At 48.6% G+C, this 71084-nt stretch overlaps 2 protein-coding genes across 4 annotated transcripts; one reads left to right on the top strand and one right to left on the bottom strand.

The window, feature by feature from the left end:
* Window positions 1-73: 73 nt before the first annotated feature.
* LOXL4 (lysyl oxidase like 4) lies at window positions 74-9392 on the top strand. 2 transcript variants are annotated; one of them, XM_084846632.1, is made up of 13 exons: window positions 74-221; window positions 428-659; window positions 1718-1756; window positions 2133-2352; window positions 2868-3051; window positions 3511-3665; window positions 4115-4282; window positions 5551-5713; window positions 6347-6590; window positions 7217-7332; window positions 7688-7824; window positions 8058-8169; window positions 8321-9392. In XM_084846632.1, exons 1-13 carry the CDS (start codon window positions 89-91, stop codon window positions 8389-8391), a joined length of 1974 nt encoding a protein of 657 aa, XP_084702758.1. In that variant the 5' UTR covers window positions 74-88; the 3' UTR covers window positions 8392-9392. The 2 variants fall into 2 exon arrangements, with proteins under 2 accessions (XP_084702758.1, XP_084702757.1); XM_084846631.1 differs by having other exon boundaries at window positions 74-235; window positions 454-659; window positions 2133-2355.
* Window positions 9393-16792: 7400 nt separating this feature from the next.
* Window positions 16793-59984, bottom strand: R3HCC1L (R3H domain and coiled-coil containing 1 like). Of its 2 annotated transcripts, none has more exons than XM_084846629.1 (7): window positions 59925-59984; window positions 37557-39478; window positions 28207-28382; window positions 27670-27740; window positions 27262-27357; window positions 25712-25852; window positions 16793-21969 (listed from the first exon to the last, which is right to left on the bottom strand). In XM_084846629.1, exons 2-7 carry the CDS (start codon window positions 39462-39464, stop codon window positions 21914-21916), a joined length of 2448 nt encoding a protein of 815 aa, XP_084702755.1. In that variant the 5' UTR covers window positions 39465-39478; window positions 59925-59984; the 3' UTR covers window positions 16793-21913. The 2 variants fall into 2 exon arrangements, with proteins under 2 accessions (XP_084702755.1, XP_084702756.1); XM_084846630.1 differs by having other exon boundaries at window positions 38715-39478.
* Window positions 59985-71084: the final 11100 nt, after the last annotated feature.

Below are 71084 nucleotides of genomic sequence, written 5' to 3'. Positions count from 1 at the left end.
TTGATTGTTCGTTCCCCACCATCCAGAAGCATTCCAGGGCTCCTACTTCTGACTGTGTGTATCTACAGGCCCCATCTGGCTCGACAACATGCGCTGCTCTGGCACTGAAAGCTCCCTGGCTGAATGTGAATCCAACGGCTGGGGTGTGACTGACTGCAACCACAATGAGGACAGTGGCGTGGTATGCACAGGACAGCGCCGAACCAACTCGGCTGCTTCACGCATCCAGCTCCAGGTGAGGGTCCCTCGTTAGGCAGTGGAGCTGCTTTCTAAGCAGGGCTTAGAACGCAATCTTGTGCATGGTTCCTTGAATGGAAGCCCCAGTGAGTTAAATGGGACTTATTCCAAAACCAGTGGCCCTAGAATTGCAGTGTTAAATTGAGACAATGCTCACCAGGGCTTGACCCTTGAACATGGATGGGCGTAGCAACACTCACATCTTCTCTCGGGCAGGGCTCAAAAGTGGAAGAGGTGCGGATCAAGCCAATATTGGCCCGGGCCAAACTGAATTCCCCCATCACAGAAGGCGCTGTGGAGCTGAAGCTCCAGGGACGCTGGCGCCAGGTGTGTGATGCTGGCTGGACTCGCAACAACACTCGAGTGGTGTGTGGGATGCTGGGCTTCCCCCGCGAAGGCCGAGTTGCCACAGAATTCTACAGGTAAGAACAGAAAGGGCAAGCGAGGGCTGACCATGCAGAAGGGCATCTGAGAAAGTGAGTATGTGCATGTGTGAACTAGGAGGGTGTATATGCATCAATACAATGGGAGAGCATTGCATGCACATGCAGTATTTGATTTTCACATGCTCTGCACCATATTCACGGATGCACTGGTGACTGGTGTGCATGGACAGATGCTGGGGCACAACAACCTCTCTCTGTCTCGCCTCAAGGCTCCTTTTTTGTTTCTCATAAGGGGCCTGTCTGACTCCTGTGGCTTTGCAGGATCTCTTTCTCCCTCACATTCTGGGAGTCCCGTGTGCCCGTTTTCTTCTGTTCCTCTTCTACTCCCCACCCACCATTCTCTCTATAAATACAGCCTGGCAATGAGCAGGTGTGGGTGCCAGGGCCATCTCACCATGGGGATCAGCCAAACCGCAGTGGGGTAATTACAGAGAAGTCTGGGCTGGCCCAGGCAGCTTTTCTCAAAGAAGCAGAACCTGCTGTTTTTGGCTCTGGGCCTGGGCCTCAGTCCTGTGAGACTTGCACTCCGGCTTCAACCCTTAGCTCAGAACATTCCTTGAAGCTGACATGAGCTATGGGCAAACTCGAGCCCATTTTCTCCCCTGACCATGTGGGCAAGGATTCAGCTGAAGATGCCCAGAGCCTTGGCATGTGTTCACAATCTGCATGGGGGTATGCCCCCTTTCCTGTGGCAGCTGGCATCCTTGTAGTGCTTGCCACAGCTGGCTTATAGGCACATCCATACAGGTGCTAAGGAGTCCTGCAGTGACAGAGGCTTTGGGACAGAAGCACAAACCAATGGCTGTGTGTATTGTGCTGCCAACTCTCCCAGAGGCAAAAGTGGGAGCAAGGGAAACATTGCATATGCTAATTTATTGAAATATGTGTTCAGAATCTAGGATGGAGTTGTTTTTAAATCATATATATATATATATATATAATAAATAAAGGACCATTGACCAATCTAGCTATGTGCCAGATGCTCTCAGTACCATTGTCCATATGCCCTGATACTTGATCTTCTGACTCTTCAGGAAACTCTGGAACCAGAAGCTGAAGGATCCGAGGTCCAGGTGAGGAGTTGGCTGGTCTTGCCTTTCTGTTCTCAACACTCAAAATCTGGGGAAAGGAGACTTGGGGATGCTAGGAAAGGGGAGCGTCATCCTTAGAGGGCAGGGTGGGAGGGGCTGGAGCTGAATGCAAGACCGCTGTACCTTAAGGCTGAAGGTGCCTCTGCCAAGTGGCTAGGGAGGGTCAGGTTGGAAGGAGTCTGACAGAGCCAAAGAGGAGATTTGGGTTACAGGGATTCATTCACCATCCCTTTCCATTTCTGCTAAGATTGCTCCCAATGGCTCTCAGCAGTGAAATCCCAAGCCCTACGAAAGGTTGCCAGAGAGAAGATTGTCTGGTAAAGGGGTCCACCCATCAACTCCACCCCTTGTTTTGCAGCTTAAAGAGCCTGAGCGAGAAGAACATCTTCTGGGTCCACCAGATCAAATGCCTGGGCACTGAGGCCCACCTGGGTGAATGCAAGCTGCATGTGGCCCCAAAGGCTCAGAATCAGTCTGCCTGCCCCCATGGCATGCATGCCCTGATCAGCTGTATAGCTGGCCCAGAGTTCCAGCCCAAGAAAGCCAGGCTGCCTGACAAGGCCAAGGCCAAGGCCAAAGCGGTAAATGGGAGATGACACATTTTTCCACTGGGTGCCATATAACCTGGGAAGCAGGCCCAAAGTATTCCTCGCAAGGGAAGGAACACTGATTGCGGGGTGGAACTGCAGGAACTGCTGGCAACCGCACTGTTGGGGCAAAGGCCAGGCCATCTTGCTCTTGGAGTGCTTCCAGACACAGGGCTCCTAGCACTAGCACCCAGAAGGCATTGTGCAGTGCAGCTATTCCGCCTTTTCCTCCACAACAGATTTTTGTGGAAAGAAAAAGGACAGAAGAAGTGGTGAGGAAAAGACGGGAGGGTTACAAGTGGAAGGCAGTGTTGTCTGGACCCCCTGGAAAATTCTATGAATACAGCAGGGCAATTGCACGATAAAAGGCTAGTCTGGAAGCACCCAAGGACTGCCTGCAGCTATTGGCTCCGGCAGGGGGCAATCCTGCCATCACCCAAACACACGCCTGCACATGCAACATGCATCCTGTTTGTTGCCCCTAATCGGTGTCTCCCCTCCTGCAGAAAGCCCAGGTGCGTCTCCGTGCAGGTGCCAACGTAGGCGAGGGGCGTGTGGAAGTGCTGATGGGTGGCCAGTGGGGCACTGTGTGCGACGAAGGCTGGGACCTGCATGCTGCCAGTGTGGTGTGTCGACAGCTGGGATATGGCACAGCACGAGAAGCTCTTCCAGGCGCCCAGCTGGGCCAAGGTGAGTGCAGCAGGGGCTAGGCAAGGAAGCCATGGGAGGACAGATGCAGGCACCCGGAACCACGGCCACTTGCCATACGGTTAAGGGGGACAGAAAAGGACCCCATTCTAGGCAGGCTGCTCATCCTCACTTAAGAGCACCCCATGGAGCCTCACAGGCTGACAGGGGCAAGTAAGATCTAGAAGGGTGATACACGTCCTATAATTCTCTGGGGAATCTTTAGTGATGGGGCAGGGAGTATGGATTCGGGAAGGGAAAGATCAAATCAAGGCAATCCTGGGACAGGTGTAGAAGGGTGGAGAGAATGAGCCAGGCAAAACAGATGTTGGGGAAGGGATGACACTAGTATCAGTGGATGCAGGGAAGAGATTGGGCCATAGTGCACGGGCGGCAGAAGCAGGGAAGGTGACACATGATCCAGTGACACTCCATCCCTGCTAAGAGCGACTCCTATTACAGGTCTGGGTCCCATCCACTGGACCAGAGTGCGGTGCAGGGGCTACGAGCGCTCATTGGCAGAGTGCAGCTTCCAAGAGGCAACGCAGACTGGGTGCCGGCATGATGCTGATGCTGCCGTTCGCTGTAATGTGCCCCAAACAGATGCCTCCCGCCAGGTGAGACCCAGTTCCTTGGCCACACAGCACTGTAACCACCAAGCAGGGTGTGAATGAATAATGCAAAGAGGGGATTAGATGCTTCTCCTGGACTCAAGTAGCTGAAGAGTATCTGGAAAGTATCACTAAGTGAACCTGAGTACAGGGCTGGATGAAGAGCGGCTGGGGCCCATGTGTAGCACTCAGAAGGCCACAGGGCACCATGACGGGCATTTGACAGGCAGAGAAGAAAAACAGTTGCCACTTGGACTGCCCAGTGTCTTCTTTGCCTGCCACCTGGTCAGGCAAGTGGCTATGTGCCCTTTACACATCCCAGGCCGCATTTCTGATAACTTGGGCCATGCATCTTAGAACTCCTAGTGGTGCCAATACAACCTTGGACAAACCTGCAACACACACCTCATCACATTTTAATTGCTCTTCCCCATTATGCCATTTCCCTCATTCAGGTACGTCTGGCTGGTGGGCGCAGTCCAGACGAAGGTGTGGTCGAAGTCCTGATGCCCAGGGGAAGTACCACACGCTGGGGTGCTGTGTGTGGGGAACACTGGGGACTCAAGGAGGCCATGGTTGTGTGTCGGCAATTGGGGCTGGGCTTTGCCAGCCATGCTCTCCAGGTGAGTGCATACCCATAAAGACAGTTCCTGGTATTAAATGGTATCAACTGCTATGACGGAGGCTTGGCTTGCAGACCCAATTGCAGAGGTGGATGTTGTCCCAGCATCCAGAGCTGTGCATTGGGGAGGGTCTCAGTACAAAGCTTTGGAGCGCCTTTCAGTGCCTGGGCATGGTAATGGACTGGATGAGGGCCAATAAACTGAAACTCAATCCAGACAAGACAGAAGTATTGTTAGTGGGTTGTTCATCTGCCTGGGTAGGTGATGTTCAACCTGTTCTGGAGGGGGTTGTACTCCCCCTAAAGGATCAGGTTCATAGTTTGGGGGTGCTCTTGGATCCAGAATTGTCATTGGAAGTAAAGGTGAACTCTGGCACAGAGCACTTTTTATCAGCTTAGGCTGATACGACACCCTTATCTGGACAGAGATAGCCTAGCTACAATTATTCATACCCTGATAACCAGTCATCTGGCTTACTGCAATGTGTTATCCATGGGGCTGCCTTTGAAAATGGTCTGGAAACTTCAGCTAGTCCAAAATAAAGCAGCAAGATTATTGGCCAATGAGATCACATTATGCCAGTACTTTTCCAGCTGCACTGGCTGCCTGTCCATTTCTGGGCCCAATTCAAAGTGCTGGTATTAACATTCAGAGTCCTAAATGGCTTGGGGCCAGGTTATCAGAAGGATCGCCTCCTCCCATATGTGCCTGCCCAGACCCTAAGATCACCCTCTAGGGTTCTTCTCTGGGAGTCCCTGCCAAAGGAAGAGAGATGGGTGGCTACCAGGAAGAGGGCCATTTCTGCTGCAGCAGCCCGGCTGTGGACTGAGCTCTCTAGAGAGGTTTGCCTGGCGCCTACGTTGTACTCCTTCTGGCGCCAGGTGAAGACCTTTTTATTCTCCCAGTATTTTAGCATCTTAGCTTCTTAATCTTTTAGCTCTGGTGTTTCAAATCTTTATTTTAAATCACTGCATTGCTGCTAGGTTTTATTCTGGTTGTATTGTTATATTGTGGTTTTAAGCTTTCATGTTTTGTATTGTTTTATGCTGCACTCTGTGGTTTTAATTTCTGCAAAATGCCCAGAAATTTGGCTATTTCTTTGGCTATTTGGGTAATTTTTAAATAGCCAAATTGTAATATTTGGCTATTTGGAACTTTGGCTATTGGGCGGTATAGAAACAAACAAACAAACAAACAAACAATGGGGGAGGGCCTTCAAACTCAGAGCTCTCAGGTGCTAAACACAATTGCCTCTGTCCTCTTTCCAGGAGACATGGTACTGGCAGGGCAACTCAGATGCTGCTGAGGTGGTGCTCAGTGGGGTGCGTTGTAAAGGCACAGAACTCTCCATCCTGCAGTGCCAGCACCATGGGCCTGTCCACTGCCCAGCTGGAGGGGGCCGTTTCGCTGCAGGAGTCACCTGCACCAGCAGTGAGTGGAAATGGGAACAGACCAGCATTGGTGTGCCTGGAACTGCACACTGGGATATCATGACATGGCGGCTCTTTTGGAGGTGGGGTGGGGTGCGTGGAGAATGGCAGCCATGAAAAGTGAAGGGGATAGGAAGGCAGATTTCCCTCAGGTTATGTCAAGGCTCAGCAAAGGAATGCAGGTTGAGTTCAACACGGAAGTTCTCTGAATGGAGCAGTGTGGTTGGATCAGTGGATCCATCATCAGAATTCAAAGTTCCTCCTGCCCCACATAGAACTGGGCAGTCCTGCACCACACGGGCATAACACAGGGGTGGGCAACCTCTGGAGGCCCGTGAGCCATTTTTACCCACCCAGAGCCCTGCTGCAAGCCACATTCTATGAGGTGCCATGCAGTCCACAACTGCTCCAGAGCACTACAGTGGCTAAATCTAGCTTGTTTGCAAACTACATCGAACCCTTTCAGTGCTCTGTGGTCGCTATAGATACCATTGTGTGTAGGGGGGAGAGAATTAAAAACCTTTGGGAGGGCAGTAGGGGCTGCAGTGGGAGGCACTGTGAACACTGCAGCTCACGGGCCATGCATTGCCCTTCCCTGCCATAGCAGCTCCTTATGCTCCACTTCTCCCGGCAGGTGCCCCAGATCTGGTGATGAATGCCCAAATGGTACAGGAGACGGCTTATCTAGAGGACCGCCCACTGAATATCCTGTACTGCGCCCATGAGGAAGGCTGCCTTTCTGCCTCTGCTGATCACATGCAGTGGCCCGAGGGGCATCGGCGCCTGCTGCGCTTTTCCTCACAGATCCACAACCTGGGTCGGGCTGACTTCCTCCCCAAAACTGGCCGCCATGCGTGGATCTGGCACCAGTGCCATAGGTAGGGGGCACCTCTTCACACAGCACAACCCGTAATGTTGGCTTCATCACTGTTTGAGGGGCGTGGATGCCCTCTGGTGTATGGCTACACTTTGGAGCAGAAATCTGGATGTCAGAAATCAGTTGTCAAGTTTCTTCTTCCGGCCTGCATATATTTTTTGCAAGCTGTGGTCCAGACTCCCCCGCCTTCAAACCCTGCTGCTTCCTCTCCCTGTGAGATGAGGCTCACATGTCCCAAAGAGAAGCATTCCACCCTAGTAAGCTGTTTTGTGGTGGGAGCTCAGTTTGTTGCATCTGGGAAAATAGCAACGTTCACACCAGGGCTGTCATTATGGGCGAATTTGGATGCAGAGCTATAATAGTACTTGAACTGGCAGCCCCGCCTCATTCTCCTGACCCAGCCTGTTTCACCCATCAGCGGACCTCTGCCCCGCCCTGCCAGCCCCATCAAGAAGGATTCTATCCTTCTGAGTCCCAGTATTGGGAAAAAGGCAGGATATAAATATAATAATAATATAACAATTCTATGTGACTGCTGCATGCCAAGCTAACTTCTCTCTGAATCTTGAATTTCCCTGGCCTACAGCAGCCTCCGCCTCATTCCCTTTGTTGTTGTTCTTCCCACAGACACTATCATAGCATTGAGGTTTTCACCCACTACGACTTATTGACACTCAATGGCTCCAAGGTGGCTGAGGGACACAAGGCCAGCTTCTGTCTGGAGGACACCAATTGCCCAGAGGGTAAGAGACGACTGACAGCCATGACAAAGTCAGAAGCAGTTAGGCATTGCCTTTGCACCAGTTCCTACACTTCTCACCTTCCCCAATCTGGTGCCCTTCCAGATGTGTTGGACTATAACTCCCATCATTGCTGGGCACTGCTGTCTGGGGATGATGGGAGGTGCGCTCCAACACATCTGGAGAGCACTGAGTTGAGGAAGGCTGTCCTACAACATCCCATACTAGAACTGCTTCCCCACTGCTGCCAATGCTCCAGCAGGATACATACACAGCAGCCCCTGCAGGCAGAAGTTCCTGGGGAGAGATGTAGGGGAGGGCCTGTTCTGTGTCACCCACCCTGTTATCCTCCCTACAGGAATGCAGCGGCGTTTTGCCTGTGCTAATTTTGGAGAGCAGGGTGTCAGTGTAGGATGCTGGGACACATACAGACATGACATTGACTGCCAGTGGGTGGACATCACGGACGTGCCAGCTGGGAGTTACACATTCCAGGTAAATGTGGGAAGGGTGCTTGGCTGGGCAGGTCCGGACACAGGGATTTCCCCTCCCAGGATGACACCCCCAGCTGTGAAGTCCTCATGACAGGGAGTCAGCACCTGCTGGCATTTGCTCTGCTGTTGGTTTTTACTGAAACTGGGGGCTGGAGGTGGAAATAGACCAATTCTTGCCCCCTCAACTGCAGGCCACCCTTCCCAGTCTCTACCCACTTCTCTCTCCCCTACCAGGTGGTTGTGAACCCTAAGCACGAAGTAGCAGAGTCAGATTTCTCCAACAATGTCCTTCGCTGCCAGTGTCAGTATGATGGACATCGCATCTGGATGCACGGCTGCCACACAGGTAAGAACACGGCAGGGAGCCCTGGCTAGAAGAGCAACGGTGTGGCACGGTCTGGGGACGCGCACAGCGCCTGCACTGCAGAGGAGCCATTGGCAGTGCCCGCTAGGCTACTAATCCAGACCTTCCCCCTCTTCTCTGCTCTTGCTTGTAGGTGATGAATACGGCGCCAGCATCGAATGGGATGAGGAGGCACAGCAACGACTGAACAGCAACCTAGTCTGAGGCAAACGCCCCACTAGGAATTGGGGTTCTCAGGGCTTGCTGGGCCCAAATTTGCTCAAGGCTCAGAGCAACTTGTCAAGGGCAACTGAAGAGCCGCAGCAGACTCTAGCGGGCACAAGAATGACAGTCTGCTGGCAGGTTCCCCTCCACACCCTCCTCCACCACCCTCTGCCTTGGGACTGTGCGCGGCAGCAGCTTCCAGGCCCACACTGCCCTGCACTGGCTGTCGCCCCTTCGGCCCGCTTATCCTGGCCCCACTTGCCTGGTATGCTGTCTGTGTTAGAGATTGGCAGCTTTGGACAGACGTAAGCTGGGGGCGGCAGTCTTCCCCCATTCCGCCCCCGCCCCTCTCCCCAGCCAAGAAAGTAGCACTGCTCAGAAGAGGCGCCATCCTCTTGCCTCTCCAGCAGAACGGGATGTGTGAGCAATACAACCGAGAACAACTACCTCAACCAGCTCCACCTGCTGAAGAATTGTGTCTCAGGAGCCCGGTTCGTCTGGGGACAGACCAGAGCTGTCTATCTACCCCCTCTACATCACGTGGGCATACTCCATGCCTGTGGGCCCAAGGATCTACCCACCCTCCACAGGCGCAGAATGACCTTCCCACCACGGCCACAGAGACCTGCGAATCCAAGGAGTCACACCTATGCTTTGACCACAGCCCGAGGCAAAGGGCACAAAAGAAGCCACTGGTGCCACAGGCTGATGTGCTCCTCGGCCTCTAGGAAGGCACTTGCCTGCTCCAAGCCCCAGCTGGGCCATGCCTCAGGCTGGAGTATTATGGGGTTGTGGAAGAGGGCCTGGTGCAATCTGTGGAGTTGTTTAACCTGCAACTAACTGTGATGGCCAATAACACAGAGGGGGAAGCCGCATATGGGGGTCACTCACTCACCACAGGGAAGAGTCATAGCCCCCCTCCATCAAGAGAAACTAGAAGGGCTCTTAGGCGCCAGATTTCATGGAGCTTGATCCTGCCAATAAAAAGGCTTTTTGAACCCAGCAATGGTGTTAATGACTGAGTTATAGAGTGGAGTGACAACCAGTGGTGCAGTTAGGCAGCTTTAGACCCTGGACTTAATTCAGTTGTGAAGCACACAATGGACTTCTCCCCTCTCTCCCTCCCACCATCCCATGCTTTGTAAATGCTGCTACATTCCTGACACATCGGAGCAAAACAACAACAACAAAAAAGTGTTTGGCAATACTGATTTAAAAACAACAGTCTGAGCATGAGCAGTTTTGCATTTTAAACTCACTTAAATCATATCACCATCATGACTACAGGAATAAAATGGAGTTTGTTTCTTTTGCCCTGATGCTAAACACATTTACTTGGGAATAAGCAGATTTTATTGTAGAAAATGTTAATATTTTAAAATGAGCCTCTGCAACCATGCCCAGTTGGTGGCTGCCTGCCTGCCTGCCTATCAATTTTTTTTTTAATTAGATGGGTGCTGAGGCAACCAGTATCAGCCTTGGTGGGCCTGGCATGCCCATACCAGCCCCGGAGCTGATGCTGGGCCTCTTTGCCACTGCCTCCATCACCTGCCACTCTCTAGGCAGTCATTTGGGGGTTCCATGGCCAAGCCCTAGCTGCACCATTGGTGAGAACACACACCAGCGTGCCAAGCCTCCTTCAGGGTTTGCTCCCTCACCACTCTTAGAGGCCAATCTTCTTCACTGCACTGTCAAGCTGAGAAAGAGCCGTGGAAATAGGGCAGTCCTGAGAGAGGAGAGGCCAAGTGCCTGGAGGAGGAAGAGGAGCAGCAGCAGCAGCAGCAGCTTATGCTGTACAACCCCTGACAGGGCTGACATCCTTCCTTTGCACAGCTTATCCTAGGAAAACTGAGTAGAGCAGAGGACGAGGAGCGGCTAGTGAATATAATGCCAGATGGAACGTCCACCCTTCCCCACACCTTGCCATATGAGCGAGGCTGTTGTCATATGAGGAAGGGCAACAATATTGGTATCCCACAGGCAGAGTATGTACATGACGTAAAAGAGGTCAGGCTAAAAGTGCAGCCATAGCAAAGTGGCATCTCCCCCGCCCCCACTCATTCTGTTGCTGTGCTGCTCACCAGGCACCAAGAAAAGCCTGGATAAATGGCAGATGGACAGCAGCAGCTCGCAATCCATCAGGCACTGTGGATTGGGGAGGGGGCAGCCCTCAGGCCTGTGTCAAGAAACGAAGAAGAATGGGTGGGAGTGATTTATGCCTGCCTGCAGCAAAGCCAAGACCCTGCGGGCTTTATCGATCCCCAGCACTGCAGTGGAGTTGTACCAAGACCAAAGCTTCCCCCTACTAGTCCTGCCTACATCCCATCCCCTTGCTTTGCTACCAAACTCAATCGGGGTGCTGCCCCCACAACCAATCCTGACCCACAACAGATCAATAAGCACTCAAAGTTCTGCTAAGGTGCTGAAGCCTTTCTGAAGTCGGCCCCAGGTTGGCCCAACTGATTTCAGAGAGTATCTTGACATAAGCAGGTGGACAGGGGTACGGAACCACTCTACGAACATATGCATAGAGTCCCTATTCCGAAACAGAGGGAAAGGATGGGACAGGATGGAGTGGGGGGTGGGGACAGCTGACCAGAGGCTGACTTCATCACCAAGGCACCCCCCCTCCCCCCGAAACATTATGGCATACTTTCACAACAGACAGACTGGAGATTACAGTGAACATAAGGCATTAAAAGGCAAATCTCCAGACTTAAGTAAAAGCAGCATCTCCTAAACTGCAATGGCAATGTCTCATCGTCCCTTCCATCCAGCATTTTGAAGCTTTTTTGTGAGATGACAACATATTAAAACGCAACTATGAACTGATATTTGGGGAGAAACTCTGGGAGCTGGAATAGCCTCTTGTCCCAGCAGCGTCCCTTTTGTTCAACAGTTCTCAGGATTAAGTCTGAATAGCTTCATGCTTTGACAGATCTGGATGCCAAGTTCCATTCCATGCTCAGAACAGCCAACTGCAGTCAGGCAAACCTTGCATTTCTCTCGCTTTCCAGTCAATATGTTGCCTGATGGGCGGCACATTGAGCAGTCTGTTCATGGATGTCAAAAGGCAGTGAAGGCTTTCATATAATTCATTGCAGAGCACCTGAAGCCTTTCGGATTTTGCCCCAAAGCTTCTGGGTGATGAAACAGACTCGCACACTTGGTGGTGCAATGGGGACAATTCCCCTGGGCCTCACACATGGAGGGGGCCACATGGGGCAGACCATTGGACCCGCTCAGTATTGTCTACAGCTGGGACAGGCAGAAAGCAGAACACCAGATACTTTAGACTTCAGCTCCGAGCATTCCTGACCATTGGTGATGCTGGCAGGGGCCCAGGGGTGTTGAAGTCCCAAACATCTGGCGATCTACCTTTTGCCCATCCCTGGACTACACCAACCTCCCCCAACCTGGTGTCCTCCAGATGTTCTGGATTACACCTCCTAGGATTTCTGAGCATTGGCCATGCTGGCAAGGACTGATAGAGTTGAAGTCTAAAACATATGCAGGGCACCAGGTTGGGGAAGGCTGGTCTACAGCGACTGGCACCAGTTCTCCAGGGTCCCAGACAGGGGTCTTTCACAGCCCTACCTGGAGCTGACAGGGACTGAACCTAGCATCTAGGTTCCTAGAAGCATGAGTCCGAGCAGCCTCCAAAACTGATCATCAGTATACTCTGAGAAGAAAAAGTGGGGGTTTCAAATGAACATTCAGCCTCCCGGGCCTCTCAGAATCTTTAAAGATATCTTGCAGCCATTTTCAGACCAGATGGGCACAGACAGTTTTCTAGCTGAGTTTGTTTTCAAACATTCTACTTTTAGGGAATCCCAACCTGCCTGCTGAGGAATTCCTGAGCATCTTCCAGAGAGCTCCTGTGTGGTACAGAGGGTTCTGGGACATGGTCTAGTATGCAGACTGTTCATGTTGGGCCTCACCACTGCTTAGCATCAATTCAGAGTGGCACCGGGGCTGCCCTTTCTCTTAGAGTGAGGTGGCCCCTTCAGGTAGCGGATGCTTGGAAGGCAGAACTGTGCTTCCCCCTAAGCCAGCCTGCTGCCCTCAGGTACCGTGGAGGATGCTGCCCCAGCACCCGCGTTAGGGTAAGGTTCAACTGTCCGGCTGGGTTTTGTACATGGAATGGGGGAGGGCACCATCTTGCCTTTTGCCTCAGGCAGCAAAACATCTGGGGCCAGCCCTGTGTGTACCCTGCAACATGTCCAACACTCCCCATTACTTTGAATTGCAGAGGGAAATCAGTGGTAGCAGGCAGCGGTGCAGCTAGGGTGGGGCCTTGGGCGGGATGTCCAGCCCCCCAAATGATCACTCAAGAGAGCAGCAGCTGACGTGGGCAGCAGCAAAAAAGCCCCGCGGCAGCGCCCGGATCGGCATGGGAATGCCGGGATCCAACTGGGCTAATGCTGCTCAATTCTTTCCTTCTGAAACATTTGATAGTCAGTTGGCAGCCACCTGGACAAGTACTGATGCTCATTTTTATAATTTTTACTTTTAAAATATATGATCCTGTAGAAAAGGATGTGTATTCCCAATTAAATGTGTTTAGCATCACAGCAGCTGAAGGAATCTCCATTCTTTTCCTGCAGTCACAATGATCCTATGACTTAAGTGAGTTTATAATGCGAAACAGCACGTGCTCAGAGTTGTTGTTGTTTTAAGTCTGGTTTGGCAAACAGTTGGGGATTTTTTTGCTCTAGCATATCAGGATGGAAGCATGGAACGGTAAGGTGAAGAAGAGAAATGTTAGTTCTGTGCTTCACAACTGAAGTACTATTTCAGGCTGTCTAAAGGGGACCCCCGTAAGACCATTAAGTCCAGGGCCTAAAAATTACCTAGCTGCATGATGGCTAGTGGGTGGGCTCTCCTTCAGGGAAACTTGTCTGCCACTGCTAATCTTCTCATCGAGGAACCCCAGGATGCCATGGAATGCAGTCTGAAGGCCTCTCCACTAGCTCTTCCAAGATAGGAACATAATACAATATGTATTTGTGAGGTCAACAGGGATGAAATTCTGCCCTCGCTTCCTTCAGCAAATTGCTGCATTGGCCAGTGTTTTGGGGTTGATGAAATTTCACATATGCACAACCACAGCTCTCCATCTCCCAACTCAATGTCATGCTAACATTTTCAGATATCAAACTGACATTCATCCACCTGGATCTCATCTCCTTCCAACCCTCTCTGCTACTAAACATTTGTACAGCACAAAAATGGCATGGGCTCTACATCTCCAGTAGCTGGACAAGGCAGGCATAGGAAAGACGCAACAGAGTTAAGAATGAAGAATTGGACAGGGGCAAAGGAGGAGCAGATGTCAATCAATGGGACAGGAAAGAGTTTACTAAAGGCGCAATCCTATGCAAGTTCAGACAGAAAAAAGTCCTACATCCCCCAGCCTGCTCAGCCACCCAAGCTGGCTAGGGCATGCTGGGATTTGTAGGGCTTTTTTTCTGTCTAAACATGCATAGGACCGTGCCCTAAAGAGGATCTTGAGGGAAAGCCTGTTGATGGTATAAAAAAGGACAGAGGCAGGGGGGTGAGAATACATTGCATCAACCATATTTGAGCTTGGGTGGAGCAAGGGGAGCAAGAAGGGCTGTACAAAATAGGAACTATAGAGTCAGGGGAGCAAGAAGGGCTGTACAAAATAGGAACTATAGAGTCAGGGGAGCAAGAAGGGCTGTACAAAATAGGAACTATAGAGTCAGGGAAACAAGAAGGGCTGTACAAAATAGGAACTATAGAGTCAGGGAAGCAAGAAGGGCTGTACAAAATAGGAACTATAGAGTCAGGGGAGCAAGAAGGGATGTACAAAATAGGAACTATAGAGTCAGTTCTCACTTCATGACATAATCAAGTCTTAATGCGTGTAATATACTGTCATTTCTTGCTTCCTGGGGCATTTTTATGAAAAGCCTCCACACGGGGAAAAAAAAAAAAAGACTACACCACCACCAAGGCTTCTTTCACTCAACATGTACCTTTCCTACATTTTCTAACTCACCACCATTTTGTGGATCCTGAATAAAGTGCCTCCGTACCTGGCACTTTCAGTCATTTCTCCTTTCCTTCACTTCCAAACACTTTGCTTATCCATTGAAGACTCACCCCCACCACTGAAACCTCCCTTATTAGCATGACTGATGGCCCCCTAGCCATCAAACACAAAGTCTCCACCCCCAACCTTGCAATGCTGTTACCCTCTCTGCTCTGTTTGTACATTCCCCCACCCCCATACTCTTGATTTCTTCCACTTCCAAAGATTACACATTCTTATGAACGGTACTTTCTTCAGGATCCCACAATTCACTGGCATCCCTTCTTCTGCTCCTTCTGCAAATGGGTGGGGTTCCCCATTTTTAGCTATTTCCTAAACTACAGCTGCTTTTAGCTCCACAACATTGCTTAGATCTGCCCAGTTCCTCCTTTCCTATTAGTGTCATGCTCTTGTTTTGACTACAGCCTGCTCTCTCTACAGCCTCCCATTAAAGCATTTCTACCTGTTTACCTCCATTTTAAGCTATTCTAGGATTAGCCCACTCACCTGCCACACAGTGCTTAAAGTGAGGCAGGGGGGAGGAAGTGGGATGGTTTCATTTGAAAGTAGGCCAGCTCAATTTAGCTTGTGGTCCATTCACTTCAATGTTGGAAGTGGAAGAAAAAGGAAGTGGGATGCTTTCAGCTCTGCCTAAAAAGTGGGATGGCCTCCCACCACATCCTGAGTGTTGCTGATGCACTGATCTCTTTTCAGCCAGTAACAAACCCTGTGTCACTGACTTCTTTCCATGGCCTTCTTTCCATTCTCACCTTTCAGCTCTCACCACTAGCTGTGTCTCTTTCCTTCCATGGTTTTGTCCCCCACTGCCTTTGTTTCTCAGTTCTTACATCTCACGAGTGCCACTTTTTCGGCCCCACCAGCCTCAGCCATGGAAAAGCTCTCCTCCTACTCCCTCAATAGACTCAACCCCCTTGCTGCCCCACATGCTTGGAATCATGGTGTGTGATGCCACCTCTGTCTTGCTTCCTTCAAATTCCTTCTTAAAACCTTCCTTTTCTGTGAAGCCTTTGGCAGAACCCCCTAGTTCACCATGCCTTCCTCCAGGAGCAAGCAACCTGGTGTTTTGTACTAGAACTCCCATAATTTCTGACCACTGGCAATGCTGGCTGGGGCTTGTGGGAGTTATAGTCCAAAATATCTGGAGGGCATGAGATTGCCTCTCCCTGCCCTACTCTTACTTACTTTACACAACTAAGCGTAAACACATACAAATGAAACAACTCCACCTTGTTTCCCTGTTTACTCGCCTCTACTTTCTCTCTAGTATCCCATGTTGAATTTTGGATTGTAAGCTCCTCTTGTACTCTGTAAAGTACCATGCACACTGATGGTGCTATAGAAACAAACAAAACAAGTAAACAAAATAATCCCTTCCCGAGACTTTTCGTTTCACAATTTTGTCACCTGAATTGGCCCCTGTGACATGCGCTGCATCGTTTAACTTCATAACATCTCCCATCTATCTGCCTGGAGCTCCTTCTAAGATCACCTTGGCTGTTCTGCATTGCACAGTGGGGCAGTACACAACTTCCATACTAATTTATAAGAATTATAGCATAGATAAATTTTAGAACATGCCTTTCCTAAAAATAGCAAGGTTCGCAAAATTGTGAGTGCATGGGAAAGAAGGAATCGTGTTGGTCATACTGAATTACATCACAAAAAGAGCCAATAGTTGCCTATGTGATGTTCACACAATCACATGCCACCAAGTAACTGCAACAACAATGAATATATGTACAGGGGGGCGCTGGGGAATTTATTTCATTTTCCTGAAGTGAAACGCAGTTTTTTTTGCCAATAGAAGCACAACCATGAGAAAACAAGTGAGGATTGTGTACAGCAGGTGAACAAGAAATGACCATTTATTGTGCAATAAAATGATTGTGTAGAAAGGCCATAGAGACTAAAATGAATTCCACCGCAATGAATTACAGTGATTCATTAATAGGTGGCAAAGATCCAAACTTTTTCTCCAACTAGATGTGACATGGGAGACCTGTGATTAAGATCTCTTGTGTTTTTATTTTATACTAATTGGCAGCTCCAAATGGCTGCTTTGAAGATCAGGAAAGTGATGCTTTTGTAGAGAACGTTTAACCCCTTTCCCAATCCAAATCATATACACTGAAGCCGCTATTAGCGGGGGGTGGGGTGCAGAGGGATGACTGGTATACATGAATTACCTGTCCTGTGTTTTTTTATCCTGTAGAAATGATAGCAGCTGCAGGAGGTGGGATTTAGACTGAGGAATGGGCAAGGGAAGACTGGACTGCACATAATCCCCAGGGTGCTACTTTTCCTATCTCCAAAGCAACTGTATGGGGCTGTTAATTAGTAATTTTTTTTTTTTTAAGCATGTGATATCCTAAACATGGAGCTTATGTGTCACATCTAGTTTGGCTATGAAAAACAGCAAATTCAAAGGACAGAGGGAAGTTAAATGTTACAGGAGTTTGATGGGTCAAACTGTTGGTACCCACCCAAAGACAGGTATCGGACTATTTATCACTTACGACAGCTTTGGCCAATCTGGTGCCAACCAGATGTGTTGGACTAGAACTCCCACCATCACCAGCAGGGGAAGATACAAGTTTCTGGGGCTACTTCAGCTGGTCCCCTGAATATTAAATTGTTCCACCCAACAGAAATGAATCCAGAGATCAGGAAAGACGTCATGACCAAGAACTCCCATTCCCAGAAATCAGCATCCATGTCACAGTGTTTGTGGGTGTTTCAGGCTCATTGCGCAGGGAGGTCTGTTTGTTGTTTAAAGTGGAAGCTGCTCTCGTCAGCATTGGCCTGACCACAATTCTCCAAGTTTCTGTCTTTATCAGCAAGGCACACTCTACGACTGTGGGCTGCTGCGCATGCTGTCCTGAGAGCTCACCATGCTATCCTCGTGCAGTTCCTTAGGAGAGCAGTTCTACAAGAGTATTGTGATGGGTTGTGGGTTTTTTTTGGCACCATATAGGTGATTGTGTACTAACATGCTTCCCCAAACCGCTGCTTGATGTAGGCTGCTGTGATGGTGGATTCAGGGTGTGAAATCTAAACACAGCTGTCAACAACTGGTGTGAGAAGAAATAAAACAGCTTCTGCTACAGTTAATGGTTTGCGCTGCTACTGCTGAAGCTATCAAAGAGGGCCCAGACGTCCAGAAGCATCAGAGACAGGCCAAGTTTTGGAAAAGGTTATCTAGCCAGACCCAAAGAGGACATAAAGCTTTTCCTGGAGACTGCACAAAGCACCTGGAGACAATGGGTAGCAGCTCAGAGCACAGCCAGTCCCCCACTGCACTAGCCTTTTCAGCAGATCAGGAAAGTCCAGCAGATCAGAAATGCTTACAGCAGCCTTCCCTAATACGGCATTGTTTCAGACTACAGTTCTCATAATCCCTGACCAATAGCCATGCTGACCGGGGCGGATGGGAGTTGTAATCCGAAACACCTGCAGGACACATTGAGGCCTTGCAGATGCAGCAACACCAAGAGAGGCAGTCGCTGCATCCTATGTTGGAGCACCTTTGAGCTACACGTGTGTCTCAAATTCCCGGCCTGCAAGGATTCCCCATCTGGCCAGCCAAGCTTCTTCCCAATGCCCCACCCTTGTCCCCTGCCCCAGCACCAAGAGAGGAGAAATGGGCTGATCTCAGATCTGCTGCAGGTTGGAGTTCAGCCCTTCCCCTCTCTCAGCTGGGGCTGAGGAAAAGGCTTATCTCCATTCTGCGGGAAATCAGACAAGCCCTTTCTCCTGCCCAGTGCTGACAGAGGCTCCTCTCTCAGTGCTGGGGCAGAGAAAATGCTCCCTCTCCATGGATCTGTGTGGATCAACGGGGGGCTGGGGAGGGCGTGCATGTCTGTGGGGAGGGCGTGCCAGCAGTAGCTCCACCCACACTGAACAGAGCCCGCCCGCCCCGATAGCGTGTGGCCCCCAGCCTGGGGCCAATCATTTATTTATTTATTTTAAAATTTCCTTGGCCGCCTTTCAGTACAGAAGCCCTCTTAATGCAGCACACAGCAATAAAATACACAAAAACAGTTAAAATACTAAAAACGATAAAAACATAAAACACAATAAAATAGCAATAAAAGCAACAATAAAAGCTGACAATAAAACCAGCGGCAACAGCAGTCATATCAAGAGAAGGCCAAGGTAAAATAATACGTTTTCAATGCCTTCTTAAAAGCCTGCAATGATGGAGCATGACAGACCTCCAATGGCAACTTGTTCTAAAGGTGTGGGGCCACTGCAGAGAAGGCCCTCTCATGTGTGGTCACCCACCTAACTGCTCTCACAGGTGGGCAAATGAGTAGGGCCTCTCTTTCTGAACTTTAAGTGTGGGTAGGCTGATGTGGGTGAGGGCAGTCCTTCATGCCCTCAGGCTGAAAACAGCTTCCCCACTCCAGTACTAGAAAGCAAGTCCCATTGAACATAGAGCAAACAGGCGTAGGATTGCACTGTTACCTAGGAAATTCCCTGCTTCAGCAACTAGGCAAACAAGCTGAGATTTTTTTGTTTCGGGAAAGAGTTGCCAGAATGGAGACATTTCCAAGCCTTGGACTGATGAACCCGCCCTATAAAGTTGTTCCCAAGGCATGGATGGCTCATCTTAACTCAAACTCCCATGCCAGGAGTTTCTGCAGGCTGCCAGAAGCTATAAACAGGGGTGGGACATGGTTTTGCTGCTACACTATATGAGTATTTAGAGGATTTAATTGGCCCAAATAGACAGGGCTTGTTTGAGGGAACAGCTGGCAGGGCAGAGCAGGCCAGGCTTCACTGGGGGGTCACAGACTACTGGAAGTGCCAGGAAAAGCAGTGAGCACCCATCCGCTCCCATTCCAGCACGCTACCCACATCATAGGCATGCACTCCACCCTGCCCAAGCAGAGACACAAGAGAGCGCTGTTCTAGGCAGGGAAATGCCTGCAAGTTCAGGTGGCCTGTAAACACATGGCTTTGCCAGCACATTCCAGCTTTGAGAGCTGTCTTGGCCTACCTTGACCTGACCCCGAGCAGCACCAAACAGGACTGGATGCTTCTACACCAACATTTCCCATGCAGAGTCTCCCCAGCACTCTGTAAGGAGGGCTCCGGTCTCGCTTGTCCTCGCTGGCCAGGTAACAGGGCATGTGGCACACGCAAGACAGACCCCATTGCAGAATCAGCTGAGGGGACCCTGCCTTCTCACTGTCGTCTGTCCTCCCCAGCCGCACATCCATTATGACTCACGCAGCATCACAAAGCCGTACTCATAGTTGGGCTCAGACATGTGCGGCTGCTTTGGCATTTGGACCACAGTTGCGCCTGCTGCTCCTCGCAGCAAGATCGTGCCGCCACACACGGGTGTGTGTGTGTCTTATTTCTGTGACAACCAGGCGGTGACAGCCAAAGACTCCCGGCCCCAGCTCAGAGCGCCTGCCAGAGTGTTGACCCCAAACACAGCTGGGAGCGCCTGACCGCAGGAATCTCCGGCAGAGCCGGCAAAGGTGTGTTGTCGCTGTAGGTTTGCAAAGAAGTGGCCAATCTGCCTGCTCCTCGGGCGGCTGCAAGCAATCTGCACGGAACAGAAAGGACTTTGTATGCTGCTCCTTGGGGAGCATTCCTGAGGGGGCTCAGTGCCTGTAAAGTGAAATCCAACCTTTCCTGCAAGCTGGCCAGAGAGCAGGCATCTTTGTGCTGGTTTCCTGTGTCCAAATGTTATGAGCCAGCTATTTAACAGGGTGTGCTGCAGAGATGCACACACCCAGGAGCCAAAACATTCCGCCACGAGGAGGGGAATCCCACCAGCATGACTAGACCCGGAGGATGAGGAAGCCTTCCTCTGGCACGGCCCAGGGCCTTGGCTTTGGCATGCAGCTTGGGTGGCAAAGGCCTCCTGTACATATCCACATGGGGAAAGAGCTGCTTCTACTTCAGCATCAACTCTTTATCTGAGCTTAGCTGTATGAGGGTTCTACTAATGCAGGGGTGGAGAACTCAGGCCTGGGCTCAAAATCCGGCCCCTTCGCCTTCGACCCTAGAATGCAGCGGAAAGCTTCACCAAAACTGAATTTGGCCCTCAAGACTGAAAGAGGTTCCCCACCCTGTACTAACACACCAGCACATATCAGGGGTGCACAACCTGCTGCTCACATATACACACTTCTCTCTGGCCTTAAATGTAGCCCGATGTACCCTGTGTTACATTCTCCTCTGACCCAAGACACTGTCTTCTGCCACCACTGGACTGGGAACCGTGTTGTTCCGCACGTGTCGCACCCTCCCGCTCACCCAGGTTGCTTAGTGCAACCAGCAGCACAGCTCCCAGAAGCTGCTCAAGAGTGTTCTTGCCACACTGGAGCAGGTGTTGCTGAGGGATTACTGAGGAGCTGCCAGGGTGGAAATGAGGCTGCTTCGGCTGCAGGTAAGACAGAGCTGATCCAAGCCAGAAAAAGGGAAAGGAGACAGCATTGTGTTTGGAAAGAAAGGGAGCCCTGCCAACAGTCAGGGAGAAGGCTCTCCACTCCCTCTCCCCACAATCCTGATACTGATTGCTGTTTCCTCGCTGCTTACAGCAGCGAGGAAAAAGCGATCAGTATCAGGATTGCTGGGATGTCTGTGCATTGTATATATGTGCGTGCATGCATGCCCACGTGGGGCCCTTGGGGCCAGAAACGTCGTGCACCACTGGCATGTATTAATCACTGTGCTCTATGCATTTCTTGCTGACCTCCAGTTGGCATCCAGACATTTTAAGGAGCCTGGAGCAGCAGGGTTTAAGTCCAGTCGAGCCACAACGCTGGCGAGTCATTGAAGGCTATCACAGCTTTCTGCTGGATTTGCAGTGCGGAGGAGTCACAGACTAATTTATGAGTAACTTCAAGTAGTAAGGCTGCCTGCATCACACACTGCACCATGTAAAATAAAAAGGAACTTTAATAGCACACTCAACAGTGGGCACTTGGCCACCCTGGTGGGCCTGTTCTTACAAGCTGACGCCGCTCAATCCTGTGCCACTAAACACAGCGCCGCTCGGGTGTTTGTCTGCTGCCCAACAGCACAGGTAGCCACAGCATCCAAGAAGGCTTGAGCTAACAGCACGTGGGCATTTGGGTTACATTTCCATGGCACACAGCCTTGCAGAGAACAGTGCCTGGCACAAGCCTTTAGGCCTGAGGCCCAGGTGGCAGCTCTTGCTCAGGCATGGCCAAGCTCCAGGCCCACGGTTTCGGATACACCCAGGAGCAATGCTTGCTTGGGCTCACGCATCCCACTTGAGCAGATTCGGGCTACTCGTGTGTGCCCACAACAGGCCCAATACCTTGCTGCTCGTCCCAAATGGAGCAGGAGAACATCCCCAGTGCTGCAAGCACAGCCTGCCCATTTCTGTCAAGGGTCGCAATCCGGCTCTGGCGAGGGTCTGGCCATCTTCCTCCTTCTCCTGGTGATCACCTTGGCTCACTCACGGCCTTCCCAGGCATCTTCCCTCTGCTTGGCCTCCAGGCGCTTCCGCTCTGTGAGCAGAAAAGGGACAGGTGAAGAAGCAGTAGCAGCAGCCAGATGTGACGGGGTTGGTCAGTGCTGGGCTTAGGAGATGCGTGAGATCACCAACCTCCTCCACAGCCTTGGCACACTCCCTCCCCGTCCTCCCCGCCTCTTTGGTACACTGGGCTCTGCTTCTCAGCCATGCCACACCATTTAACTCCACAAACTGTGGTTGGCTGCCCTGCTGGCCCTCGGAACCAGCTGCCCTGCGCTAACCTCACCTCACATTGGTGTGCCCTTACTCCCATCCCACCCACACTGTGCACGGCGCCTGCACCCCACCCCTGCCAGGAACACTCCAGTCGGCTGCACCTCACCTGTGCTGGAAGCAGAGATCCTGCTTGATGACCCAAAGGAAAGGCAAGTGATCAGAGAAGACTAGGGAGACTGCATTGCTGGCAGTTGCAATTAAAATAAATTAGCCATTCCTATGCATGACTTACACTGCCTCCTGCAGCTGGGCCTGGCTCCCAGTTCTGTACATCCTGGAGCAGGAGTCAGGATTGGGGCACCACCTAGTGTCCAAAGTTGAACAGCGCAGCCCCAACACAACCTCATTTTCCATATACCCTTTTCCTAGAGTGTTGGGATATACAGGAGGGTCCTGCGCACCCCCAGACCCACATGCCTCCTCCCTCAGAGGCATCTGGTAAGAGCTGGAAGCTAGGGATGTACAGATTTTGTAAAATCCATTCCATCTGTGTTTCACAGATTGTCAGGTGCCTTTCGTTCCGTTGTCCACTGATTTTTTCCAATATCCCAAATTTGTGCAAATTTGCGCAAATTTGCACTGGTGCAAATTCACAAATGCTCCCCAAATGTGCATTTTCATGCCTTAGTCTATGGGGGAAATGCACATTTTGGGGGAGTGTTCTTTTATGTATTTTTCTATGGCTAAATTTGTATAAAATTCTGGAAAGCTTAAAAATTGGTCCACAAGTCCGCAGAATCTGTGCAACTTGGAAAAGCTGATCTGCTGCAGAATCTGCAGGTGAGATTCATAGAAATCCAAACTCATTTGATTCCACTGCGGATTTCTCCGATATCCCTACTGTAACCTGATCTTGCAGATCCAGGTGCACCCTTGAATCCCCCCAGTACCTTCAGAGAAAAGGGAAAGAAGAACAAGAATCCCTACTTTTACGTGGCCACAAAGAGAGACGCCTGCACGGACAGAGACATAACAAAGTACAGTAAAAAAAAAAAAAGGACATAAGCTGAATGAGGCTAGGCTACAATAACCTGGGTATCATATGTATACAACGTGAAATCTGACCCAGGAATTATTCCAAAATGCTGCGTTCACAGGGCACCAACTATCACTGGCAGTGGTAATAGTGCTAGAAACACCATGATGATTATTGGGTGCAGTTCCTATTGAAAATTCTAAAGCTATGGAGAAAAACAATCTTTAACAACTTCTGATTATGCCGGGAATGTCATAGAGACCTAGAGTAATCAGTGCTCATACTCCAGTTTCAAAAGAACAATTGGGCAGGGGGTAGCAAAGTAACAGACTCTCTACAAAGGAATTGCCTGAGAACAAGCCACATGAAAAGGGGAGAGAATGAGAGAAAGAGGTGGGAGGGTTTTGATTGAGCCAAAAGGATCAGGAAGAGGCTATGTTGGAACAGCCTTCCTCAACCTGGTGCCCCCCAGATGTGTAGGACTGCAACTCCCATCATTGCCAGCCAGCATGCTGGCCGGCAATGATGGGAGTTGCAGTCCTACACATCTGGAGGGCACCAAGCTGGAGTAGGCTGTGTTAGAAACTGGAAATCACATGGACATTTTATCAGCTGAACTGACTAACAATTGTCAGCCCAGTCTCGCTGTGCAAAAGGCTTGTTGTTCCAGGAAGATACCTACAATGACTAAAGTATTTACATTGTTAACCATCCGCACCTTCTCTTCTGATTTTCACTGCTCCCTGAAGGGCCTGTGTGAACCTAAAATGCTGCATGTTCTTTCAGGAAGAGAAGCAAGACCAGCAAAGCCAAAATCTAACCTCTGAGGTCTGAGGTGCCTCAGCTTTCACCTCTTCGCCCTTCTCTTTGATTGCCTGCTGCATCAGGGCCCAGCTCTGCCCCCACCTCCTCCACCAGCTTAGGTGAAGGGCCTTTCAGCAGCCCTGCCCCACCCTCCTTAAGTCTGCTCTGCCTTCCACATTGCAGGATACATTTGCTTTAAAAAAAACCCCTCAGACGCTCTGGATAAACTGAAAACACAGAGCTTTAGTTTCTAGCTCTTCTCTCCAGTCTGCCTCAGTGTGTGAGATAGGGGAGAACACAGAGGGTGCTCAGAAGATCTGTCTTGTAGTGCTGGGTCAATAGGCTGAAATCTCACTATGTAGGTTAAGACAGCCATGGAGACTCTAACAGGGTAACGGGATCAACTCAGCACATAGAAACCGATGTGAGGGAATACATTTGCCAGCGATTTTTATAAACTAACCCTTCTGCCACCTTTTCCTACTCATTCAATCCAGCTGCCCTTTCTCTAACACCTCTTCTTCTCTTTCAGCCAAGTGTGCGTGGCCCTTAGAGATGGTTCCATCTGCTGCTATACTTATGGTAAATAGCTCTGCAGAGTCAAAAGCCTCAATCCATCAAGGGTACAGTCCATAGTTCGATCTGGACAAACCCGTGGCGTGATAGGCAGGAGCCAGCTAAGTGGATTCCTATGAAGACTGAACATGTCCGGATATCCCTTCACAAACAGGAGACTAGGAGGTACCAGAGATCCAAGATAAGGTAACTCCCTTCATACAAGGGATGCTGATGAGGTGGTTGAGGTGCAGGATAGGAGAGTGCATTTCCAAGCACCTATAAGCTGCTCTGTACTGGCCTCCCTTCCCCACTCCCACCAGAAAGACAAAGACACACTGGGAATCTGCAAAGACCTCACCGATCTCATTATGGTTTCCAAGCAAGTATGGTAAAGCTCTGCATTCCCCAGCCAGGCCGGCATGCTCCATCACTGTTATCTGGCTCACACAGCTGAAGGGCAGGCGGAGAGCCAGCTGCCATCACACCAGAAAGGGCCATTAGTGGATACAATAAGCAAGGGACAACAGTATGGCCAAGGAGGGGCCATCTCTCCGTTGGTTTCCTGTGCCCTGGAGCATGCTGGGAAGGGGTACAACCCTTTCCTCAGCAAGATCCCCTTGTTTCCCTTTACTGTGCACTAGTACAGAATGCTTTCCTTACCCTGTTGGGCTTTAGCAGCAGTAAGTGGAAGGAGACTTAAGGGCTGAGTGCAACAAGGGAACCAATTTCTCAGAATGCAACGGGACAACAAAGTGATTCCCTCTTCTGCATCCCTGAATGTTTCAGTAGGGCACACGATGACCTAGACATAGTGGAATCACTGACTGCCCAGGAGCCTCCCTTGGGTACTCAGACAGGCAGAGCTGGCTGTGTGACAACAGGGAGAGCACATGGCTGGTCTAGCCTACTTGTCATCCTGCCCTGAAGCGGAGAGCTAGGCCAGGCAGACTCCCCAGGGAGTCCCAGAACACGGGTAGTAAGTGAGAGCAGGGCAGCCTCAGGCTGAAATGTTGAGAAATCCTCCAGCATCCCTCACCTGGGCTTGACAACACGGCGGCATGGATCACCTCCATCTCACACACTTGCAGCCTCTGTAATACAACATCATCTCCTGTCTTCCCCCCAAACCAACACTACGATGTCAACACGCCCTTAGGCTTACCTCGGGCTGCTTGTAGCTGCTTGCGTTCAGCTTCCCGTTCTGCCTTGCTTTGGTTGCTCCGCACACCAAGGGCGCCCGTCACCAGTCTCCTGGCCAGAGCAGCTGAGGTCTCAGGGCGCTCTTTGGCTGGCTGCAGGAATTCTAGAAAAATTGGCAAAGGAAGTACTGCACCACTCTTCCCAATGCCGGACTGGGGAGATGGGAGCATTCAGGCACTAAATCAGCGAATGAGTTCCTCCCCACTGCACACCCTGAATGCATACTGGACAGGTGCACACTAGGGGAGGAACACAGCACCAGCAAAGGATGCTCCCCTCCGCGACATACATAGCAGGATAGCGGAAGAGGTTGAGAGCACTTCTAAGGAACTTTCTCTTGAAATTCAGGGTGAAAGCAAGTGTCAGTGGGATACGGCAGTGGACAAGGCACCCCGAAGCCGTAGTGATAGGGGGAAACCATTGGCTGGATGTAGTATATGCTACTGCTGACTGGGCTGTGCCCTATATTTAGCCCTGTTGTGTGCACAGCCCCACTAACTGCCCCACAATGCTACAATGAAAACAGGCCATGTGACACTGGCAGTGCCAGAGCTATGCCATGCAGCTTTCAATTCCCCAAATTGCACTGCCTGCCATGGGTTTCTTAGTCCCCTGAGCAGGACTGGGAAACCAACAAACCCACTTGTGCTTAGCACCGATGTGATGCCATTGTGCTTCCAGTTTGTTTGAAAAGGGGGTCCTGGAGACCAGTGTAGCAACTCGAAGGGGGTGACCCAACCTTCCGGTTGGACTGATCCTTATTAACTGTAATGCTGGGGGGAAAGCACTGCTCAAAAGGCACCTTCAGCTGGCCTAACTGCAGCTGCTTCATTGGAGGGGTGGCCATAGGATTTAGAAAGCCCAACGTCACAGGGAAGGGAATTTCCAGCAGGCCAATTTCCATGACTGGAAGACTTGCTTTGCCTGCACCACTTAAGAGCACTAATCAGCATATAATAGGTGAGGAGGTGGGGTGTGTGCATGTGTGTGTGTCCAGCGCACGGGGCAGTTGAAGCCTCACAGCTATCGCAATCTATCATCAGGATGATCTGAGTTAATCTCCGCAGGAAGACAATACATCACATAAAAGGTAAAGGTAAAGGTGTCCCCACCAGTCGTGTCCGACTCTAGGGTGCGGTGCTCATCCCCGTTTCTAAGCCGAAGAGCCAGCGCTGTCCGAAGACGCTTCCGTGGTCATGTGGCTGGCATGACTGAACACCGAGGTGCATGGAACGCTGTTACCTTTCCCGCCGTGGCGGTACCTATTTATCTACTTGCAATTTCTTGCTTTCAAACTGCTAGGTTGGCAGGAGCTGGGACTGAAGACGGGAGCTCACTCCGTCATGCAGCACTCGGGTCTTGAACTGCTGTCCTGCCGACCTTCCGGTCTGCAGTTCAGCGTCTTAACCACTAAGCCACCGTGGCCCCTAATACACCACATAGGTTCAAGTAAATGACAGGGTGGCGGTGGTAGGAATTTGACTAGATTCTCTGTGTCTCTTTTGGCCTCACCGGCATAGGCCCGGGCCTTGGTCTTTGCAGCTCGTGTGGCCTGCGACACTGGACGGGTTTTCACCATCAGGTGCTTGGTGCTGAGAGCGTCCCGGGCTGTGGGAAGAGAAACAGGTATTATACTGAGAATGGGACTAGGTCAGCCTTACCTGACTTGGTGCCCTCCAAATGTGTTAGACTACAATAGCCATCATGCCCAGCCATGTTGGCTGGGCATGATGAGAATTGTAGTCCGACACATCTGGGGGGCACCAGGTTGAGGAAGGCTGGATTAAGTGGACAGGAGCCCTGGGACTCCCTAGCCAATGAACACTGTCAACAGGCATTCCCCAGAAAGTACCAAGATTGCTCTCACCTACTCTGCAAGCGTGACCCTCAGTGCCCAGTCAAGCCGTACTCAGATCATACCTGTGATGGGGCTGGAGAAGATACCCAGCGCATGTGTGTCATCTACCCACTTAATGTCAAAGCCTTTCTTCCTGGTGCGAGAGAAAGAGAAAGTTGAGGATGTCAGGATACTTATTGCAGGTGGGTGGGTGTGGAAGGAAGGAAAAGCAATTGTACACAGCCCTGCAGGGAGCTCAAAAAGGGATGCAGAACCAGGGAGGCACTGCACATTCACTCCGAACTACTCACTGGAGGGTGGGACCTGGTATTAGTACTGATACAGCCCTCCCTTGATGGGCAGCAGTGCCAGTCCAAACCTGGACATCTTTGGTACAAGGCTGGCACCAGTGACTTTGAGCCAGGGAACACCTCCAGAGCTGAGGTGATGGTGGTAGTCTGTGAGACTGGAGCAGGACTCTACCCCAGCAGCTGAGCTGAGGACCTTCTCTTTTTTTAAGCTAGCAGGCTACAGAGGGGAAAGTCCAAAGTGAAGGCAGCCGTCGTGCATTCAGCACGGAGGAGAAGGGACAGTGTGAGAGATGGGGACAAACTGCTCACTGGTAGCTGCAGAAGACACGCAGGAGGTCCTCAGTGCGGAATTCGGATGGGAAGTCATAGATCTCAATGACATGAGGCAGCTCAGAGTTGCTCAAGTCCAGATCAGCGGGAGAGTAGCTGTAGTAGTCAAAGCGTGGCTCCTGTAGCCCCATAGAGGGTGGGCTGTGGGCAGACAGCTAGAAGGAAGAGCAGTGAGCAACTGTGAGCCAGATGTGCATGTGACACATCAGAAGGCCCTCCCCTCGCCCCTCGCCAGCACAGACCACAGATGGACCTCTGGTGCCATTTCAGGGAGCTGAGCCTTAGCCTAGAATCATAGAGCAGTTAGAAGAAGCCATTTAGGCTGTCAAACCTGACCCCCCAGACCCCTCCATGGCAGGCATGCGTAGCCTCCGGCTGCCAAGCATCTTGGCGCATCCCAGCCTCCGGGCCTTTTGGCAGCCTGGGAGTGGGTGCACTGACTGATGGATGGAGCCGTGGGCTCATGCTCTGGAGAAGGATTGATGGCCCACGGGAGATGGGGAGTTATCGATCAGGAGCCTCCTGCCGCTTGCATACTTTCCCCATTAACCATTTCCCTCGGCCATTTCACCAGTCCAAGGGAGGGGGCTCCTCATTCTTTCCAGGGGAGGAAGCCGGGGCAGGCCCTTGCTCCCAGGAAGTCAGCATCCTGCCTGCTCAACACTGCACAGAAAGGCATTAAGCTGCACCCAAATGGATTCCCAAGACAGCCGCAGAACTGCGCTTACACAGTACATGTGGCAGCCCGCCACCCACCCTGGTAAGTGGGTGAGCTAGGAGGAGTGTGGGAGAGGGAAGGAGAGGGACAGGGCTGAGACCCAGGGGGAAGAAAGCCAAACAGGGCAAGGTGGTGGCCTATGGGGGAAAAGACCTGCCTGGACTCATGTACTCACTGGGTAGCTACTCTCTCAGCAGACTCTGAACCAGGGAATATGTCAGCATTCCCCAGCCTGGTGCCCTCCAGGTGGCCTGGACTACATACAACTCGCACCAGTCCCAACCAGCATGGCCAATGACTGGGGTGATGGGAGTCGTAGTCTAAAACATCTGGAGGGTACTAGGTTGGGGAAGGTTGGAATACATTAATACAGAACAGTTGATGATAAAAAATATACAGTAGCCAGAGTCTGTCTGTCTGCCTGCCTATCTTCTTTTTTAAAAGGCAGGCTCAACAGGTGATGAGGGAGGAAACATTCAAGTGCAGGGGATCCCTGATTCCAGTGATGGTGCGAATATCTGTACCGGAGCCTGACACAGGCTGACCTCACAAAGTGCTCTTAAGTGAAAATGAGTTCACTCTGCAATTACTGCAAGGCGCTCGTGGACTAGGAGCTGGGAGATCCGGGTTCTAGTCCCCACTCGGCCATGGAAGCTCCCTGGGTGACTTTGGGCCAGTCACAGACTCTCAGCCCAACCCACCTCACAGGGTTGTTGTTGTGAGGATGAAATGGAGAGGAGGAGGATAATGTAAGCCGCCTTGGGTTCCTTGCAAGAGGAAAAAAGGCAGGGTATAAATGCAATAAATAAATAAATAAATATTGCCCTTGAAAAGTATTTAGAGGCTACAGCTGGTTCAAAATGCTGTGGTCAGAATAATTTGTAGCATCTACTTTTCTGAGATTACACATTGCACTGGCTTCCGATTCATTTCCAGGCCCAATTTGAGGTGCTGGTTATTACCTATAAAGCCCTAAATGCCTTGGGACCAGGATACTTGAAGGACCGCCACCTCCCACATGAATTTGCCTGTCAGTTGTGGTCATCTTTGGAAGCCCTGCTCTGCACTCTGCTGCCAAGACAGGTGTTATTGGTGGAAGCACAGCACAGGGCCCTTTCAGTGGCAGCACCCCAACTGCAGAACTCCTTCTCAAGGGAGATTGGACTGGCCTCTCCGCGGTTGTCTTTTAAACAAGCCGTTAAGGTGTTTTTATGCTGCCAGGTTTTTTAGTACATTTTCATCTTGTCTGTTGCAGAACTGTTTTATTCTGGCTTTTTAAATTCTCTCCAGTTTGGACTTTAGTGAAATTTTAATTGTTGTAAACTGCCTTGGGGACCCCTGTGAGTGCCGAAAGGCAATATAAAAGATGTTTTTGCAAATAAGAAAATATAAACGTTATAGTTTTTCACAAGAAAACTGCACTGCCTGCCATGGGCTTCTTAGCCCCCCAAGGAGGAAGGTCAGGCAAACCTAACTCTTGTCCTTGCAGGGAAGCAACCAAGGCCTGTGGGAACATCACAAAATGCTGGTAGAGCTCATGCTAAGAAACCTTTGCTATTGACTCCAGACCTGCAACGCGATGACTGAATGGGCAATGGTCCCTGCCCTAGGTGCCTTGGCCGGGACACTCCGATCCCCCTCCAAAGGGGGTGGACAAAGGGTGGTGGACTTTCCCCCCTGAGGATGCCAAGACACTCAGGGCCAGCGTCAAGAGTAGGCATGGTTGGGCAACTGCCAAGGGCCCACACATCAACAGGGGGCCCCTGGACTTGCTCGTCCTCTTCACCATTGCAACCTGTTTGCTCATCTGCCTCTTGCCCAGAAAATGGTGGTGGTGAGAAGAAGGAGCAGTAGATGCCCCTGCCTTCTTGCTCCCTGGCTCTCTGCCTGCCAAGCAATCAAGTGGAAGCAATGATGAGAAAGAAGGTGAAGAGCAAGAGCAGCTGGCGACAATGGCAGTGAGAAGGTAGACTCGCTGACGGAGGGGGTCCACTGAAGGTGTCTTGCCCGAGGGCCCTCAAAATCCTGAAGTCAGCACTGGAGTCACCCATGGCTGCTGGGAGATTGATAGCTGGATGCAGCACCCAGCTGCTGGTGCTTTGCTAGCATAACGTTTGCACTGGGTCCCTAAGCTGCACAGATCAGCACACGTCCCACTGGCGAGGGAGTCTATAATTCAGGCAGGCTCCTGTCTGCTTCTCCAAGCACCCGTACCAACACAAGCCACAGCTGTTCAGGGAGAGTCTATAAATTTCAGCCCCTTCAGTCAATAAAAGACGGTAATTCAGATAATTTCGCCAGGAAGGTGAATTTGTGGCTGGGTGGCGCATGTAAGAATCAGAATCAGAGAGGAAGTGGTGGAACAGCAGCAAGACGGGGAAGAAAGGAGAGTGCGCCTTGGTGGGTTTAACAGGAAACTGAGCATTAGGCGCCCAGGTGAACAAGACTAGGTCCCAGCAGGACCAGGCCTATGAAACGCTTGAGGGAGCAGGGTGCTCTTAATACCAAGTGGCGTGGCAGATTATCAGAGACTATGGAGTGCATAATGCATGAGCACCCCTGCCCTTCACAAACCACTGGGTGCAGCAGCGGGGACACCGATGGCTATGGGCTGCCTGCTTAGCAAGGAGGGTGACCAGTCTGAGCGCCGCAGTTCGCAAAATGCAAGGATCTGAATTTGCCTACACAGCCCATTGAAAGGGGCAGGGGGAGAGGGTTTCTTAAAGCTCGGCATGCGGTATTTGTCTCTGCACAACTTTAGCCTTGACAAATGTGAGCCTGCTGTGCTGCTGCTATTTCCTGCACGCATGCACCAGGCAACGCAGCAGGCACACGGCTTTGTACTATTACAAGTATGCTTGCAACGGTTCACACACCACCGAGCGTGTGAGCCCATTAATGCTGGAGTTTCCTGTCTTGGGCTGCTTACAGGAACTCTGCACCCTAGTGCCGCATTAACACAGCCCCAGCCTCCTGCTCTCAGTCTCCTTCCCAGAGATCACTAATGTTCAAGAGCTGTCCTGTGCTGGGAAAGGTTCTGCCAGCGGATGCACAGGCAGCAGGGAGCAAGAGGACACAGGAAATGAAGACAGTCCGCCACGGCTCAATGCTCTCCAAAGATTTATCCATGCCGGGGCGTGTTCCAGGCAAGCAGGGCAGCACGCTGAGTGCTGCTCCCTTCTTCAGCCTTCGAGACAGAGAAGACAGTCAAGAAGAGGCTGGGGGGCGGGTGGGGGGGAGGTGCAGCGCCAGGGCCTGGAGAAGCCTCATTCTCACGGGGAGATACAACCATCCCGCTGAGATGCATGAATGTGCACCCTTGACACCCTGTGTTAATAACTCCCCACCCCCATGCATACAGGGCTGCCTAGTTATAATCACTCCAGGAGTAAAACCAGACATTGCCAAAAATGATCCTCGGTGGAGGAACTGTATTTCCAGTGATTGCATATTGTCCACCGGTGACCTGAGGAACACACTGCACTCAGTGGTGTAGTGGTAAATTTTGAAGTGCAGGCACTATCGTGAGCCACCCCCCACCCGACCACCACAAGAGTCCAAAAATTCAGGCAGCTATATTGATTCACATCTCCCTGCTCCCCCAGCAGGTCTTTTGTAAAGCTAATGGGTCTTAATTGGCCATTCAAGACGGAGTCACCTCAAAATACTTTGCATTACAACAGTGAGCAAATTAATTTCTCCTAAGCTAGTATGAGAACTGGAGCTAACTTCAGAGGGAGAAGGGAATTCTGAGGTGGGTGGCAGATGATGGCAACGTCCCTACTAATCAAGATTTGCTGCTGTATCCCTGTGAGCTTTGGTTCCACCACACCACTGACTGCACTGCACTTGGATGAGTAGCCTGCAGATAGCCATGCTGGTGCAAGGCACCCAAAGAAGAAAAGAAATTATTCTAAAAGCAACAAGAGAGAAGATTTGCACGTTTCCCACTGCAAATTAAAGTTTTTTCTTCTGGTTTGGGGAAAAAAATGAGTGAGGGAAACAGGTCATTGTCTGAGCAGGCCAAAAGAAATGGGGTTGGACTGGATGGCCTTTTGGTGACCCCTTCCAAGTTTAAAGGAAATGAAAAGGAAAACAAGAACATCTTCAGGACTAGGGGGATCAAGCACCCCCATCCTAGAGCAAGACCCCAGTTCTCCCCTGTTTAGGGTGTTGATCAAAGGGAATAGCTCCCATTGCTTTCCCTAGATGGGCAGAACCCTTCCCAGCAAAGAGCAGCAGCAGTTTTTTCATAGTGAGGAAATGTCACAGCATTAAGCCAGTAGAAGGCAACCTTCAAATATATACACAGTGCCCAAATGTCAATCCCAAACATATCGCCTAAAACATGCACAAACACTCCCTTATTTCCCAGGCAAGTGTGCACAGCTGGGTCCACTCTCCTCCCACAGAGAGACACAGAACAAGCAATACTGGTCCCATCTCCCTCTTGTGTAAACACATCTGCACCACAGCCCAGACACATGAGCCATAAACCCATGCAAAGCACCTCCACTGGTGTATGCAAAGATCCAGTCACTCCTCCCCTAATTCCCACACCCCAATCTCAGCGCACACCTCCTACACAACAAAATGAGTTACACTGACCTTGGTGTAGGGAAGCAGAGTAAGCTTTTCACTGGGAGAGTAATAGCACAGACACAGCTTTATTTAGACATGAGTTGTTTTCTCAGGATTGCTGCTTTCTTCCACCCTCTATTTTTATCTCACCTTATTCTTTTTTAAACACAAGCAGGAAGATATGGATACGTGCATATCTGCATCAACACAGGCTAGAGCTGCAGAAGAAAAGCCAAACTCCGGACTTCGCAGGAATCTTGCCTGTGAATTGTCACTACCACATTTCTCCAACACCCAGAGATCCTCTGCTAACCAAACTCTAAGGGTACATTCACAGTTAAAGGAACAGCATTTTCTTTTTCCTAAGGCACGAACTTCCCTACAGACAGTAGTTCAAAAATTCTGGTGAATAATTTACTGCAGGGCAGATGCACATTGACCCAAGGTAGGTGTGTGAACCACAGTGAATATTGTAATAAGTTCGGGAATAATTGCTAGTGTGAAAGTACCCTTTGTTAGAGATATTGCCCACTGGCAAGTTTTTTTTTGTTCTTTGTGTTTTTGCATGTTCTGATACTGGTTTTCACACAAGGAAGAATATAGCCCACACCACATCCCAGGATCCATCACAGTTTACAACCCAAGTCCTGTTTTATTCACACAAAATCTTGTACCTCATTAAAGAGATACAAGTTTTATGTAATTGTTCTTGACAGAAGTCTTGTGCTGTCCCTTTTCCTGGCTATTGTCCTATCTTCTCTCTTTTATTATCAACCCCCTTTTCTTTTTTTAAGGTGAATTTCTAGCATTGCACCCATTTGTCAGGACACCTTTAAACTGTGTCTGCTAATTTCTCTTGGCAGACAATAAATCTAGCTACTTTGTGATGTTAGAGCCTAGCTTTTTCACAAGCTTGGTACACGGTCCTCTCCTTTGGGGATGGGTGGGGGAGGAATCAAATCTAATAAAATGGATTGGGGTGAAATGTGTAGTTATATTGATGCAATCACCAACAGTTCAGCGTTCATTAAGAAACATATGAGAAACCCTAATGACAATTCAAGGAGGAAGGTATATATATCCATGCCAAACAATCAGTAGGCACATATATGGGGGAAACACTCAAAGGTTTCTTCCAGGACAGTGAAGGACAACGCTGAAATGAAACGCAGTGTGACAACAGTGTTGGTCTGGACATACCCTAAATTGATGCCCTCACAGATCCTCTACAGGACATGATATTCCTAACAGAGAATCACCAAACTATCATTTTTGTCCTGACTGTAAGCTTAAAACAAGATCATGTCTCCAGTTAAAAAAAAAGCCTAGAATCCAGCTGCCTGGATCCATTCCTCATTGTGGCAAGTGGAGTTTCTGGGGCAGCTTTCCCAACCTGTGGCGCCAGATGTGTTGGACTACAATTTCCAGCATGCCCCAGCCAGACATGCTGTTCTGGGGTCTTCTCTGAATGTGGCACTGTGACAAAGATACAGGATGCTTCCAGTTAGATGGTTTCTGGCACAAACAGTCTGAAGGCATTTTGCAGCTATTCTGCTTTTACTCCTTAACCGATTTTCCACAGTAAGAAAAAAGATGGAGGGAAGTAGTAGTGGGAAAACCTGGGAGAGTTACTATTAGAAGACAACATCGTTTGACACCCAACCCCCGGTAACATTTCATGAATGAGGCAGAATGACTGCATGACAAAAGTCTCATCTGGAAGCACCCACAGTTACTAGGATGCAGAAATCTGTAAGCCATAATAAGATCCCCCTTTATGATCCTAGGTCATCAGTTTTTCCTTTAGCTTGTCCCAGTGTCAACTTGCATCCCTCACCCAGTTTTTCTTAAGAGTATCGACTCCAGATACATCCCCTTCACTCTCTCAGATCTGTAGACTGCACCTTCCTCCAAGTGGTTATTTGTGATACTATTGAAAGGAAATTATCCCTGCCTTTCTAAAATTAGTGCTTTTTAATGCAGACAGTTTGCTGCTATCACTTCTCCTACAAAGACAGGCAGGGACTTGGTTTAAAGAAGCAAAATGAACGTACAATGCAGAATTCATGGTACTGCAAATAGGTCTTGTCCACACTAGCACAAATCCATGCATCAGGCCTTGAGATCAGAGGTGGGAGCACCGAGAAGCACTCTTGCCACAAGAGTGCTTCTTACCATGCCACACCATTTCTGTGTAAGCCCAGCCATTCTCTGGCACTACCGCTCTCCTTTGACAACACCCATACAGCAGACTAAGCCTTACAGAAAAGAAAGACGAGGATGCCGTCCTAAGCTAGATAATCTAAACTGGTCTCTTCTCGGTCCAAAGGGATATCCTTGCCATCACTGCTATGGAAATGCGCAAAACAGGCAGGCAACCTTGCAAACGTTCCTTTACTTGCCTCTGGGAATCGGTGGATGAAGTTGCGCCCCTGGATGTACAGGACTGGCACCACACAGAGGGGACAGGAGGACTGCATATGTGCAATGAAATGTTCATGCACAGCTCCTTGGCTTGGGGCCGTTCCATTCCTCCTGCCCTTTCTACACCTGGGAAGACAAGTTTCACCTGATGCACTGGCACTTCTGCTGAAGGCATGGGAACGGCACATGGTCCCTTTGTGGCATGCATGCCAGCTGCACGGTCAGGGCTAGATTTCGATTAGCAGGTAACCCACCTAGAAAGGGGGATTTAATTTCTATACCATTACTGACTGGAATAAGCAGCAGCGAACCCCAAGCCACTTCCGTGGAAGCTGCCCCCATGGAGTTTTAACAGCTTCCATTACCAGGAGTTTAGGATGGTTTATGAGCTAACCCTTGGTAATGAGCCTGCTTAGTTAATTTCAAAGGTTCGGAGGAGCTATTAGCAAGTGGAATCCATTCAGATCAACCCTGATTCCGATGCAGGCCTGGATGCACTTCGCCGCAATATTAGGACACTTTGTTACTTTAGGTACCTTTGTGTCACTCCAAAAGTACAGGGTTTATGGTATTGATTTAAACGTTAATAAGGGGCTCTCAGCCACCCAGCTGACAATGAGCTTTCCCCATAAACCGAAGGCAAGGTTGCACTATTCCCTCTGCTGAGCTACTCGCTGCAATACATTCAGCCCTACCCGCACAGGGCAATATGCTAACAAGCCAGAGCCAATTAAAAACCTGCCATTTCCAAGAAACTTCACGGTACGTCTCCCTGCGCCTGGCGGTCATCACGATGGCTTTGCTCCACGGCAACGCAGTCAACATGCACCACACTTCCGCCTGCTTTATTGCGCACATTTATATACTGCCAACGAAGTATATTTCTCTTCTGTGTCACAGGTGCATGGCCGCGCTGATCTTAGCAAGCATTGCGGAGCTCAGCCCGCTGCAGATGTCAGAGTTCTTAGCCAATCGCGGTGCCTCTCTTTGTTTAAGGATTCCTCAGCCAACACTTGTGCCGGAGAGTTCCACAGACCAGCTATGCAGGGTGTAGAGCAGACCAATGCTTTTCTTTGCATTTTCCTGTGATTTCATGACAGAGTATATGTGACCCACTCCACATAGTTATTAAAGGGAACAGAAATCTGTACAGCCCAGAATGTGTCGTCATAGTGCATAACCCTGTGAAGGCTTTTTCGAAATCCCCAGTGTGTCATCATAATTTTGAAGAAGCAAGTTACGAGCCCTCATGGCTGCAAAAAACGGTTTCAGAGGAAGTGAGCAGTCCCTGCTAAATGCAAAAAGAACAGAGTGCACCCGGCCAAGGTTTTCACTGACAAAGTATGAGGTAAGAGGGATCTTTTTGGCTTTTGCAGTTTCCTTTTGCTTCCCATGCCTGTCAGTCACCAATTCCCTGACGCTGTACACCACTCCATATGGCTGCTCTCTCCTCCACCTCCAAAAGAATGCAAATATAGTGGAATGTTTTTCAGCCCCAAATTGACTGTGTCACATCACACCCCACCCCAATATACATGTGGGAGGTCCTACCCCTGTGACGTCTCATAGCCCTCACCTCTGGGAAAGGTCCACACAGAGTACTCACCCCCTCCAGCAAGTGTGGATCCAGGCAATCGCCATCATCATTAAACAGAGCATCCCAGCTCTCTTCTGCCATTTCATCCTCCTCCCTGTGGTTTGCAGGGCCGACGCTGGTTCTAGTGGGCTCCTCCCAACTGGATGGCACACTCTGTCCAGCTTCTCCTTCTGCCTTGGCTTTCAATGGATGCCACAACCTCATGCCTGCATCCCCATGAGTTGGCTTTTCTGTGGAGGTGTCACCTAAGGGTGCTTTTGCTTTGCCCAGGACACTCTCTGGACAGCGTGCCATCTTCTTGGAGGCACATTCCAGTAACCAACAAGCAACCCCCTGGGAGGAACTGCTTGCTTCAGCACTACCTCTAACCTCAGTGCTGTGACCTCCCAAGCCCAGCTCAGTTCCTTCTGTTGTCAGTGCAGCCTCAGAGATGTCAACTTTGAACTGGCAGGCATGATGGGAGAAGCTGTCTCCCTTCTCCTGTTCACTACCACACACCTGCCCCACTTCAGCCTCCACTATCTTAAGGATAGAGTTGGGCAGAGCATCTGACCTCCCACAGGCCCTAGCTGAACAATGATCGCTGGCAGCCACCCCTGAACCACCTGGGAATTGCTTGCTGGCATTCTCAGTTAGGCTACTTGCCACTGCCTGAATAGAAATGCTCTCACTCACACTGTATTCAGACACATTATTCAAGCTGACTCCAGCCTGATCAGACATGTGTTCAGCTGCATGATTGGGCATACTCCTTACTCTCAACTCTCCATGTTCTAGTGTGCTATGCTCACTCGCTTGTGCCTGAGCAGCAATGCTCCTATCTGCGTCTTTGGTCCCACTGCCTTCCTTTGGTCCTATCTGATCTGCAACTCGGCACTGAGCATATTCCAACATGCTATTGTCACTCACCTCTGTCTGACTGGAGTTACTCTCATCAATGCATTTGCATCTATCACCCTCAACTACCTCTGTGCAAACCAGCACGCTCTTGCCACTGTGCTCCAGCACGTTACTGTCACTTGCAACTGTTTGATTGGACACTCCCTCACCTGCACACACAGATGAGCTATCCTTGCGTGTCTCTGGGCCACCCGGAACCCGCTTGCCTGCATTTTCAGACATCTTGCTCTCACCTATTCTGGTTGGTTCCAAATCACCTTTGCTTACCGGCTTCATTGGGCTTCCCTTGGTAGCCAGCATGCTAGCTTCACTCAGCTCTCTCAGCCCTGAGAGCCTCTCACTGCTGGATTTCTGCACACTCTCTTCACTCAGCCCTGCCTGGTCTGGGAAGAGTGCTCCTGCCTGCTTGCTCCTGCCAGTGCTGCAAGTCCTTTGGAAAGAAAATGGGCCCTGCTCTGCTGATGGAACCATGTGCTCTTGTCCCCAAGGGCAGACTACATCACTAAGCCCTGGCTGAAGCCAGAGACCTGCCATCCTCTCCAGGCAATTAGTAGAGTGTGCAGGGCAGCACTCCGGAGGTGCCTCGACTTCGCTTTTGGGCAGTGGAGTGGGAGTTGGGTCTAGGAAGATGGAAGAAGGGAGCAGTCTATACAATTCGGGCTTCTGCTGAGACTGCAGCATCTCCTGGGACTGAGCCTTTGGCCGTGGGGTGCTTTGGCGCAATGCACCGCTACGACACCAGTCTTGGGACGAAGTTCCTCTCCCTTCCCTTGGGAAGCCGGCTCCTCCTTGATCGCTGTGAAGGAGGCCTCTCCCAGCTCTGGGGCTCTGCTTTGCCTCACATCCTCTCATGCTCTCCTTCCCTATGGGGCAATGGCTCTCCTCTCCCACACATCTGGCAGTGTCCAGTGAGATGCTGGTTTGGGGGGCTGCCATCTCACGTCGTGCTCTGGGGACGTACAGGGCCATATCTGGTTTCTTGGGCCGTATCCGGGTCCTCTCTGTATCTGGCTGCATAGTGCTGCCAATACCTGTAAGAGAGGAAAGCAATCAGTCCAGTGCAGCAGCAGGGCAACACAGGCCCATGAGGGGTGGGGGACACGGAACACCTGGAAACTGTGTGGAGTTAGTCAAGCCTGGAACAGAGTAAGCCCCTGATGGTGCCTCTCCCAAACCAGAAATGTACTGAAACATGGGAAGGCAGAGGAGGAACTAGCCAAGAAAGAAATTTCCTCTGGACAAGGGGGATGGGTGTATCTGCACATGTCATTATGTGCCACTATAACATCACCAATAACCACAGTTGCATATATTCTGTGAGAAGGAAAACCAAATTCTACAGCCAGCGTACAGATATTTTGCCTTGTTTTAGTCTGGTTCTAGGATTCAAATTTTCAATAACTGTACCAGATTTTTTTTTAACTAAAAAGAAAATGGTACAAAGGGCTGAGGTGAGGAGGGCGGGGGAAAGGCATAAGGACAGCAGCTGACTATCCAGTGGAGATAGGGATTAAGGCCAGTCATGGAGCAGGAAGCAGTAATTTAGATCACTGAAATATCATCCATTGTCCTTTAGTGTACATCCTCCCTTTTTTCTTTTTTAGTGTTTCCAAACTTATTTGCAACTATGAGGGCTAGAAATGTGCTTTTAAAAACCAGTAATTCTATGCCAAATTTCATAACTGTGTGGAACTTCTGAAAGTAAGGAAGCTCTACCTTTTCAAACATTCTTTATACTGAGCAACACTTGGAATCAAATATTCTTCTGAAGAAAGCGCTATAGCCCAAATACCTTGACATTTTCATTATTCTTTTGGATAAACAAACTACATTGTCCACATTTCTGATGGGCCTTGCATGAGATTTTGATGGCATCCAGCCCCTGTCATGGCTCCCCATCTCTACCTCTAAACACTTTCAGATACAGCTCCCTAGAAAGCAGGACAGTCATGGCCAAATAAGCCACAGCGAGTTTGGACTGGGGGTGCAGGAGAGAGAACTAATATTACATGCCACTTTCATTTGCTGAATCTAAGGATAGCTTCCTATTTTCAAAAACTGGTATGAGCAAGCTTCCACTTGCTCTCTCCTGCACATTAGCATCCTGACACCAGCCACTTCAAGCTGTAACCAAGCTCCTCTAAGGCATTTTATCGGCTTTGTCTGTATCCTGCAGGGAACCACAACAGTGTTTGTCATAAGCTCAGCTCTTCAAGGTGCTTAAAAATGAGAAATACGTTGCTGTTTCCAAAATGGCAGACCCCCCACCCAAACGAATTGTTTCCATGTTCAACCTGGTGCTCTCCTAATGTTTTGAACTACAGCTCCCAGCATTCCCAACCAGTACCTTCTGACTGGGGCTGATGGGAATTGAAGTCCAAAACCTGACTTGGGGATCTTGGGCTCTGTACCCACCCACCCCATCTAGAGGTATGAGCCTGAGGTTCTGCGCACGCACACACCCCAGTCCAGAGGTATGATTATTGCTTATGGTAGGAGAGGTCATGAGTTTAAATCCTGGAAAAGCTCTGCCCAGCGGGATAGGAAGAGACCATAGATCAGTGGCAGAGCACATGCTTTGCATGCAGAAGGTCCCTGGTTCAATCTCTATCATATCCACTTTAAAAGAGAATGAGGTGATGGGAAAAACTTCTGCCTGATACCCTGGAGAGCCAGTGCCAGAATGGACAAGTAGCCTGATCAGGCATAAAGCAGCTTCCTATGTTCTTAATTTGGAGGGCGGGGAGCACTGAGGGCAGCTTGCCCAAATATTCCTAAACCCTGGATCCAACACTATTTGGGGGAAACAAGGAACCAGATAGGGAGCCCAAGCTGCTGAGGTAGCAAGCAGATTTTGAACACCTAGGGATCTGGATGAGATCTAACAAGTCTGGATGAGTTGGCTAAGGTGCTTTCTGTGACCCATTTGCTTGCATCGATCTGGAGGGGAGCCTAGGTCCATGCTTTCAGATGATCCAGGTCCTAATAATAATTTTTTTCAAAACACACAGCACGAAGCCCCAATAAACCCCATCCTTGCTGCCTCCAGATGAAAATTATCCAGATTCTTATTAAAGTCTGCAAAGCTTAGATAAGAAGTCCAGAGTGCTTTTTTGTATACTCTTTCCCCTCCCTAACTCTAAATGTTTATCCAAACTCAATGCTACCGCACAAGCAACAACAGAAACTTTGTCCTATAAGCAAGGCAAGGGGGCTGTTCTGTTCCCTCTCCTCTTTGTGACTGCATTCCCATGGATATGCAATAAGTGCAGTATATACATTCTAAATTGACACATACCTAAGGGACAGATTTAAGACCCCAGAAAGAAAGGAAGTAATATCTACAGATTATGCTAAACATGCCACAGCTCCTGCAGGCTATACCTCTGAAAATATATATTACGCACTGTATTAAATTAAGGTTCATACATTAATAAAGCAGGAGCCAAAGCTGTTGCACTGAATATGACGCATGGGTGCAGAAGGCGTGGCTTTATGCTATCACTGATGCCTTCCTACAACAACTATGAAGCCAATAGGCTTCATGGCAGGATGAGTGGAGGTGACTAAATGCTGAACCTGCCTTGTTTATATAGATAAGCCAAAAACTAAGACAGGAAACATATGTCCCTCCCCATGTCTTACTGCAATGGGGAAGCCCATCGGACTAAATGGTGCTTGAGGGAAAGCATAGGCAGTAACACAAAACCCAGCCAGTTGCATACAAATGGTATGTTCACTGCAGAACTTCCTGTTTCACTGGTGTGTGAACTGTTCCTGATTCCCAGAAAAATAAACTCTTCTGCTCCAAAGCAGGGGTGGGTAACTTGTGGCCCTCAAAATGTTTTGGCCTACAACTCCCATCACCCCTCCCCACTGGTTATGCTGGCTAGGGCTGATGGGAGTTGTAGGCCAAAAAAGTTGGAGGGTCACAAGCTACTCACCCTTGGCCTAGAGAAAGGAATAGCATAGTGATGTGCTCAGTGGATGGCAGTATACCTATCCAGTAATATACCTATCTCAGTATACCTATCCAGTAATAGGCATACTGGATCAGCTGCCACATTCTAATACAGAGAACCTGCTGCCACAACAAGCACCTGCTACACACACACAGGGAGTCTAATGCCTTCAGAAAATGGGGGCCGTTTAACTGGGGGGGGGGAAAGGCTGGATATTGAGACTAGCAGGGATTGGGGTGCCCTTGCACCCATCCTGTGGATAACATTCAGAAAAAGAGGGGGGAATTTCTAAGCTTGCCTTTGGTCAGCTCAGCTACCACCAATCCAAAGATGCAGAGATCAGACACATCCAGGAGTGCTGGAAATAAGCCCATCACGAGGTACAAGGCCACGCAGGGTCTTGCTCACTTTCATTCACCAACCGGGACACCACTTGGTATTGCCTACACGGGGATTCATGGCACAAGCAAGCAAGGGACAGGGCAATCCAAACTTACCTCTGGCAGAGCAGGAAGTGCCAGGGGTCCTGGGAATTCTGCCTCCAAACTACCATGTCACATGCTCAATGTATTAGAACTGTAAGGAACAGCAAAAGCCACAGGCACCAACTTGCCTCCTACCAGGACATCTCGTTCACGTGGGAGTATGACTGCAGCACCCCATAGCCAGTGTGAGCAGCTGCTATGCACCCAGTTTGCACAAGGCCCACTGGGAAGAGACACTTGGCTTCATGCCACTTTTGGTAAAGGCTTTTGCTCGCACTCTGCAAATTGGGAAATAAGTACAGATGAATGTCTAAGTTTACACAGGCAGCAAATTAGGAGCACAGCTGAGGAAAGAGCTTGGAAACCCTGGCTCCTAGCTAGCTCTTAAACCTCAAACCCTCCTGCTGATCTGGGACCAGGAACAAGCATGAGGTGGACAATCTCCCTTCCCAAGGCCCAAGCTCCCCTCCAAGGGACAGAAGACACACACACACACACACACACTGAGAATCCTGCACCATCGCCCTGATCACCAGAGCCCACACCTTTCTCAATGGCAGGAGAACCGTCCAGGAATCCTGGCTCTCAGACCTCTCACGGCTGTTTGGCCACATTCTCTTCCTCTTGTTCAGAGCCCCTTGACCCTTCCCTCCAAACCCCAGACCGCACAGCCTTCCAGGCTAACCACCACCCCCAGGCCCCAGGTACTTGCGGCCCCCACTTGCCAGGGAGATTTATTTTTCATAAGCTTTGGCACAAACAGCAAGGTTGCTATCTGCCAGGCCCCAGGCCCCTATAAATATGCATCAGGCCACGTTTATGGAGACGGATGGCTCGGGGGTCTGTCCTGTGGTTGTGGAGGGGAAGAAGAGTTGGGGAAGGGTGTGGCCACATGATTAATCACTGCCCACTCTGTTTAGGGGTATTCATCACGGCCCACTGTCAGGTAAATCACTGGAAAAACACCTCTCTAGTAATTAATGGGAAGTGACGGATGGACAGCCCCTGGGCCCATTAATCTGGACCATCAGCAGCAGACCAAGATTATGAATGTCAGGATGCATAAACTGTATACCAATCAATAGGGCCAGGAATTCATCCAAGGTACTCATTTCCGAGGCACCTCCGGTGCATTAGGCTGTATTCACCTTCCCCACCCTGCTCCTTTCTTCTTCCCTCCCCTGATTTGAACTGAAAACAGATCCCTCTCCACCAAGCAGGGGGTGCGGGTAGCATAGAGTCTGGAGGGCAAGTATGCTGCAGAAGAAACCCACAGAAGCCTCAGATGCCATGCAATATAGGCAGATGCCCCCAAAGGAAACGCAGACAGGATGGCCAACTCAGTCAGGATATATGTGGAATATACACTTCAGTTTGGTTGCTGTCTCAGACAGCCCCCACTCCCCCAAAAGGGCTAAAAGTAAACTGACTTCACACCACATGTAACCTGGTAATTAGAAGGTACCTGCCTAGACAGCCCCATGCCAAACCTCAGCCTCAACTCTGGCAAAGCTTCACCATGATTGATGGTTAGAAAGTGCCTTGGATTTAGGGCAACCTGTTCCATCGATGACCCACAGGCATTTAGGATACTTTTGCTTCACCTGCTCCCACCATGGTCCCAGCTGCATGCACTAGACAGGACTGGGAACAAACATGGTTAATATAGGGCAAGGTGCCAGCCTGCTCTACACTTGGAGGCGGTGCCCCCAAGATCTTAAAGGAGAGGTGCCAAGTGAAGCTGCTAGCCGCAGTGACAAGGATGACAGACACAATCCTTTCCCATGTTCTCATGAGTTGCACAGGAACTTCCCTCTACAGCAGGGTCCAATTCCCACACATCCAGTGCTGAAATGCTGCTGAATTTCAGTGGTGTGGTTGCAGTGGCAAAAAAGCCACATTTTCAATTTAAAACAAGGTGCAGGGAGAGCACAACTTGTTTTAATGCAAAACTGCACACCCAGAAGCCTGGGTGCAATGCAAATTCACATTAAACACAGTGCACAGTGAGTGTGTACCTTGTTTTAAAGTGAAAATGTGGCTTTTTCGTTACTGCCGCCACCACCAAAATTCAGCAGCAACTTGGTGGTGACTTGGCTGCAAGGGGGACACATGTAGCCCACGGGCCAAGTCTTACCCCACCCCACCCCCACTCCAAAGACCTACCAACCTTTTTGAATATAGAACTAGAAAGGTCCTGAAAACTACCCAGATGGTTAGAAAAATGTTTTTCTTGCAGCACAATGCAGTGACAGTACAGAAAGCCAGGGTGTCAAGTAAGGACAAACAAATTTTGTTAGATCTGTTCCGCCTGTGTTTCACAGATTGTCAAGAGCCTTTTGTTCTGTCATCCGCTCACTGACAGAATCAGATTTTTTGTACAAGAATTTTGTTCGTTTGCAAATATGTATTTGCGCTAATGCGCATTAGAGGAAATGCGCACTTGAACTAATGCAGATTTGTGCAAATCCCCCCTTAAAAGACCAGTCTACAAGCCCTTGGAATCCATGCAACTCAGAAAAAGCCAGTCCTCTGCAGAATCCACAGGTAAGATTCATATAAAGCCGAATTCATTTGAATCAATTGAGGATTTCTCCAACGTCCCTAGTGTCAAGACAGCATCCTTTGGAATATGAGGCAAACTTTACACAAATAAGGAGTCTACAATCCATTTCCTAACCAAGATGCAGGCAGAGCCATTGGATCTTTTCCATTCTCCAATAAGCTAATTTCACCAGCAGAATGGTCCCCTTCATCTTTATTGACTCGGCACAAAGAGAACGTATCATTAAGGCAGCTTCAGGCCAGAGGAGTCATTTTTCAGCACAAAGTATAATCTATTTCTTTCCAAACAGCCACACCCACTGTGGACAAGGGACTGCACTCAGCAAACTGAATGCTCTTGGTAGGGGTCTCTCAAGGCAACAAACTCCGCTACAGCTCAGAAGGGGAAACAGCACACAAGAGCACTGCTCATAATTCCCTTTCAGATACCATTGGCATGGCAAATAGAAAGCCGGGCACTACACTGTGCACATTCTAAGCTCTTAAGAGACTGTAGAATTAGAACTATAGAAATAGTGAGCAGTCACAAAGAATATAAGACGAGCCATGCTGGATCAGACCAAAGGGTCCATCTAGTCCAGCATTCTGTTCACACAGTGGCCAACCAGCTGCCTGTGGGAAGCCCATAAGTAGGACGTGAGTGCAACAGCACCCTCCTGTCCGTGTTCCCCAGCAACTGGCATACAGAGGCACATTGCCTCTCTGATACTGGAGGTCACAAAGCCCTATAAGGCACTGCAAAGAGGGCAACAGAATGGTGCAGCTGTCCAAGGAGGACCCCATGCAACATCACAAGGACAATTAGGCAACTTGCTACAAGTTGAGCAGCATTATCAAGATAATGCTCAGGACTGATGTTGGGAAAATTAAAGACCTGCCCCCCTCGCCAACATGTCTGCAAAGCTAATACAAACATGGCAGAGAGTGGGAAGTCCTGCTGAATATCACATTATTAACTACCTAATATGTTCAGCACATCTGATGGACAGGGATAGAGTTATAGTTCTTCCCCCAAACCCACTCACCAACTCCACTACATCACATCCCCTTTAGCTGATTTCATATAACACCAGTCCACCATACCATAATAACCTACTGAGCTTTCTCTCACCCTTCACAACACAGGCAAGTACTAACAGAATCATAATACACAAGAACACTTTAAGCACTGAGCCCCTTACAATGAACAATTCCCCTGACAAGCCATCTTTAAAGATCTCCAGAGAATAAGATTCTACAACTTCTTTTTATTGCAACTTTTCTTAAAGCTACAACACACTTCCCAATATCCATCTTAAATCTATTCTGTTGCCACTCCAACTCACCAGTTGTGGTCCTCCCATAAGTGTCCAACAAAACCAGACAACAAAAACATTATACCCTGTGAATACTACAATTCTCCTTCTATGGGCATGTTACAATGGGCTTGTTATGCAGCAGTTGTTTTGTCTATAGCTCTTGTGAAGTTTTAGTTGTCTTATCGTGCTTTGGGAGTTTAATGAAAATTATTTTTAGTTCTTTTATATTTTGTACATTTTTAATAGCCTTGTAAGTCACCTTGGGTCTTTTTTAAGAGAAAGGCATAATAATGATGATAATGATAATAATCACCTGTCAGGCCTGCTGGTGAATTGAAGGGATGATGAAAACTGCCTCTCAGGCAAAATTGGGGGGAAAAACCGCAAATGTCTGGTTGCCTGGGCTCTCCAAAAATTGGTGGTGGCTCCTAGGAATTTAAATCAGCTCTCTATGAGGACTGGCTTCTAAAAATGTAATGGCAGCTTTTAGGATTATAAGTTTATTGGACCTGCTCTCAGGCCAGCCTCAGTCCAATAGCACGATGGCAACAAAGTGAATCTGGGGACATTTATTATCATAGGGCTGCTGACATTTGCTGATTTCAGTGCCTCCTTACAACCACAGTTGCTGAAACCAAGGGGGTCTCAGGTTCTGTTCAATGCTTTTTAGCCCTGATGATCATAGAGATAAAGAAAAGACGTGACTGCAATGCATCTGAGAGCTTAAGGCTCAGTACCAGGATGTCTGGGAACAAAACCCCCAATGAATACAATACGTATTCTAAGGCTATGGAATGGAGTCAGTTATTTTGACCTAGACCAGAAACAGCTGCCTGGATCTGCCCTCCCCCTCTCACCCCAAAAGCAACTTATCAGGCCCCCAGTAACTCTGTGAAATTTTAATTGAGTGGTAAAATAAATTCCTCATAGTTTTACTCCTAAGAAAAAGAAGCAATGCGTCTGCAAATGTATTTTACTGCCAATCTGAGCCTTCAAGGGATCAGTCCCCCCTCCCCCATCAACAACCTTGAATCCCCAGATCACACGAGCTCCATATCTATAAAGCCCTTTCTGTCAGATGATGCTGACAATTATAGAATAGGGCCAGGCATGAGGAGGTCAGGTTGTTCCAGCCCTGGACTACAGTCCAGAGAATACTGCAGTCCTGAGAATAAGAAGTTGGCTTTCCCCAGCCTAGACTCCACTGAAGCAACAATTCTTGTCCTAAATGCAAACATTCACTGTTAGCCAAATTGTAAACCTTCCCGAGAACGACTTATCTGTCTGCCTCCCCCACCCCATCCCGCCCCACCCCTGGCTCTTCAGAGTGGAGACCCATCCTTCATCTCTGCTAAGACAACTCTACCACAGTCTGTCATCATGAAACAGCACAATCTGCATCGTGTCATGGTCTGAGGCGCCAGAGCCAGTCACACATCCCACCAAGGTCCCCCTGATGTCAGAATTTGCAGCCTTGTCAATGACCTTTGGCTCTCCTTGTCTCACCTCTTAGGGAAGGCCCACACTTCACATGGCAAAACACAATTGTTGTGTATATACTGGTGTTGCCTTGTGAAGTGTGGACATCACATACTTGTGTACACTGCTCTGGGAGCCTTGGCCCAATCAGGATTCCCAGACACATGTACATGGGTATACAATGTCTGCATCCTACATGGGAACACTAGTGTAAGACCAGTGTACACACAGCTTTAGAAGGGGATTAGACAAATTCACGGAGGCTATGCCTATCAATGGCTACTAGTCATGACGGATATACCTTATTGCTTCTCCTGCAACAGAAGCAATATGCCTCCGAATACCAGTCACTGGGGAACAAGAGCAAGAGGGTGCTGTTGTGCTCACATCCTGCTTGTGGGCTTCCCAGAGGCCTCTGGTTGGCCACTGTGCTTTTGGCTTGGTCCAGCACAGCTGGTCTTAGTTCTCAAGTGTTTGTTGTGTGAAGCTGCTCTTATCCAAGGGGTCAAATGGAGCCCAGCTCACAGTGGAGACACAATAAAAGATTTTAAAATTTCGAATAGTGTGCAGAAAGTGGATAGACATCTTTCTCCCTCTCTCACCATACCAGAGCTCTCAGGGAACACACAATTAAATTAATTAGCAGTACATTCGGGACACAACAAAAGGAGGTTCTCATTCACACAACGCATAATTAACATGGAATTCACTGCACCGCAAGATGCACTGATGGCCACTGGCTGCAATGGCTTTAGAAGGAGATTAGGCAAATTCATAGACAAGAGATCAGTCAACAGCTGCTAGTTCAGAGGCAGCTGTCTCTGAGCATCAGCTGCTAGGGACCAAGCCGTGGGGAAGGGCTGTGCCCTTCTTCATGTCCTGCTTGCAGGCTTCCCAGGAGCACCCGAAACTACTGCTGGAAACAGTATACGGGGCTAGACAGATCCTTGGTCTGATCCAGCAGGGCTTCTCTCACAAGCCTTGCCCTGTGATGCTTTAAGTCTAACTAAGCCATGCCTACTGCATCAGCCTCTGCAGTGATTGTGTTTTGTTTCTGAGGGTGGGTCGAGGAACCGCAGCCCACAAATTTCATTTCTCAGCATCCTGTATCTCCCCTAGTATCCGCAGTCTATTACACACTCCATCAGATGCCGCCCCCCCTCGCCACGCCTCGGCACCAACCCATTTCATGCTCAGAGGGTTGAATCAGTGTCCCTTGGTGTGTCTCCTTTTCACACTACACTGAGCAACACAACGTCTAACTTGCTGCTCTTAAGTTCTCCGCTAAACCCCTTAATCCACACTGCAGGACACAGCAGATGAACAACAAGGTAGCTCCCAAACTGGGCAGGCTATAAAGCCAAAAGGGAAAGCTTGGTGTTGATTCTCAAGACAGACAGCCCTGTAGGGCAGGGATGCACAACTCAAATTGGCCACCTTTAATTCAGTAGGGCCATATCGCTACATTAACTGTGGAAGTGTTTTAATTTCAATTGTAACTGGGTGTTTTTGTTTTAACACATTCTTTATTAGTTCCTTTTTTCTCTCTGCATCCCATAGCAAGCTCTCTCCTGTCTCTGCGTCACCATGCATCTCCACAAACAACTCTATTTACACTTCCTTCTTTTTCTCTCTCTACCGCATAGCATCCCCCCTTTCTGCACCCTAATCTTTTAGTTACCCCAAGTCTCTGTTTCCTCACCAACAGGTCTTTCTGCAGCCTGCAACCCTCTTCCCCCCCTTTTCTCTCTCTATCTCATATCACTCTCTTTTTGTTCTGTACCACCTCAGGTCTCTCAGTGCCCTCATCTCTTTACCCCATGTTTTCTTTACACCTACCCCACAGATGTCTGCACCGGACAGTTCTCTATTCTCTGCCCCCCTTCCAATTGTTACTCCTCCTTTTCTCTGTATACCCATTTCCCAATCCTCCCTTTTTTTCTTCCTTCATTTTGTCTTTCTTTGCTTCTACCCCTCTGTCCATTATCTCTAATTTTCCTTGCTGGGATTCAGTGGCAACAGAACACAAGGCTTTCACTCTCCCAGCAGTGTACAGACTTGAGGGAGTCTGAGATTCAGGTAAGCCATGCAATACGGCTGATTATTGCCAACTCCTTCATGCGCCTCTGAACTTGCAGAGAGGAGAAGCAATGCAGACACAGCAATGCAGAAATTCCCCATTTTCACCCTCATTTTTTATGGGCCAGACATCCCCACAAAGAGGTGGGAGAGGGCCACCACCAATGGAAATTTAGAATTCCCCCAGAGGGTCAAAGAGTGGAGTCACAATCAGCCCTCAGGCCTTATGCTGAGCTGATCTATAGAAAGGCATAGGGAACCTTGCACCTACTGAGAAACAAGAGCCCAAAAGACTAAGTCAGAGGTACAAGCTGGTAACAGGTAGACAACAGCAATTTTAAAATCACCCAACGATGGTGCTGGAAAGAAACCAAGCAAATACACCACATCAAAAGGCACACACGCCTCACATTTTGCTACCACTGGGGTTGGGTGCATCTTACAACCCACCCTTAGAATATAATCAGAGCTCTAGTCATGGTGGCAACAACTGGCATCCCATGAACTTTATCCCTCTGGGACCAGGAACCACTGCTATCTGAAACCAGCGCAGCCATTCCTTTATGGCAAGGTGGGGAGAGCCAACGGAGATGTTAGGATGGAGAGCACCCCTGGAACACAAAGCCCGCCACTGCCCCAGCACCAGCACAGTAAAGGCTGAAGTGGGACCCCATGAGCTCCCAGCAGCCGCTATTGCTTCCTGGCAGCAAACTGTATTTTTAGCCTTTGAGGTTTCCGATTCCACTCAATCCATAATCCCATCAATAGAAAATTTAACCTTTAGAGCCTTGATCACAGGAGAGAAAGGCCAACCCCCTTGGGCTGGACAAGGACGGGGAGGCAGCACCAGATATCCCTTGCCCCAGAGCCGCCAGCTCTGTTAATGGGCCCGGAGATTCGGCTGCAACCCCCCCAGGGCTCAGCAGAGACCAGAGCTCATGTGCCTGTCTGTCCCCACCTCTCCTCCCCCCCCCACTTTTGCAAGGTGGGAGCAGGCCTTGATTGGTGCTTGGGGAGCAGCAAAGTGCCCTTGAGGGACAGCACCAGGTGCCATCAACACTCACACATGCACAATGTCACTCTTTATAGCCTGCTGCAGAACGGGCACTTCTTACAAAACAATCACGCTAATAAAAAGAGAGAAGTGCAAGGAGACTCCAAACAACCCGAATTAGGAAGCCCTTTGGACTGCTCCACTCATTTAGTCTCTGAGCACATGGCAAGAGTGCCTCCCCCTCTCCACAATGTATCTGTGGGAGCACCTTGGCAAAGGAAATACAAGGCCTCAAAGCATCATTTTCCCCAGGTCCTTTGCTGCAGGCTACAGGGGTTCAATACAGCCTTAATACTCCCACTTAAAAAAAAAAAATCAATCTACCCATTCTCAGCAATAAATACAGTAACAAAGATCCAATACCAGAGTCCTGTACCTCCCCTGGTACAGACACACAAAACCGCTCATGTCTTGCAGGCCAGGGTATCTCCCACAAACAGCTAAGCTCTAACAGCTCGGACAATGGACCATAAACATTACTTTAACTCCTAGCAGTGAGTTCCACATTGCTGTACAGCAGGGTGAGGAACCCATGGCCCTCCAAACTATGGCCAAGGATGATGGGAGTTGTAGTCCAACATCTGGAGGAGCACAGCTTTCCCACCCCTGCTATACAGCAATGCAGATCTCAGTGACAGGAATTATGATGATGCATATGGTTCATTGCCCTAATTGTCAGAGCTTGTTTAGCTGTTTGTGGGAGATTCTCTGGCCTGCAAGAAATGAGTGCGTCTGTGTGTGTGTGAGGTGGTACAACAGGGGTGAGGAATGTGCGGCCCTCCATATATGGTTGGACTAAAACTTTTATCACCCCTCACCATTGGCTATGCTGGCTAGGGCTGATGGAAGTTGCAGTCCATCGACTTCTGGAGGGCCACCAGTTCCCTACCCTTGCTGTACAGGAAGAAAGGAACATTGCTTCTGAACAAGTACGAAAGCCCCAAACTTGCTGACACCCTACATCCCCCCATCCTGGTGAAATTCAAAGCTAGCAACAAGCAGTGCTTAGCAGCCAGTCTCGAACCAGATAGTGGCCGGGTTCACATGATCAATGGGGGAAACCACGCAGTATGCGTTGTTTCCCCCACCCCCACACGTGCCCACCATTTGTTTAGTTACCCGCACTGCATAGCTGGTTGCTGTGTCATCCAAACCCAGCACATGGCAGAGGTGGCTTCTAACCCACCCCACAACCCATGGCTTGTAGTAGGGGTTGTGGGGTGGGTTAGAAGCCATCCCCGCCACATTGCGCGCCTAGTTTGGTGACACAGCAACCCGCAACAGGGCACAGGTAATTAAGAAAATGTCACGTGCACTCGTGGCACATGCGGGGGAAACAACCCATAGTGCGTGACTTCCCCTGTGATCATGCGAACCCGGTCAGTGCCTCCAGTGTCCTGCACCAGATACCACACAAACCTTAACATATCTTGACATCCCTTTTCTTGACCTCAGCTTAAGCCACAGTGGCAAGTGCAACTCCCAAACCATTACCTCTCAATCTTTCTTAGAGACTTAGTTGGCCTAGGTTCAACTTACCCTTCTGTGGTAGGAGGGGCTACGATCCTTGCACACTCCTTCACACAGTGATCTAAGGGAAGCCTATAAATATAGTATCATTATGTTTGTTGTTGGAGCAAGAGAGTGTAAAGCTTCCCATGCAGCAGCAAGACTGAGCTGGCTCCCATCAGGAAGCAGCCTGCAAACCAGAAGCTGAAAAACATTGCCTCGGGGCTCTGTCATGCTCCCTTGCACTTTAGGAACACTTGCAACACTTGTCATAAAGCCAGTAAGTAGCTTTGAATCCAGCCAGCTGGATAGCAGGAGATCCATATCCCACCCCTGCCCTGATTCTCCATCAACTTTTAGAACCAAGTAATTCCTCATCTACTCTGACCGATGACCCAACCCCCTTCGCAGCTCAGACTATATGATTCCATGGCCTTTAAAAAAAAAAATCTTGCCTTCATACTTGTTTCCCATTGGAATATAAAGGGGCACACAAAAGGTAGGGAATCAGTTGTACTTCATAAGGCAATTCCAAACATGCAAAGATAACACCTTTTAAAAATAAAGAGACACAATAGAGGAAGCAGTTCATTTTCTTCCCATTTCAGGTCTCCTGAACCAAGCACTGTTACTAACACTAGTTCAATGCTAAAATGGGGTCCGAAGTCAATGGCGTTCCTTTAAAGCTGCAAGGAAAAAGACAAGGCAACAAATGAAAAAAGTGAATTAATGTCTGACCAAAAGGACTAAGAGAATTAGGAAGGATTGTAAAGATATATCAAGGGCAGAGGCCCTGTTACAGAGGACATCAATAAATAAGAAGAGAGATGAAATTAATAAGGAGTCCAACAGGAATAAGATTATTTAAATCTGTCCTGAACACACAGAAAGGAGGAGAGGAACGACCTTGTGAAAAAACTGCTACATACATGCATATATCTAAAACTAGCACCTCAGAGCGACATGAATTCCGGGGCAAATCAGGCTTAGCTAATTAACTTACTGAACCTTGGATAACCTATCATGAAAGAACGTAACTCTGGCAGGGTGGGGTGGGGTCTAAGCAAGAGGCAGTTTGCATTGCTGGCTCTATCTCCCTCTTTCTTGTCCCTCAAATGGCAGCTTCTCCATAAGTGTGGTCAGATTTCCAGCAGGAGATAGCTATGCGATTTTGAAAGGGTCTGCTGGTGAGTCTAGCACCAACACACAAGAAAAGAGCCAGACCAAGAAAGAGTGACTATGAAGCTGCACACATCCAGACAGTGATGGGATCATGGGTGATCAGGGCAACCAGGATTAAAAGAGCACAAGATTGACTCTATCAGAATTGCCATCAAAGGATACTGGGTGGAGAAACAGCACCCGATGCAACTGAAAAGTTTCCCAAATTTTTATTTCCCAAAGCCTGACAGTTACACTTGCAGATGACACCAAAGGGGAATTTGCAGCAAAACGCCGAAGGAACAAGGAAATAATTCAAAGGAAGTGAGCGAGGGTAGAAATAAAACACGATTCAGCCAGGCAAGGCGCAGCTTGCCGAGAGAGACAGGAAATGCAGACACTGAACAGGGACAGAAACCTGGAAAGAGACACAGGATGAGAGCAAATTGGAGATGAGCTGACAATGATGAAAGAGCTGCTGCTATTTCAGGCTGCAGAGACATCACACCCCAGAGGAAAGGGAGCGGGGGGGGGGGAGAGAATGGCAGACAGAATGCACCCACGAACAGGAAGATCAGCTGTGCCCAAAGCAACATGGCTGGAACTAGTGAGGCACACCTGGAGGACTAAAACAGGTAGAGACAAAAGGAAGTTAAATTCTCTGTGACAGATAGGTCTCTGCTCTCCTATGCACAGTAGCCCCTCTATGAACCAATAGACAAGATCCACCCTCCTCCTTTAGTTCAGTCCAGTTCTCAGGTAGTGATATTCAACAATCATTACGTCCCTCTACAACAGGAAGGAGCTTCTCGGGAGGGAAGCATCCATATAAGCTCGCCAAGACTGCAAGCCAAAAAGGGATCGCAATAGGCCTTGAACAGGGCAAACAATATAATCAGTGGCCAAGTTTGTAACACATTTTCTGGCCTTCGTACCTGACCCCTACCTAGAACTCACACTTCTGAAAATATTGCACATCCAGAAAACCAAAAGATGTTTGCTTGGCTCTCCCCACCCCCTTCTAGATGGAGCCCCCATCTCCCATTCTCAAAACATGGATTGTTGCACCCATCAGAAAACCAAGTTCTCTAGTCTGTTGCCAGAAGATGGAATTCACAGAATTCTATTTTTGCAAAGTAGCAGTCTAATTTTTAGCTGCAGAGAAAATCTTGAAAACATGTGAGACTGTTTCCAAAGTTGCTGCTCTCTTAATGGGCTCCCTTCAGTCACTTTGTGCTCCCCAGAATCTCTCTGCTTTCACCTTTCTCTCTGTGTGAATCCCCCTCCCCGCCAGTGTGGACTGAGGATTTTAAGAGGAATAAAGGGATACCATTCCTGGAGGACACTCTGGAGTCTTTGCTGTTCTTTGGGATGATAAGATCTAAGTCTCAGAACACTATCACACAGCCATACCCAGAGTACAGGTATCCTCCTTAATGAACATGGTATGTGCAGCTCAGGTTTAGTGGTTGCTCCGCATGACTGCTTAAGGAAGAGCTCTGTGAAGTTCAGAAGTTTGCTCACACTCACCAATAAAAGTTGTTGCAAGCAAAGCCACTTTTATCCTCCACAGTCCCAGTCTTTGCTTACTAAAGGACTACCCAACTCCTCTCATACTCTAAATCCCAGCACAAATACTTGTTCTTGCCAGAAAGTGACCCATCACACAGCCAGTCACCAGCAGCAGTATGTGAACAAGGCAAGGAAGCCGAAACGCCACGATGAAGAACAGCAGTTATGGCATGCTCTGGCGGGAGACAGTGAAAAACACAGCCTAGCAGCTGGCAGCGAAAGGATAGATGTTTTATGAGGCATTGAGTGGCTGGGACTGCGAGTGTGCCAGGAGAGGGAGGTGCTGCACAGTGCTGCTAAGGAACACCATATAACTTCTCTCCTGCAGGGGCTCTGACAAACAGAATCTCTTTCTAATTCAATAAAGTCCCAGCAGTTACCAGGGTTCATCCATCGTACCCAAAGGACGACAGTGGCGGCTCGCATAAATTTTTCTAGTCCAATATGCACAGGAAAAGGAAGGGCTCACCTGCAAGGTGGAGGAGGCTGATGACTCTCCCTAAATAGGGCATCAGCTACCAGGCAGTGAGGACACAAAGCCCTGCCAAAACTGGAGCAGGCCTTCTCTCTTGCTGTCTTCCACCGGACAGTAAGAACTTGTTTTATTTTGGCAGAGCTTTGGTTTACTGGGTAGATAATTTCCTATCTAATGTCCCTGCTTATCTGCTCAACCTGCCTGCTTTATCGTATTGTTATTTTTATGGAATGCTATGGTATTTTATAAGGTCTTTCAATTACTGTAAGTTACCCTGAGTGGTACAGAAGCATTAGAAGGGTAGGATAGAAACAGTTTTATCATCAACTGCATAATTAGTGAGAACAGTCTGAAACTGCCCCAGGGAAAGCAGCTCCTTGGACCAGACCAGGGCTTAAATAGGAATGTGGGATCATTTGATCCCTAAGACAAAATTGTTATTAATACAACTTTTACACCAGTTGCTTCTGGACCCAGATCAAAATGCCAGTGCTAACCTTTAAGGCCCTAAACATTTTGGGACTGCGTTACCCTAAGGACTGCCTTCACCTGTATATTCTTGCCTGTAATCTAATATTTGAGTTGGAGGCCCTGCTCATGTGTCTGCCTGTAAAATCCATTTGGTTGGCGAGTACAAGGAACAGAGCCTTCTCAGTGGTGGTCTCACAATTGTGGGGCTTCTTTTTGTTTGACATTCACTTGGCCCTTTCAGTGCAGGCCTTTAAGAGGGTCTTAAAAACGGATCTTTTTACTGCTGCTTTTCCTAAAGAGAACTGATGGCTGTGTATTCCAAAGCAGTTTTCTCATATGCTGTATCTACTGTCCACTTAGATGATCTGGCTAATTACTATTGTTTCATTCACTTTATGTATGTAACTTTGTGAGGGCTTGACTCTGAAACGCAACTATAAATACTTTGAATCAATATCTTAAGCATATTACATCCATATCCTCTAACAGCGAGATAGGGATGCCTTGTGATACATTTAGAAAAAGTCTTCCTGTCAATACCATCCAATGGGATACCTCCTCTCTACACCATATTTACGGCTGCTACTGTCACTCATGTGCTAGAAAGAAAAGAATGGAGATTCTCAAATTACTGCTGTCATGAACATATATGCAAGTTGCCTCAACACAAAAGAGCATTAAGGCCCAATCCTATGCATGTTTAGACAGAAAAAAAAGTCCAGCCAAGCTGTAGGGAGTTGTAGGACTTTTTCTGTCTAAACCTTCACAGGATTGTGCTGTTAGTGAATCCCACATTAAGTGTGTGTGTGGGGGGGTTGAACGTTTTATCCTTCTTATGCAAAGTAAATTTATGCAATGTATCCAGATGTATAATACTTCTTAAAAAAAATAGGGTGACAGATGGTCAACACCAGTAAGGTTAAATAACACTGATGGTAGGGGCAAAAAGAAAACAATGTCGAGTTAGACTACTGCAAAACACTATACATCAGGTGTGGACAACCTGTAGCCCTTCAGATATTTTAGCTTACAACTTCCATGATCCCTCACCATTGACTATGCTGTTAGGACTGATGGGATTTGTAGACTAAAGCAAGTTGCCCACCCCTGCTCTGCATGGTCCTGTCTTTGAAAGCTGTTCAGAAGATTCAGGTAGAGTTGAACAGAGTGAACGGGTCACTGAGCATATTTTATTACGCATAGACTACATAATACATTCTAGAATCTATACTGGCTTCAGCCTTCCAGGTTGTGAATACAAAGCCCTTAAAAAATGAGGGAATGTACTTAAGGGCCTACTTGTTCTCCTATGCTTTCTTGCAAATTGACCAAAATCCCTTAGAGCAGGAGGGGGCAGAAGGTAGGTCTCCAGATGTTTTGGACTTCAGCTTGAGCATTCCTGACCATTGGCCATACCAGCAAGTTGAAGTCCAAAACATGTGGACAGTTACTGCCTTAGTGGACATGTACCACCTGTCTAGGACAGGAAGGCCTGGCGTGCTATGGTCCATGGGGTCACGAAGAGTCGGACACGACTGAACAACAACAACAACCACCTGTCTACTAAACAGGACAGCTAAAGGATACAGAGCAGCCTTCCCCAACTTGGGTCCTCCACATGTTTTGGACTACAAGTGCCATCAGCCCCACCCAGCAAGGCCAATGAGGGGAGTTGTAGTCCAAAACATCTAGGTGACACCAGATTGCAGAAGGCCAACATAGAGGAACTCTTGATCCTTTCACCACAGCTTATGGAATGCCTTTTCCATAAGACATGATTTTATCAGGGCCAAACTAGTAGATTGTTTAGGCTGCAAGTGTGAGAAATGTTACCTCATCTGTTGTTAACAGAGAATGTATTATCTCTATTGAAATATATTTTAAAGTTATATTTTAAAATTTCATATTGTCACAGCTTCTTGGCTTAAAACAATAAAGAGAATATAATTATTAGCCTAAAAACTTGACCTGAGCACCTTTTGCAATCAGTTACCTGACCGAAGCCTTCAGAATCTGGGACCTAACAAGTTCAATAACTGAAGAAAAAAAAATCAAAGCCCCATCCTTGGATCATGGGTAATCCACCTTCCCTCTAGCTTTTGTAATTTGCCAGATACAATATTTTGACATTCACTCTACAACCAAAAGGACTAGGAACATACTATAAAGCATTATGCATACTCACACTGAAAGCTGTCTATAAGTTATCCTGTGTAAATCCACCTGACACTAAATAATGAACAGCACCCACATCTGAAGCTTTTACAATGTCAATAAGATCACATGCTGGTAGGAGTTACTTCGGGCTACAATGTAGCTCTGGAATCCATTCTAAGACTCAGGACTGATCCCCAGAACATACGAAGTATTAATAAAGGGCATAACTCAACGGCTTCTTTAGATGTCAATCCCACTCCGCATTTGTTTAGTGCTACATGCAATCTGCAGCACCACTGAAATGGGAAGAAGACTTAATTCTATAACTCCCACCAAGCTGAATGAAACTTACTCCCAGGTAAATATGCACAGCTGGAACGCACCAAAGGAAAACCCCACACAGCCAGAAGAGGTGTTTCAACACCTGCAAAGGGGAACACATAGCCTTTCGACAACTGTTTCTCAATACTACATAGCCCTCTAGAAGAAGAGAAAGAAAGTTGTGCTCTACAGGACTAGGGAGGTCACAGGCCTTATCAAACTGGAGCTCATCACATTTCCAAAACTGTATTTCATACAGCACTAACTTCCAGAAGAAATGTCATAAGCAGAATCACATTTTCCCCAGTGACAAAATATTGTAGTGATGGGAAGATGCAAAGACCCCACAGCAGAAGTACTACCTTGAAAGAAGATGCCTCAGCCCTTTAAACAACTGCATTTATTGCACAATATGATGCAGGCTGCATTTCCTGCAAAGAACAGATCCCATCCCAATTTGAATGATCACACTGGGCTTTCTAACCAGTGATTAACCCCCTAATCAACAATATATTATTATACGATATCACACGAAGCTTTTATTGCATATATTAAATATAGGGGAAATGGTATCTAAAGTTCTGCAGTATTTCAGCCCCAGCACCTTTCTTCTCAGAAATCAACTGCTGCCCACCTGTTGCTCGAATATGAGCTAAGCAACAGCCAAGAAGAGCACAGAAGAGCTGGTGGGAAGCAATAAGGACAACGTTCACACCACGCGGTGCGTGGGGAAATAGGAGGGACACCAAGGGAGAAGCGGGGAGGCAAGAGCCAGAAGACCCACAGTTGCGGAGGGAGGGCACCGAGAATGCCAGCCCTAAACGGGGGCGGGGACAAAAGGAAACGAGAGCTTTTACAAAGCCACTTTCAAATGGGGGGGCGCAGTTACCGGGGACTAGGAAGGGTCGCGCTGCCTCAGCTGCTTCCGTCTTCGCCGCTTCCGTCCGCCCCTTGCCGGGCAACGCCTCTTCGCCACGGGGGACGCTGGGAAATGTAGTCTGGGGGAGCTAGAGCCGACTTCCTTTAATTGCCCCGCTTTTCCTCAAGCGTCTTCTCCCGCTCTACCTGCCTCTGTAGCGGATGCTACTTACACTACCTACGAAGCGGTTCATTCGGATTCGTAGTCCACCCACGCACCCAACCCTCGCATGCAGCCTTTTAGTATGGTGCTGGAGTCTAATCCTGCCGTTAAGATGAGCCCTGTGACCGCCCGGAGCCTACAAAGTGCCCGCCCCGCTGTGAATTTCACGTGTGTTACGCAGCGACGAGGGAAAGGCATTTTGCACATGCTCAGATGTATTCTTTGTTGTTCCCGAAGTGGGTGCGGAACGTCCAAATATAAGCCAGCGGTAAAGTGCCGCATTTTAATCTTGAGAAAGGGTGTTTTAATCTGGATAAAGTTCAGTAGAAGTGGAGTCAGTAGTGGGGTGTGGGGGCCAGTGTCCTCCCGCAGACAAGTAGCTCTTCCCTTCCCTCCTCCGCCCCATGTTGGAACCCGTGTGGTTACTTGCAGAACAGACATTTTCACATAATTTTCTTAATTATCTCTCTTTATATATAACTTCCCCGTGGACTCACTTCTGCACATTTTTTGATGACAGATTCAGAGTGGGGAAGATAACTTTTTTTGTTCAGTCGATAAGTCGTGTCCGACTCTCCGTGACCCCATTGACCATAGCATGCCAGGCCTCTCCATCAAAATCAAGGGGACTTCAGAGAAAACAGGTTTAGGATGGGACTGTAACTGTTAATGTCAAATATAATGTGATTTCTCTTTCAGAAATCTAACATATGGGACAAAATCCCCCCCCCCAAACTTTTCCCTTTCTGTGCTTTTCCAAGATCTGTTTGTGGTGTCACCACTTTACTCACCTTCTTCCCTGCTTGGCTGTTGCTGAGTAATGGCAGCAGTCCTACCTCACTGTGAAAAAGGCAAATGCAATAAACAATGACAATACTCATAGTAGCATATCATGTCCTGGGTTAAGTACTAGTAAGTCATGTCTCCAATTATGCCCTATTTTGATTTAACCAAGGTTAAAAGTAGAAGACTAATTCAGAGTGGGAGCTCTGGATTTAACTCAGCCTCTCTATTCACTGGAGACATAAAATGCCTCTGCCAAGTAGATTGGGTAGGGAGCCTCCTAGGAGAGACTATCTGAAGACTCCACCAATGAGCATGTTTTCACTGTTCCAGGAAGCAGTGTCTGGATGTGTCACCCTCCCTAATACCATTGCAAAACAGAGCACTCTGTTTCCTAGTCCTCATGTCGCTGATCAGTACACAGAGTCAATGAAACAACTCGGGTATATCTGCGATGCCCTCACACCCATGGGCCTGGGCCTGTCACAATAAGGCTGCACACTTAATTGTATGCAAATCCCACTGAAATCAAACAAGGTTTGGTTAGGTTGTAAGGCACATTTGGGGCCACAGATCAGTGGCAGAGCACCTACTTTGCATACAGATGATCCAGGTTCACTCCCTGGCATATCCAGGTAGGGCTGGGAAAGACCCCTGTCAAACCCTGGAGAGCCGTTGCCTGTCACTGTAGTAGACAATACTGAGCAAGATGGACCCAGGATCTGACTCGGGATGTAGCTTCCCATGCCTCCAAGATCAATGAATTACTGCCATCAATAAGCACCAGAAAGGCTAAGATAGTAGGATGTGAGTGAGAGGAGTCTTGTTGGATGCCTTTGGAGTGTACATCTTTGGCACTCGGTTCTCCCCCCGAACAGGCAATATTAGTTGTAGGCTTGATTCAGGCTCCATGTCTCTGCAATAGACCTTCACTATATTTGTATGATTTGGGGTCTAACTGCTCATAAGAGGGGGTCAGGAAGGAGTTTCCTGCCAGGCCAAATTGACAGTGATGTAGGGATTGCCTTCTTCTGCAGCACAGGAGGCTTGGGTCATTTGCTTGAGCCACCTTTACCCATTTGTCTTGTAAGCACCTTTCCGTGGTGCAAATACTCTTGGCTTGTGGCACATTGTAGTCAGAATTTTGTAGGTTGATTGACAGAGGCTGGTGGTTCAGTTTTGGGCAGGAGATTGGACTAGAATAGCTTTATGATGCTTGATGTAAAGGAAATCTAGGACATAAAAGACTGACCCATGTGGGTTGTTAAGTCCCCTGATATTTCAGGCTAAGAAGAGGAGGCTACCTTTCTGTCCTGGACTTCTTTTCTGTCTGAATGCCTCTGTTTGATGTTGCTTATCTGATCCTGGTGCGCGTGTTCACGTGTTACCGAAGAATGGCAATGCCACATTGCAATGTCACAGATGCACCAACCAGCAGGATCTCTTGAGAACTGCCAAAGCTGGAAGGCTGATGCTGATAACAAGACGTTGACAAAATTGAAAATGCACATGTTTTGGGGAAGCCAATTGGGGAGGACAGCTGGAGAAGCACATTCAGTCAAGATTTATGGGATTGTCAGGATCCAGCTCTGTGTAGAGTTAAGACTCAAGACTCAGTGTAGAAGAATTCTGCCTTTAACTTCCTGGGACCTTACCAGATTACTAGCACAGAAACGCTGGGAATTACAAATCACAATGCTAAGATTGCCATATCCATACTCTAGTTGTCTCATCCATTACATCAGGTGGACAACTTGTGGCCTTCCTGATATTTTGGGCTACAACTCCCATCAGCCCAGCCAGCATAGTCAATGGTGACGAATGATCTAGAGGGCCACAAGTTGCCCACCCTTGCATTACGTGGTTGGCTGCTCTGGACCTAGGTAGAAGCATGCTGACATCTGGCCTGCCCTGGGATCTGCATTGCTCCGTTTGAATCCCTTTGGAACTCCCACAAGCAGCAAGCCCTTTTCCTGTAGACTTTGGGACAGTGCACTCTAGCTTTTTACCCTGTTACCATAACATATCACACTGAATCCACGTGACACATTCACCAACCGTTGCATTCTGCTTCTTTATTCCATTTTTTTCTTGACCCGACTTGTGATGTTTTTTCTGTCTCTTGTGCTGTCACTGCGCAATTGTTTCTCATGTTGACAAGTGATATGCTATTGTTGCACAATCCTTAGAACTTGACACATTTATTTTGCCTTATCGAGTCCTGATCCTCTCTAGAGATCCATGGCAGTGCTAGAACTCCTTTCCCCTTTTGTGCAGTAATCCTACTTCGTCCATTCCTCATCTTGAACCTAGTCTATTTATCCTGACTTTCAAGACTTAACAAATCCAGGGACATGCCAACTGATTGGGCACAATGAAAGGCAGACTGGAACTTCTTATGGCCTAGAGCAGCAAATCAAGCAATACCTTATACCAGTGGAGTTTGTATAGCTCCTATAGCACTGCAGCTTCTATAACCACTGACTTTAACCTAGTTCATTGTTATGTATACTTCTCAGGATTCTGGTTCTTGATCCTATAGTAACCTCTAAGTCAGTGGTGGAGCAGATTGGTTGTATGTATAAGGTCCCAGGTTCCATGCATCACTGGCATCTCCAGTTAAAGGCTGACACCTTCATCAGAAATATCACAAGGCAGAGGCTATCAAAGTGCCATTAAATCATAATTCATTAACTCCCTAGCACACTGCGGCCTGGCTCTGAGGGGCTCTGCCTCAGCAACAGGCCAATGCCTGCCACAAAGGGGCATTTGACCACCTAGAGATCCAGATGTTATTGCTTCCAATGCCAGTAGCAACAGAAGAGCTAAACCAACAGTGGATTAAGATGTCTTTTGAAACCTGCCAAAATCCATATTAGGCTGATACCTTTATTAGGCTGACTCAAAGGTCACCCTGAAACATTCTGGGTTTGGGAAGGGCATCACTGCCATTCCCAACAGAGTAATGAGCATGCTGGTAAAAACCTGAGAGAAACTTGCTTGTGCCTCACAGTGTCTGGGGTCAGAATCTTGGTGCCTAGACGAGGGTAGGTGGTAGCTCATTTGTGCCAGTTCACTTACCTGAACGCAGGAGGCTGAAGGCTATGTGATAGAGAGGGTCACAGAGGCAAATCCAGGAGGACATTTGGTCTGAAAATAAAAGCCTATAGAGAAACTCGTTGTTCTTTTCACTGGTGGAACAGATTTAAAGTGGTCATCTGCATCATGAGAAATCCCAGCGCACACCATCCCCATAGGCTAGCATGCCATAAGATAACTATGGCACCCATATAGTAGGCAAGGACTCGATTTTTATTTCATTTTGTAGTGCAACTTAATCTTGTTTCTCCCTTATCCTATCCAATTATCTTCTCCATCATCAATAAACTAATTTTAATCTACCATAACTGGAAACGAGTAGAGTGTGGCTTGAGGGTGGGATATAGATTTGAAATAATCAACTGTGGGGCGGGGGTGTCTCTTCAAAGATAGCTTACAGCTCAGATTGGTATAGCCAACCTGTGGTCTTTCAGATGCTGCTGGACTCTTAACTCCCATCATCTCCAGTCAGCATGAGCATGGCCAATGGTCAGGGATAATGGGAGTTGTAATCCAACAACTTCTGGAGGGCCACAGGTTCCCCACCCCTGTTGCTAGAGCAAGTGATGAATGGAGAGTGGTGTTAGTTTTGGGGAGCAGTGGGGCTGACATAATCTGGGGTAGTGGAAAGGTTAAGTTGCGGAAATGAATCTGCTCCAATAGTTTCATTTCTCTTTTGTTCCACCTGCCTTCCATTTTGTACCTAAACCATGTTGATCTTATTATTTTGTCCCTAAACACATTTATTTTATGTTCAGAAGGGAGGGGCTCAGTGGTAGAGCATACGCTTTGCATGCAGAAAGTCTCAGGTTCTATCCCTGGCATCTCCAGGTAGGGCTGGAAAGACCCCTGCCTGAAACTCTGGAGAGCTGCTGCCAGTCAGTGTTGACAGTACCGGGCTAGATGTTCTGACTCCATATAAGGCAGCTTCCAATGTTCCTATCTTCCTAAGTCAATGTGAATCTAGCTGAGTCTCCCTTTGTGGGAAAGGCTCATTGCAGGCTTGTCTTCAGCATAGTTTCTCTGTTTGGACCTCCTCTGAGTTCAGTGAGATGGTGCTGACAAGACCAGATCAGAATTAGCAAGCTGGGCTGGGTGAGAGGCTGAGAAAGAGAGACGTTTTGTACTAAACAAAGAGATATGCCTACTACTACATGGTGATGTCCTAGTCTGACAGATCCTCCAGTGCCCAGGACCCCAAGAAGCCTTGCAGCACTTTGAAACCAGCATGAATGAACTCCACATGTACCTACCTACCTGGGCATCAAGATACCTGTGTTGCTTTAAAATAGGGATGGCCAGACTTCAGGCTTGTGAGATCTATTTGTTGGGTTGTTGGTTTTTTCCACTAAGACCCAGAGGTCCACCAACCAAAGACAAATGCAAAATAGTAACTAAGGGAGTCAGAGCCAGATGCAAAATGGTGACTTGGAGAGAATTACCTACTCAGTGTTCTCCCCCACCCTGACCCAGTGAGACAACATATACAAATACAAATCTATACCTAATTGCTACAGATCAGGACTTCTAACTCCAATCTCTAAAACTGACCAACTGAGCTGCACAAAGTCATCAAGGGCAACCAAGTGGTACTCTTTTTCTTTTTTTTATGGGTGAGGAACACGGGGGCTGAAAGAACAGTGATTACTACAAGGTCAGTCATTTTTTTAAAAGTGTAGTTTTATTTGCCATTTTTAAACTATTGAGAATCAGAAACCCATGAAGATCTATTCCAAATCTTTCAGAAATCTACCAGAAGATTACAATCTACCTTCCGTCCCTGCCTGAAAAGAACAAGGACTGTGTATGTTTCACACTTGACATTTTCCCCACATGGGTACAGTAAAAGCCACGTGAAAAAGATGCGTGCTATAATTTGTGAAAAGCATGCAGGCTATTATATATGCCTTAAAGCTGCAGCTACTAGAACATCTCCCTCCCTAATCAATAACTACAGTGCCTGCCACACCCACTTATTGCTCCCCTCCCACAGAACAACTCACACATCAATATGGTAGATCTCGATTAATCCAAGCAAAATAAAACTAGGCTTGTCCTCTTGCTGGATTTTAGCTGGCCTGCTTTGGTGTGGGATGGGGGTGGGGAACCATTTCAGCATGACTCAACCTTAACAATATGCCAAGGGAATTTCTTTTTAATGTGCATACATTTATGTAAATGAAAGTATACAGTTGAGCGATGACTTCTTTCCTCTGCAAAAGGTAGCAATGCTTATTAAGGCAGCTGTGCCAGCTGTTGCATCCCTTGGGGACCCCACTGTGCCCACATCGAAGAGGTTGGGGACAGGAGGAATAACATGCAGGCAGCCCAATATCCAGGATTCCCTCCTGGACTGGATCACTCAAGCCTACAGACCCACCGAACAGACACTGCTTGTGTATTAGTTTCCCTGCCGGCAGTAAAGTTAATTATTATTTGATTAATCTGTCTCGCAGGTAATGAAAGAGCAGTTATCACAGCCCTGAGCACACAGCATGCAGCCCCCGCCCCCCACTTGACACTTTCCTGCAGCCACACCTAATCTCTTCAGCTCACTTCATCCCCAGGACCCTTACTCTGGATTTGCCCTGGATCTGGGGTAAGGCACAAGCAGGGGTATTGCTTCTGAACAAATTGACCCTGTTTGGTGACATGTTGAGTATAATAAATGTTTACTTGGCAGTGAGTGGCAGGTTGAGGGGAGGGCGGATGCTTCCAAACCATCAGAATTAATTCACTGTGGGAGGGACAGGCTGCTCTGGAGCAAATCATTAGGTAATGTGACAAAGACAGTGTCGTTATGATCCATTCAGTGCTTCCTTTGAGTTGCCAATCTGGCACCCCTTGGCATCATTAGAGAATATACAGAACACATGTAAGAAAAGAGAAAAAAAAGCTTTACTCTGGGCACTCTGTAGTAGGTACCAGGTGCCCTCCGATTTGCATTCTGGCAGGAGCCAGCACAGGTGATACTGGCCTGTGTGCTGTTCTGTGCTGCATTTAATTTACTAAGCAGGGGAAGTTTTACTGATGGAGGTGATAAGCATCCATTTCTCCAGCACAGGGAGGATGTAATAACAGCGATAACTCCTGCCCTTCACTCCTGGGATATGAATGCTTCTTCAGCTCATAATAACTCAACCTTGCATTTGTACATGCACTTCAGGGCATTCTTGCATACATACAAACACATGCACAGGTTCCAACTACTATTTTCAAATTTCAGCCCCAGACTCACACCCACTCAGGTCTCCCATCACTACTGGTCAAAGGAACTCTGCACTGTTTTGGGTTGGTGCTGCTCTGAGGACATCCCTGAGTCCCATGGGAGGATTATGAGAGTGAGACAGTATCACCTGACCCTCCCTGTCAAATTTGGAAAATGAGGCAGGTCGATGGTGCTATAAAAGCCTCACCTGGAAGCATCCACAGACAGTCCTGTTGTTCGCTGCAGGCACTCCTAACACCAGGTCCAAGACAGCAGCAGTTGGAAGGGAGTCACCTTTGCCCTGCACAATATGCTGGGTTTATAACAGGGGTGCAGAAATTCTTTCAGTCTGAGGACCAAATTCCATTTCAGAGAAGCTGTCGGGGGCAGTTTTCCAGTGGTGGGAGTGGCCAAAGGGGCAAGGCCAAAATACCTCCATATTTTAGTTGACGCTTTTACTGCCAGTAACTAAGCCTTAGGAGAGGCACTTCAACCTTTTAGAATGGGGGGAAAAACTGTACAAAAGCCAGGAAACCACCAAACGACCGGTGGCCAAGGTGAAGGGGGTGTGGCCATCTGGGGAACTCTGGAGGGCCAGATTGAGATCGCAGGAGAGGTGGATTTGGCCCCCAGGCCTGAGGTTCTGCACCTATGGTTTATTTTACTTATTTATTTGCAAACATAACAATAACAAAGAACCAAAAGGGGGGAGCACAAAAGAGAGGGGTGGTAGAAAGGGGGGGAGAGAAGGTATCATAATATATCCATACACAATCATTTATATCATCCTTAAGAAAAAGAAGAGAGAGAAAAAGAAAAAGAGAGATAAGGAAGGATTTAACACTTCCATTTCAAATATATACATTAATATAAGCACCCCTGGTTTATTAGATAAGAGCTGGGCTGTTAGGAAAGTGTAGTATTCTCCCTTTCACCAGCATAGCAGCTTCCTGCAATTTGAGCTTGGGGACATCTTGCGTCCAAAATGGCAGAAGCACCTGTTAGTGCTGCCTCCCCCGCCCCTAAGCATTATTTATGACATCCTGATGCAAACAGTGGGAGTTAGCAGGTGATGCGACATAGAAAAACAGCTGTGCCAGGAAGAATCATAAATGTCCATATCTTTATTCTCTGCTACCGTACTGTCGCTATTCACAATTTAAACCGGGAGCCGCTCCCACATGAACATTCGGCTCGTGATAACACACAAAACTCTGGCACAGCATGAGGCGTGCAGCACCTGACACCTCCAGCTCCCCTGGCAGAGCCAAACAAATACTGTTGGTGCCTTTGTTGCACTTGCAGCGGAGGGAACCCTGCTGTTGCTGCGATTGATTTTCCCATTACCTTTTAATATCGCATATTAAAGGCATATGGATTCACTCTGTTACTCCTCTGCTTTATTAGCTTCCGGCAGGGCTGAACTGGCCCTGCTGCAATTTTCTAGGACTGTGTAGGCCAGGGTGCTGTGGGGAAGAGATGAGCACTGGGCTGGAAGGATGGGGAAATGGGGCTAGTGCCAGGCCACTGTAGCATCCCTGCATTGCAATACTCCCAGGCACAAAGACTCAAAGGGCTGGACAAATAGATCGAACCTTCGGGTCAAACCAAGCAAGATGTGACAGCAGCCATGGCCGAATCCCAAAGCAAGAGGTGGGGGATTCTAAGCAGAACATGAGTGAGTGGGTGGGTGTGGAGGGGGGAACTAAACCCTCCACCCCCACCCACGCTTTCCCCCAGAAACCAGCTGTCCTTCCCTTCCTGCTCCCCACCCCACTTCTTCACTATTCATGACTGGGAGAACATGGGAGAAAAGGTGAAGCTCAAGCAGGGCTGTTCCTTCACTTGCCCACCCACCCCAGGCTTTAAATCCCCCCTTCCTGCTTTATAGGGATTTGGCACGTCCCTGATTAGGGCCAAACTAGATGGTACGGAAAGGGTGGCGAAATGCATTCAGCCTCAGGGCCAAATTCATTTTAGAAGATTTAGGAAATTCATTCTTCAGGGCCATATTCCAGGAGCAGGCAGGGCTGAAGGCTAAAGGGGTACAGCCAAAATTACAAAACAGACCAAATGCCAGCATATTGTAGCCTAAAGCTCTTCCTGCCGGTAACTACGCCTTAAGAGATGCATTTGCAACGTTTTAAAATGGGGGAAAGCTGGAAAACAACCAAATGGTTAGTGGTGGAGAAAAGGGGCTAGGGGGCAGGGCAATCTAGGGAACCCCAGAAGGCTGGATTAGGACCCGGCAAGCGGGATTTGGTCCCCTGGGCCTGAGATTCCCCAGTCCTGTGCTACTGGGACAGCTATGTTTGTTGTTCACATATCTGCTCCATTCATATATAAAGAAGGGAGTGGCGTGGGGGTGAGAATGGGTCTGTGTAGTGTTTACAACAAACAGTGCATATAGGTGAGGGGAGCTAAACTCTCCCCTTTCTCCTGCCTTAGCACCCCATGCTCTGTCACTGCAGGAAAACCTTCTTCAGCCCAGGTTCAGTACCAGAAATGAACCAGGCTTGGGAGGTAGCAGCGGAATGGCCTGAACTGATGGAACACGGCCATGTAAATGGAGCAGACACATACATACATGCATGCATGAAGAAATAAATGTGGCTGCCACATAAACACACATACACTCGCACCCCATTGCATCTTGTTTGGCCCTTGGTTGCCAATGTCAAATGCTAGTGCCTGGCACTTCTGCCCATTAATATAGGATTTAAAGTTGCAACATCTGTCAAACCACACTTTAGTTGGTGTGAGTGGAGAAACAGTGGAGGACTGAGGTGGAACAAACATTCCATGCAGCTGCAATGGGAGTAGCCAAAACAACATTCCCAGAGAGAATGCAAACATGCCAGCAGTGTGTCCACTTCCAAAGAGTGACCACATAGAGCATGTGTTAGTTGCTTGACATTGACCCTTCCCTCTCTGTCTACCAGAATGTCTGGCAGAAGTCTGCCAGAATATTTTGGGATTCTTCCAGACAATGGGCTCCTAGCACTACCAGTCACTGTACAGCTATTCCTCCATAATGATTTTCTTTTATCTTGGTCTGGTAAGAAAAAGGATGGAAGAAGTGGTGGGAAAACACTTACAAATGGAAGACAACATTGTCTGGATGCCCCATCAAAGTTTGAGGCAGGGCGATTGCAGAATAAAGGCTTCATCTGAAAGTGCCCCATGGGACCTCTACAGCAAATATGCACAAGGTAGGTTGAGAAGCCTATGGGAAAGGAAATGCGAGGTTGTCTGTCCTTTCCCAAGATTTCAAAATTGCTCAGAAGGCATTAGCAACTAGTGCACAATTGCCTGTGGAACCTGCCACAGTTGGATGCTGCAAGGCAAATGGGGAAATGTGTAAAAAGACAGGAGCAGTCAATGAGGCAACTGTCCATGGCTGCAGCCCTTTAAGCACACTTGCATAGAAGGATGTTATAATAAGATCAATAGGCTATGCCGCCTCCAATGTATTTTTCACATAGTTCTTGCTTCCTAGAGGATCTGAACACAGGCTCCTTGAAGTATGCGCTGGTTCCATGTGACCTTGTTTCCTTTCTTCTTTTCCTTACTGTGTGAGTGTGTGTGATGAATACTGCTGGGGAACTCTCTTTATTTGTCCTTTGCAATAACTGGGGAGGCTCACACAGTTCCTTTGTTGATTTAGGGAGGCTCACTATGATGTTTCTAAACTGTTGGGAGTTAGCAAAGATTTGGTGTGACGACTGGGGGCAGGGCATAGAGAATTTCTTTGCCATGCATTATACCACTGGCCAGCAGTATGGAGCATCCAGCTCTCAACAAATGCCGCAAGAGGATACTGAAATGGGTGCATGTCAACTAAGCAAGTGCCCATTTTGACTGCCAGATCTCATCCC

This window comes from Heloderma suspectum, chromosome 3 (assembly GCF_057233095.1).
Source record: "Heloderma suspectum isolate Gila_16-S chromosome 3, 16-S_ref, whole genome shotgun sequence".
In the NCBI taxonomy this organism is placed as follows: Eukaryota; Metazoa; Chordata; class Lepidosauria; order Squamata; family Helodermatidae; genus Heloderma; species Heloderma suspectum.
This window is presented reverse-complemented; position numbering and strand designations above follow the sequence as displayed.

Bases quoted from the DNA above. Each gene is read 5' to 3' on its own strand.
- R3HCC1L (XM_084846629.1), bottom strand. From the start codon at position 39,464: ATGCAGCCAGATACAGAGAGGACCCGGATACGGCCCAAGAAACCAGAT. The intron at 25,853-27,261 runs GTGAGGCCAAAA...CAATTTTTCTAG, and splicing joins CAAGGCCCGGGCCTATGCCG to AATTCCTGCAGCCAGCCAAA. The intron at 21,970-25,711 runs GTAAGCCTAAGG...TTCTGCTCACAG, and splicing joins GCAGCTACAAGCAGCCCGAG to AGCGGAAGCGCCTGGAGGCC.
- LOXL4 (XM_084846632.1), top strand. From the start codon at position 89: ATGCGCTGCTCTGGCACTGAAAGCTCCCTGGCTGAATGTGAATCCAAC. The intron at 4,283-5,550 runs GTGAGTGCATAC...TCCTCTTTCCAG, and splicing joins TTGCCAGCCATGCTCTCCAG to GAGACATGGTACTGGCAGGG. The intron at 7,825-8,057 runs GTAAATGTGGGA...CTCCCCTACCAG, and splicing joins CTGGGAGTTACACATTCCAG to GTGGTTGTGAACCCTAAGCA.